Source organism: Mesoplodon mirus, assembly GCF_964341445.2.
Source record: "Mesoplodon mirus genome assembly, chromosome: 13".
Taxonomy (NCBI): Eukaryota; Metazoa; Chordata; class Mammalia; order Artiodactyla; family Ziphiidae; genus Mesoplodon; species Mesoplodon mirus.
The window spans coordinates 36420170-36492258 of record NC_138989.1 but is presented as its reverse complement, the minus strand read 5'-3'; the positions used below and the strand labels follow the sequence as shown (position 1 = coordinate 36492258).

The 72089-nt window shown below is 37.5% G+C and overlaps 1 long non-coding RNA gene across 1 annotated transcript; it reads right to left on the bottom strand.

Moving 5' to 3' along the window:
* Positions 1 to 34635: 34635 nt before the first annotated feature.
* LOC309814837 lies at positions 34636 to 56156 on the bottom strand. The gene is made up of 3 exons (XR_014295755.1): positions 55790 to 56156; positions 39304 to 39429; positions 34636 to 36259 (listed from the first exon to the last, which is right to left on the bottom strand). It is a non-coding gene; the product is annotated as an uncharacterized lncRNA (long non-coding RNA).
* Positions 56157 to 72089: the final 15933 nt, after the last annotated feature.

Below are 72089 nucleotides of genomic sequence, written 5' to 3'. Positions count from 1 at the left end.
TAAATGCTCAGTCTAAGTTCTAGAAGCAACCAAAAGTTTTTTCTAAAAGGAGTAGTTATCCACAAGGAATAGCAGGGATTTGCTCCAAAATCCCAAGTCTTCACTGTGATTCACCTCTAGGGGCCTGTCAGAGTCTCCAAATATTGTCTCTAGGTGCCACTGACACTTCAAGCATCATTGAATCTACTAGGTTATGTGGCAGAGCCTTCTCTTGTTCTGGACTCCACTCAAAGCTAGCAGCTTTTTGGATCACTTGGTAATGGGCCAGAGTATGACACTCAACAAGGAATAAGTCACCTCCCAAATCCAAACAGCCCCACTAGGCATTGTGACAATTTTTTTTTCTTTGTATGTTGTATGAGGGGCCAGATACTACAACTTTGACTTCACTTCATTTATTTATTTATTTATTTAATTTATTTTTTTTTACTGTTCTCAAAATTTTATTTTATTTTGTACAATATTTTAAATTTTTAGAGTGTGTTTTTATGTTAATATGTAGTGAATGAATTATATTACTTTATATATATTTAATTTTAATTGGAGTATAGTTGATTTACAATGTTGTGTTAGTTTCTGCTGTACAGCAAAGTGAATATGTTATACATATACATATATCCACTCTTTTTTAGATTCTTTTCCCATTTAGGTCATTACAGAGTATTGAGTAGAGTTCCCTGTGCTATATAGTAGGTCCTTAATTGTTACCTATTTTATACATAGTAATGTGTATATGTCAATCCTAATCTACCAGTTTATCCCCCCCACTTTTCCCCCTGGTAACCATAAGATTGTTTTCTACATCTGTGACTCTATTTCTGTTTTGTAAATAAGTTCATTTGTTCCATTTTTTTAGAGTCCACATATAAACGATATCATATGGTACTTGTCTTTGTCTGTCTGACTCCACTCAGTATGACAATCTCTAGGTCCATCCTTGTTGCTGCAAATGGCATTATTTTGTTCTTTTTTTAATGGCTGAGTAATATTCTATTGTATATATGTACCACATCTTCTTTAACCATTCATCTGTCAATGGACATTTAGGTTACTTCCATGTCCTGGCTATTGTAAATAGTGCTGCAATGAACATTGGGGTGCATGTGTCTTTTCAAATTATGGTTTTCTTCAGATATATGCCCAGGAGTGGGATTACTAGATCATATGGTAGCTCTATTTTTAGTTTTTTAAGGAACCTCCATACTGTTCTCCATAATGGTTGTACTAATTTACATTTCCACTAGCAGTGTTGGAGGGTCCCCTTTTCTCCACAGCCTCTCCAGCATTTACTGTTTGTAGATTTTTTGATGATGGCCATTCTGACCAGTGTGAGGTGAAACCTCACTGTAGTTTTGATTTGCATTTCTTTAATAATTAGTGATGTTGAACATTTTTTCATGTGCCTCTTGGCCTTCTGTATGTCTTTTTGGAGAAATGTCTATTTAGATCTTCCATCCATTTTTTGATTTTTTTTTCTTTTTTGATATTGAGCTGCATGAGCTGTTTGTATATTTTGGAGATTAATCCCTTGTTGATTGCATCATTTGCAAATATTTTCTCCCATTCTGTGGGTTGTCTGTTCTTTTTTTTTTTTTTTTTTTTGCGGTACGCGGGCCTCTCACTGTTGTGGCCTCTCCCGTTGCGGAGCACAGGCTCCGGACGCACAGGCTCAGCGGCCATGGCTCACGGGCCCAGCCGCTCCGCGGCATGTGGGATCTTCCTGGACCGGGGCACGAACCCATGTCCCCTGCATTGGCAGGCAGACTCTCAACCACTGCACCACCAGGGAAGCCCCTGTCTGTTCGTTTTGTTTATGGTTTCCTTTGCTGTGAAAAAGCTTTTGAGTTTAATTAGGTCCCATTTGTTTATTTTTGTTTTTATTTTCATTACTCTAGGAGGTGCATCCGAAAAGATCTTGCTGCGATTTATGTCAGAGAGTGTTCTTCCTGTGTTTTCCTCTAAGAGTTTTATAGTATCCAGCTTTACGTTTAGAACTTTAATTCATTTTGAATTTATTTTTGTGTAGGGTGTTACAGAGTGTTCTAATTTCATTCTTTTACATGTAGCTGTCCAGTTTTCCCAGTACCACTTACCACTCAACTGCCAGGGAATTCCTTGCCTTCACTTTAGAAGGAATATCTTTACATGCTCTATACCACGGGGCCCCCAGAAATTTCACTGAGGTGGAAGTTTCCCAATTTTTTGTTTGTTTTCCAGCCTCTGACACACATATATCTTCCCAATAATCTAGAGTAGTTACTTTTTGCTCACTAGGTGCAATCCATATAATATGATCAATGTAGTTGATCTTATGGAAGGGAAAAAATAATCAAGTCCCCATAGCACTAAATTATGACATAGGATATGAAGAGTTGATATACCCAGGATGATGGTTACATTGCTGGCCTTGCCAGTTGAAAGCAAACTGTTCTGGTGGTCTTTACTAACAAGTATCAGGAAAAATTATTTTGCCAGATCAATAGCTGTGTAACAGGTACAGGGCATGTATTCATTTGTTCAAGAAATGAGACCACATTTGGAATAGAAACTGCAATTAGAGTCATCGTCTAGTTAAATTTATGATAATCCATTGTCATTCTCCAAGGTGTGTCTGTTTTCTAGACAGACCAAATGGGTGAGTTGAGTGGGGATTGGTGGTAATCACCACACCATTATAGCTCTAACTCCACAGGTCAGAAAAAACTGCTGCAGGAATTCTGCTAGTTCCTGAGTATGTCTATTTTAATTAGGCATTCTAGAACTTACTCTCTCATCATCTTCAGGGTTTTGCTCTAATATCACAGTATTAGTGAGTCCTTCCATAATAACTCTACTTAAAATCACACTTTATCTCCGATTTTACCAAGCCCAGGCACTCTCACCTTTCCAAACTTTATTTTTACATTTTAACTTATCTCCATTTATCATGTTATATATTTATTTAATATATTGTCTCCACACAATAGAAGCTTCAGAAAGATAAGAATTTTTGTCTGTTTTATTCATTATTATAACCTAGAAGTGTTTAAACTTTTAAGTAATTGAAATAATTACCTGGCACAAGCGGAAATAAAAAGGTAATATATTCAATATTAATGATAATAATTATAATAGAAGCTACATATTGAATACTTTATATATGGCAGGTCCTTCTACCAAGAACTTTTCCATGTATTTTATCATTTAATTCTCAAAGTAACCCAGTGAGGTAAGGGTCATGCCAGGTGGGTCCTCTGAGTGCAATTCCATGTCACATGACATGGGGGCTAGAGAATAGCTTTTATAAGGGTAAGTTTAGCTGACATAACCAAGGGTCACCAGGCAGAGCACCCATAGTTACCCAGTCTTCCCATTACCTCATGTCACAGCCAGGAGGTCTGTAATAGGTTCTGATTTGGAGAACCCTCTACCCCATCGAGTGTCTTCCCTCTAAAAATATGAGGAAGTGACCTCATCAGTGGAGAAATATATAGGGTGTTTGGTACAGCAACGTCTAGATTCGGGATGCCAACATTTTATAGAGTTTTCTAGGAAAGATAGCTGTCCTCTAGCCGGGACTTTGAAGCCAGTAGGGATCTTGGAGACTATAGACAGTCTTGGATCTCCTTGCCAGGGGAAGAAGCCTGGAGAAGCTGAGCTCCAGTGCCACCCTTAAGGCTGGGAAAGGAATATTCATGCCTCATTCCTAAGGGCAGATTTATTGAGATGTGGTTTGGGAGCAGAGGGAGAATTGTGACACAGTTGGAAGAGGGCCCTTAGAACAACCATGGCAAGTTCTGGAGCTGGGAAGGCCCTTCAGAAATGTCTCAAATGGAAACTTGTTCTGGGCTTTTGTACTCTGAAAATGACCAGTTTGGGATGCAGCTTACCCCAGGAATAGGCATAGACTTTGGTAAGGAAGCTCCTTTGGTTGAGAGCAAGGGTTGCTGATCTGAGGGTTGCCAGCAGCATAACTTGCAGCTGGAGAAATAAATTCCTCAGTGATAAAGCTGGGAGATTTGGCCAATGCACGAAGCATACACTGCAGTCTCTGTTGCTCTTGTTAATCAAAATGTGTCACTAGGATTTATGATCCTAACAACCTATAGCTGATTCTCTAATCCCTTGGTGCAGTGAGTACTTAAATACTGAACAACCAGAAACACTACACAGAAAAAAAAAATCAACACTGAAAGGTCTATCTTCGTTGAATAATAAACAATGAAATCATTTGGGAACACTTTTTTTTTTTTTTTTTTTTTTTTGCGGTGCGCGGGCCTCTCACTGTTGTGGCCTCTTCTGTTGCGGAGCACAGGCTCTGGACTCGCAGGCCCAGCGGCCATGGCTCACGGGCCTAACCGCTCCGCGGCATGTGGGATCTTCCCGGACCGGGGCATGAACCTGTTTCCCCTGCAATGGCAGGTGGACTCTCAACCACTGTGCCACCAGGGAAGCCCGGGAACACTTTTATAATGCAGTGCTCCCAATAACTCTAAGCACGTAAAATTTTATTGAGAATTATAAATATTTAGAGTTGAAAAGTAACACTAAAAACTCAAAAGTGATATGCAAATAGTAATTTATTCATTGCTTAAGGTAGCGGGTGAGTTATTATAATCTATTGTATTAAAGTAATTTGTCATTAGAAAGTGATTAGTTAGGAAATTGCTGTTAAACAATCTCTTCAGTTACACAAACTAAATTACTGCCGTGTGATAAGTTTGTGTAGGCAAGAATCTTAATCAGAACTCTATGGGAATTGAACCACTGAGTTATATGTCAAAAGGACTGAATTCTTACAATGAAAAATTATGTGAAGCTGGTTTATTACTATCACTACTACTAATTCATGGAACACTAAATTATACTTGCAAGGTATTGGATTTAGTGACATTAAGCAAGTGACTTAGTTCTCTCCTCTTTGCTTCACTTTCTTCATCTCTACCACTAAAATAATGATCATACCAACCTCTCTTCTATTGGACAATCAAAATGAGAATATAAATGTAAAGACTTTGAAAATGGAATAGCAATAAAGAAATGTAAAGTGATAGTAGGAGTAATATTTTTAGATAATTCATAATGTTGACAGCTTGGAAACTCTCTAAGTGTGATGTAAAGCCAGAAACTAATCTTTAAAGACTTAATTTTTTTAGAGCATTTTAGGTTCACAGAAAAATTAAGAAGAAAGTACAGACAGTTGCCATATAGCCCCTTAGCTCACACATGCATGGCCTCCCTTATTATCAACGCCCCCCCAATCAGAGCAGTACACTCGTTACAACTGACCAACCTACACTGATGCATAATAATCACCCCCAAAACTAATTTTTCCTTTAAAATATTTGAGTCATATATGAAGCTGGGTGAATTATTTAATCTTTTCAAACTTTGTTTTCTTCCTATGTAAATGGGGATGAATATCTATCTCACAGAACTATGATGAAGAGATAATGCCAATATGAACACATTCTAAAAATATTACACAGTGCTATTGAGATCATTACCGTTACTGTTTCCATCACATCATCATACAATCACCATCATCATCACCATTCAACATGATGGTGTCATATCACCCTTACTATGGCCCATCAAATGTGTAAGAAATAGAGGGAGGGCCATATTTAATTTATGCAACTGAATTGTAAATTTCCTTTTGTCCAATTTGAGACAAGGAATTTTAGGCAGTTGCTTACAAGTTAAGGAAGAAATAACAATCACAGAAATGTTCTGAGTGACACAAATTAGGTATAGAACAGAAGTTTGTGAATAAGGCAAAGTGAGCCTGACCTGAATTTTTAAAATTTAAGAAAAAACCTGATAAACAGTAATTCTATTCTTATTTCAAGATAATCACCAATTATCTACAGTAATTAAAATTTTCAGGACAAATCCACACAAAATCTTGATAAATTAAGATTTAACAGATTAAACCTTACTTTTATGATGACAAGTCAGTAGAGCTTACTATTTTTAGCCCCTAAGTCATTCAAGAAAAACGTCTAGTTTTGTTATTTATAAAACGAGATATCTTTGCTCTCAAGGACATTTTAATGATGACCTCAGTAAGATTTCTCAGGATGCCCAGAAATGTTTTACAACATTTGATGCGTCAAGAGTCCTTTTTATAAACAAACTTTTTGTTAATATCTGAAGTCATTGTTTCAAATGAAGTTCATAAACACATTGGTCCCAGTATTTCTGAGAGTTGCTAAGACCAAAAGATGATTAATGCCCTCTTCCTACATCTAGTAGCTAATCCCCAAGGTGGCCCCCGTTGATTCACGCTCTGACAAATGCCATATAGAATCAGTGTTGTCTCAGCCTCTGTGTAACCCATGGAATACAGTATAAGTGAAGATGTGTGGTTTCTGAAAGTAAGTTATAAAAGGCATCACATTGTAGCTTTGCGTTGGTCTCTTGGATCGCTTATGCTGGGGGCAGCCTGCTATGAGGCCATGAGGAAACTGAAGCAGTCCTTTGGAGGGACCAAGCGGGAGAAGACCTGATATCCTTCTCACAGCCAGGACCAATTTGCCTGCCATAGGAGTGAGGCAGCTCACAAGTGGATCTTGCAGACTCATTCATGCCTTCAGATGATGCAGCTCCAGCTAACATCTAACTGCAATTGCTGAAGAGAACTGCAAGTAATAAATTCCCACTGTGCCTTTTCTGCATTCTTGACCCATCAGATCCATAACTGCAATAAATTATTGTGTTATGCCACTAATTGGGGGGAGGGTGTAATTTCTTGTGAAGCATTGGAAAACTGAGATGCTATACTTTTTTAAATTCCAAAAGAAAATATTCCATCATTTTATTGCTTTGCTTGAGAGGTTAACAACTATTCTGTGTGTGTGTGTGTGTGTGTGTGTGTGTGTTTGAAAGATATAAGAGAAAGAACCAGTTTATGAGGGATATTGTGAAGAATTTTTGAGGAGGATGTCTCCTCAAAAATAATTAAAAACCAAAAACAACACCTTAAAGAGAATAGAGCATTTGATGAAGCAGAAATGTCTACTTGTCCACCAAAACCTGTTTTCCCCTTTCATAGAATATGATTTCAGTTAGAAATTAGCTTTGGATTCAGATACTACATGTCCAACAACTACCCACTCCCAACACGCCCCCATGCCTTATGGCTTACTGTCATCGCTGCCACTCCTCTGAATTACCACAGAGACAGACGCTCAGGAAGCAGGAATAACCACTTTGGACTTAGGTCAGTGAGACAAGAGTTTCACTGGGTGGATTTCATTACATATTTGGAGAGACTATTTGTTTCATAAACTTAGTATACCAGAAAAAAATACTTCAATTTGTAAAAATACATGACTTTCTGGTTTACATTCTGTGCTCTTATACCACTTTCTATTTTCATATACCTTGCAGGTTTCTTAAGAAACCCATCCCATTAATAAAGCCCAATGCTTCTTATTTACTGATGACTCACTATAGATTTTTTAAGAGTAAGATGAGTTCATTTTGATAATAGAGCAAATAGTGGTTTAAAATGCAAATAAATCATATTTTAAAGCCTAAAAATTAGGATATAAAACAAACATCAAATTTTAATCCTTAGATTGATTTTCTGCATCAATATAAAAAATTCATACTGGAAATTGAGAGCTGTATACTCTATATGTCCATCTCCCCATGATTAAAAAGGTAGATTTTTAATCAGTAAGAAGAATTTGCATATCAAAACATTCAAATTTTTTTAAACACCTTTATTGGAGTGTAATTGCTTTACAATGGTGTGTTAGTTTCTGCTTTATAACAAGGTGAATCAGTTACACATATACATATATCCCCATATTTCTTCCCTCTTGTGTCTACCCCCCAACCCTCCCTATGACACCCCTCTAGGTGGTCACAAAGCACCGAGCTGATCTCCCTGTGCTATGCGGCTACTTCCCACTACCTATCTATTTTATGTTTGGAAGTGTATATATGTCCATGCCACTCTCTCACTTTGTCCCAGCTTACCCTTCCCCCTCTAAGTATCCTCAAGTCCATTCTCTAGTAGGTCTGTGTCTTTATTACCATCTTGCCCCCAGCTTCTTCATGACCTTTTTTTTTTTTTGATTCAATATATATGTGTTAGCATATGGTATTTGTTTATCTCTTTCTTACTTACTTCACTCTGTATGACACACTCCATGTCCATCCACCTCACTACAAATAACTCAATTTCGTTTCTTTTTATGGCTGAGTAATATTCCATTGTATATATGGGCCACATCTTCTTTATCCATTCATCTGTCGATGGACACTTAGGTTGTGTCCATGTCCTGGCTATTGTAAATAGAGCTGCAGTGAACATTTTGGTACATGACTATTTTTAAATTATGGTTTTCTCAGGGTATATGCCCTGTAGTGGGATTGCTGGGTGGTATGGTAGTTCTGTTTTTAGTTTTTTAATGACCCTCCATACTGCTCTACATAGTGGCTGTATCAATTTACATTCCCACGAACAGTGCAAGAGGGTCCCCTTTTCTCCACACCCTCTCCAGAATTTATTGTTTGTAGATTTTTTGATGATGGCCATTCTGACCAGTGTGATATGATATCTCATTGTAGTTTTGATTTGCATTTCTCTAATGATTAACGATGTTGAGCATTCCTTCATGTGTTTGTTGGAAATCTGTATATCTTTGGAGAAATGTCTACTTGGGTCTTCTGCCCATTTTTGGATTGGGTTGTTTGTCTTTTTAATATTGAGCTGCATGAGCTGCTTGTAAATTTTGGAGATTAATCCTCTGTCAGTTGCTTCATTTGCAAATATTTTCACCCATTCTGAGGGTTGTCTTTTCGTCCTGTTTTTGGTTTCCTTTGCTGTGCAAAAGCTTTTAAGATTCATTAGGTCCCATTTGTTTATTTTTGTTTTTATTTCCATTTCTCTAGGAGGTGGGTCAAAAAGGATCTTGCAGTGATTTATGTCATAGAGTGTTCTGCCTATGTTTTCCTCTGAGAGTTTTATAGTGTCTGGCCTTATATTTAGGTCTTTAATCTATTTTGAGTTTATTTTTGTGTATGGTATTAGGGAGTGTTCTAATTTCATTATTTTACATGCAGCTGTCCAGTTTTCCCAGCACCACTTATTGAAGAGGCTGTCTCTTCTCCACTGTATATTCTTGCCTCCTTTATCAAAGATAAGGTGACCATATGTGTGTGGGTTTATCTCTGGGCTTTCTATCCTGTTCCTTTGATCTATACTTCTGTTTTTGTGCCAGTACCACACTGTCTTGATTACTGTAGCTTTGTAGTATAGTCTAAAGTCACAGAGCCTGATTCATCCAGCTCCATTTTTCTTTCTCAATATTGCCTTGGCAATCGGGGTCTTTTGTGTTTCCATACAAATTGTGAAATTTTTTGTTCTAGTTCTGTAAAAAATGCCAGTGGTAGTTTGATAGGGATTGCATTGAATCTGTAGATTGCTTTGGGTAGTATAGTCATTATCACAATCTTGATTCTTCCAATCCAAAACATGGTATATCTCTCCATCTATTTGTATCATCTTTATTTCATCAGTGTCTTATAGTTTTCTGCATACAGGTCTTTTGTCTCCTTAGGTAGGTTTATTCTTAAATATTTTATTCTTTTTGTTGCAGTGGTAAATGGGAGAGTTTTCTTAATTTCACTTTCACATTTTTCATCATTAGTGTATAGGAATGCAAGAGATTTCTGTGTGTTAATTTTGTATCCTGCTACTTTACTGAATTCATTGATTAGCTCTAGGTGTTTTCTGGTAGCATCTTTAGGATTCTCTATGTATAGTTTCATGTCATCTGCAAACAGTGACAGCTTTACTTCTTCTTTTCTGATTTGGATTCCTTTTATTTCTTTTTCTTCTCTGATTGCTGTGGCTAAAACTTCCAAAACTATGTTGAATAATAGTAGTGAGAGTGGGCAACCTTGTCTTGTTCCTGATCTTAGTAGAAATGGTTTCAGTTTTTCACCATTGATGACAATGTTGGCTGTGAGTTTGTCATATCTGGCCTTTATTATGTTGAGGAATGTTCCCTCTCTGCCTACTTTCTGAAGGGTTTTTATCATAAATGGGTGTTGAATTTTGTCAAAAGCTTTCTCTGCATCTATTGAGATGATCATATGGTTTTTCTCCTTCAATTTGTTAATATGCTGTATCACATTGATTGATTTTCATATATTGAAGAATTCTTGCATTCCTGGGATAAACCCCACTTGATCATGGTGTATGATCCTTTTAGTGTGCTGTTGGATTCTGTTCACTAATATTTTGTTGAGGATTTTTGCATCTATATTCATCAGTGATATTGGCCTGTAATTTTCTTTCTTTGTGACATCTTTGTCTGGTTTTGGTGTCAGGGTGATGGTGGCCTGCTAGAATGAGTTTTGGAGTGTTCCTCCCTCTGCTGTATTTTGGAAGAGTTTGAGAAGGATAGGGTGTTAGCCCTTCTTTAAAAATTTGATAGAATTCACCTGTGAATCTATCTGGTTCTGGGCTTTTGTTTGTTGGAAGATTTTTAATCAGTTTCAATTTCAGTGCTTGTGATTGGTCTGTTCATATTTTCTATTTCTTCCTGGTTCCATTTTGGAAGGTTGTGCTTTTCTAAGAATTTGTCCATTTCTTCCAGGTTGTCCATTTTATTGGCATGTAGTTGCTTGTAGTAATCTCTCATGATCCTTTGTATTTCTGCAGTGTCAGTTATTCTCCTTTTTCTCTTCTAATTCTATTGATTTGAGTCTTCCCCCTTTTTTTCTTCATGAGTCTGGCTAATGGTTTATCAATTTTGTTTACCTTCTCAAAGAAACAGCTTTTAGTTTTATTGATCTTTGCTATCGATTCCTTCATTTATTTTTCATTTATTTCTGATCTGAACTTTATGATTTCTTTCCTTCTGCTAACTTTGGGGATTTTTGTTCTTTCTCTAATAGCTTTAGGTGTAAGTTTAGGTTGTTTATTTGAGATGTTTCTTGTTTCTTAAGTTAAGATTGTTTCTTGTTTCTTAAGATTATATTGCTCTAAACTTCCCTCTTAGAATTGCTTTTGCTGCATCCCATAGGTTTTGGGTTGCCATGTTTACATTGTCATTTTTTTCTAGGTATTTTTTGATATCCTCTTTGATTTCTTCAGTGATCTCTTGGTTATCAAGTAGTGTATTCTTTAGCCTCCATGTGTTTGTATTTTTTATAGATTCTTTTTTCTGTAATTGATATCTAGTCTCAAAGCGTTGTGGTCGGAAAAGATACTTGATACAATTTCAATTTTCTTAAATTTACCAAGGCTTGTATTGTGACCCAATATATGATCTACCCTGGAGAATGTTCCATGAGCACTTGAGAAGAATGTGTATTCTGTTGTTTTTGGATGGAATGTCCTATAAATATCAATTAAGTCCAACTTGTTAAATGTATCATTTAAAGCTTGTGTTTCCTTATTTATTTTCATTTTGGATTGTCTGTCCATTGGTGAAAGTGGGGTGTTAAATCCCCTAGTATGGTTGTGTTACTGTCAATTTGCCCTTTTATGGCTGTTAGTATTTCCCTTATGTATTGAGGTGCTCCTATATTGGGTGTGTAAATATTTACAATTGTTATATCTTCTTCTTAGATTGATCCCTTGATCATTAGGTAGTGTCCTTCTCTGTCTCTTGTAATAGTTTTTAAGTCTATTTTGTCTGATATGAGAATTGCTACTCCAGCTTTCCTTTGATTTCCCTTTGCATGGAATATCTTTTTGCATCCCCTCACTTTCAGTCTGTATGTGTCCCTGGGTCTGAAGTGGGTCTCTTGTAGATAGCATATATACAGATCTTGTTTTTGTATCCATTCAGCCAGTCTATGTCTTTTGGTTGGAGCATTTAATCCATTTACATTTAAGGTAGTTATTGATATGTATGTTCCTATTACCGTTTTCTTAATTGTTTGGGGTTTGTTATTGTAGGTCTCTTCCTTGTCTTGTGTTTCCTGCCTAGAGGAGTTCCTTTAGCATTTGTTGTAAAGCTGGTTTGGTGGTGCTGAATTCTCTTATCTTTTTCTTTTCTGTAAAGGTTTTAATTTCTCCATCAAATCTGAATGAGATCCTTTCTGGATAGAGTAATCTGGTTGTAGGTTTTTCTCCTTCATCACTTTAAATATCTCCTGCCACTCCCTCTGGCTTGCAGACTTTCTGCTGAAAGATCAGCTGTTAACGTTTTGGGATTTCCCTTGTGTGTTATTTGTTGTTTTTCCCTTGCTGCTTTCAATATATTTTCTTTGTATTTAATTTTTGATAGTTTGATTAATATGTGTCTTGGCGTGTTTCTCCTTGGATTTATCCTGTATGGGACTCTCTGTGCTTCCTGGACTTGATTAACTATTTCCTTTCCCGTATTAGGGAAGTTTTCAACTATAATCTTTTCAAATATTTTTTCAGTAACTTTCTTTTTCTCTTCTTCTTCTGGGACCCCTATATTTCGAATGTTGGTATGTTTAATGTTGTCCCAGAGGTCTCTGAGACTGTCCTCAATTCTTTTCATTCTTTTTTCTTTATTCTGCTCTGCAGTAGTTATTTCCACTATATTACCTTCCAGGTCACTTATCCGTTCTTCTGCCTCAGTTATTCTGCTATTGATTCCTTCTAGAGAATTTTTAATTGCTTTTATTGTGTTGTTCATCATTGTTTGTTTGCTCTTTAGTTCTTCTATGTCCTCATTAAACATTTCTTGTATTTTCTCCATTCTATTTCCAAGATTTTGGATCATCTTTACTATCATTATTCTGAATTCTTTTTCAGGTAGACTGCCTGTTTCCTCTTCATTTGTTACGTCTGGTGGGTTTTTGCCTTGCTCCTTCATCTGCTGTGTTTTCTTTGTTTTCTCATTTTGCTTAACTTACTGTGTTTGGGCTCTCCTTTTTGCAGCCTGTAGGTTCGTCATTCCCGTTGTTTTTGGTGTCTGCCCCTAGTGGCTAAGATTGGTTCAGTGGGTTGTGTAGGCTTCCTTGTGGAGGGGACTGGTGTGTGTTCTGGTCGATGAGGCTGGATCTTGTCTTTCTGGTGGGCAAGTCCATGTCTGGTGGTGTGTTTTGGTGTGTCTGTGGCCTTATTATGATTTTAGGCAGCCTCTCTGCTAGTGGATGGGTTTGTGTTCCTGTCTTGCTAGTTGCTTGGCATAGGGTGTCCTGCATTGTAAGTTGCTTGTCATTGAGTGGAGCTGAGTCTTGACATTGAGATCGAGATCTCTGGGAGATTTTCTCCATTTGATGTTACGTGGAGCTGGGAGGTCTCTGGTGGACCAGTGTCCTGAACTTGGCTCTCTCACCTCAGAGGCACAACCCTGATGCTGGGCTGGAGCCCCAAGAGCCTGTCATCCACACAGCTCAGAATAAAAGGGAGAAAAAGAAAGAAGAAAGAAAGAAAGAAAGAGAGAAAGAGAGAGAAAGAAAGAAAGAGAGAGAGAGAAAGAAAGAAGATTAAAAATAAAGTAAAAGAAAATAAATTTACTAAAATAAAAAGTAATTATTAAAAACAATTTTTTAAGTAATAAAAAAAGAAAGAAAGAACAACCAAACCAAAAAACAACTCCACCAATGATACAAGTGCTAAAAACTATACTAAAAAAAAAAAAAAAAACGGACAGACAGTACCCTAGCAAAAATGGTTAAAGCAAAGCTATATAGACAAATCACACACAGAAACATATGCATACACACTCACAAAAAGAGAAGGAGAGAAAATAATGATATATCGTTGCTCCCAAAGTCCACCTCCTCAGTTTGGGATGATTCATTGTCTATTCAGGTATTCCACAAATGCAGTGTACATCAAGTTGATTGTGGAGATTTAATCCGCTGCTCCTGAGGCTGCTGGGGCAAATTTCCCTTTCTCTTCTATGTTCACACAGCTCCCGGGGTTCAGCTTTGGAATTGGCCCCGCCTCTGTGAGTAGGTCGCCTGAGGGCGTCTATTCCTGCCCAGAGAGGACGGGGTTAAAAGAGCAGCTGAGGGGCTTCCCTGGTGGCACAGTGGTTGGGAATCCACCTGCCAATGCAGTGGACATAGGTTCAAGCCCTGGTCCAGAAGATCCCACATTCGGCAGAGCAACTAGGCCCATGTGCCACAACTACTCATCCTGTGGTCCAGAGCCCATGAGCCACAACTGCTGAGCCTGTGTGCTACAACTACTGAGGCCCACACACTTAGAGCCTGTGCTCCGCAACAAGAGAAGCCACCTCAATGAGAAGCCCAAGCACCACAGCAAAGAGTGCCCCCCACTCGCAGCAGTTAGAGAAAGCCTGCGTGCAGCAACCAAGACCCAATGCAGCCCCCCAAATAATAATAATTTTAAAATAAATAAATAAAAAGAGCAGCTGATTTGGGGGCTCTGGCTCACTCAGGCCGGGTGGAGGGAGGGGTACGGAGTGTGGGGCGAGCCTGCGGCGGCAGAGGCTGGTGTGATGTTGCAACAGCCTGAGGCAAGTCGTGCATTCTCCCGGGGAAGTTGTTCCTGCATCATGGGACCCTGACAGTGGCGGGCTGCACAGGCTCCCGGGAGGGGAGGTGTGGAGAGTGACCTGTGCTCGCACACAGGCATCTTGGCGGCAGCAGCAGCCTTAGCGTCTCATGCCCGTCTCTGGGGTCTGCGCTGATAGCCACCGCTTGCGCCCATCTCTGGAGCTTGTTTAGGCAGTGCTCTTAATCCCCTCTCCTCCCACACCATGAAACAAAGAGGCAAGAAAAAGTGTCTTGCCTCTTCGGAAGCTCCATAGTTTTCTCCAGACTCCCTCCCGGCTACCTGTGGCGCACTAGTCCCCTTCAGGCTGTGTTCACGAAGCCAACCCCAGTCCTTTCCCTGGGATCCACCAAAGCCGGAGCCTCAGCTCCCAGGGCCCACCTGTCCCAGCGGCTGAGCAGACAAGCCTCTAGGGCTGGTGAGTGCTGGTCGGCACCCATCCTCTGTATAGGAATCTCTCCGCTTTGCCCTCTGCACCCCTGTTGCTGTGCTCTCCTCCGTGATTCCGAAGCTTCCCCCCTCTGCCACCCGCAGTCTCCGCCAGTGAAGGGGCTTCCTAGTGTGTGGAAACCTTTCCTCCTTCACAGCTCCCTCCCACTGGTGCATGTCCCGCCCCTATTCTTTTGTTCCTGTTTTTTCTTTTTTCTTTTGCCCTACCCAAGTACGTGGGGAGTTTCTTGCCTTTTGAGAGGTCTGAGGTGTTCTGCCAGTGTTCAGTAGGTGCTCTGTAGGAGTTGTTCCACATGTAGATGTATTTCTGATGTATTTGTGGGGAGGAAGGTGATCTCCACGTTTTAACTCTTCCATCATCTTTAATCTCCTCTCAAAATTTTGAATAGTTTGTATACCAGATTTTGTACCAGTGCAAAATTTGTATGTCAGATTTATACAGCATTATAAGACCCAACACAACAAATGAGAACCCCCCACCATGGTATAAGCACAAAAATAAAACTTAACAAAAATGTAAAACATCCCCATAGACTTAATTAAATATACCAAACACTCAGAGTTTTGAAAAATCACCTTGAAGCAGAAATTCAGGCACTAAGAATGGGAAAAATATAAAGAGAATAAGATTGAACTCAGGAAAGAAATGGAAGAAAAACAAAATTGTTTCAGTAATGAAGACTGTGAGTTGCCCTTGGGGAAATATACTCAACTATTAAGTTAACATTAGACATTAAAGAAAGGAAAGGAAATAAGCAAGAGAACAATAAAAACAACAACAAAAATAGAAGTCAAAATAGGGAAAATATGGTGAAACTGAAGACAGCAAAGGAGGAATAACATTCATAATTGCTGTCCCAGAAGAAGGAAAACAAAGAAAGCCACAGAACTAATATCCAAAATTATAAATCAAGAAACATTTCTAGAAATTAAAAAAGACCTGTATCTACGTATTGAAAGGATATGCCTGAAACTTAGGAAAATGAACTGGGAAAGATCAACTCCAAGACATAATCTAGTAAAATTATTAGACTTCAAAGATAAAGAAAAGATACTCAAGGCCTCCAAGCTAAAATAGAAAAAAAAATGTAATAACTTACAAAGGCTAAAGGTGACATTAGAGCAGCTTTAAAAAAATACTCAATGAAAGAAAATGTGAACCAAGGCAGAGATGTTATATCCAGGCAAGTTATCCTTTAAGTACCAAGGCTGTAGAAAACATTATTAAACATACAAGGACTTGTGTCTTTCTTGAGGAATCTATTAGAGCATAAGCTTCACCCAACCAGTAGTTGACTGGGAGAACTTAAGCAAATAAACTAATTATGAGCATTTTAATGTATATAGATGGAAAACCAAGAATTAAATGGGGGTGGGGACAAGACTGGAAGACTAAAGTGTAAAATTATAGATGATGGGATGCAGCAGAAATAATGGAACTAAAATGAGGAGAGAGTTCAGGGAGAAAGATGAGAATCTCTAACTTCACTGTTTTATAGCCAATAGTGGAGGCTAAAGGATACCATTCAACAATGACAAGACAGCTAAATACTGAATAAGAAATCAAGGGACTAAAAGTTTTTTAAAAGTATAAGTACAAAGGAATAATATTACTAATCTTTTCAAATACCAAAATAGATAAATAAAGCAAAAAGAATAAACACTTGTAGGAAAATCCTATGGCAAATATAACAGAATAAATATAATTATAAAATGATATGATGGAGCTATGACCAAACATATCAGTCATATTAATAAATGAATGATCTTAACTCACCTATTTAAAGAAAATGATTTTTAATTTGGCTCACAAAGCAAGACCGAAATCTTTGCTCTGCAAAAGAGATATTCGAAAACAAGTGAATCCTAAAGACTATAAATAGATGGGCAAAGTATAGCAGTCAAATGAAAACAAGAAATCTAGCATAGTGATCTTGATATCAGACAAATTAAAATTTAAGTAAAATGCATGAAATGTTACAGAGAAATATGCTTTTAAGCTAAAAGTCATAATTCAAATTAAATACAACATATATGAATACCTATTCATAAAATAACACATCAACCACCTCCACGAAGCAAAAACTACAAGAAAGGCAAGGAGATAATAGAACACTAATATACAAGACAGCAAATGGACAAAAAAAAGAAAGTTGAGGAAAACACTTCTGTAATCAAAAAGACGTATCAAAATTTATACTATAGTAGTAGAGCATTTAACATCTTCTCATGTGCTAAGGGAATATTTTCAAAAATTGATTTTATGTAAGATTACAAAGAAACCATCAGTAACTTCCATAACATACCGATATTGCAAATATTGTGGTCCCTCAGATCACAGTGCAATAAAGCTATAAATTATTTTAAAACAGCAATATAAAAGACATTTCCACCTGGAAATTTTAAAACTTTCTATTAAGCAAAGGGTAAGCATAAACTAAAAGAAAGTTTCCAAATAAACAAAATACAGAATGAAAGAGGAATAATTCACAACAGTGAACTGATAAATAATACAGAAGTATTATAAGTAACAGTAGGCTAATATTTGAAAGCCTAACTAGACACATTTTTCAATATATAAAATGATAATATTTGCACATATTTTCCTCAATAAAGAAAATATTTGATAAAGCCTAATCTACATATAAAGAAAATACCTTACAGCAGGTTTTACTTGTACAATAAAAATCTATAGCAAATCATATCTTTAATGAAGAAGCTTTTGAAATATTCGCTTTAAGTTTTGGAGCAAGATGAAGGTCTACCCTAACACTAATGCTGGAGCTTCTATCCAATGTTATAAGGAAAGAAAGGGAAAAAATGAAAGATGTAAGGATGAGGAAAAAAAAGAAGAAACTACCAGTATTTATAAGTACTATATTATCTTCAAAAATTATTATTTCTACTTGTATAGAAATAATAAATATTATTAGAACTCACAAAAAATTAGGTAAGTTTACAGGATATAAAATCAATGTACAAAAATGAATATTGTTTCTCAATAATCACAATAACTATCTAGATAATAAACATATACCATTTATAATGGCAACAAAACCCATAGCATATCTAAGAATGTACTTAACAAAAATCACTTCAGCTTTCTGTGAAAAAATATTTAAATTCTATTAATGGATAAAAAAATATCTGAATACACTGAGAGAAATTACATGTTTTGGAATGGGAACCATTTAATAAATAAAATATTGGATCTCCCCAAATTAACTGAAAATTAAATATAACCCCAAATAAAAATATGTCGATTTTTTCAGCAATTTTTGAAACTTATGCTAAAATTTATATGGAAGAAAACTCAAATAACAAAGCCACAGTAAATATGAAACTGTATACTTGGGGAAAACCAGACACATATTCCAATGGAACATAATAGATTCCACAAAAGTATATGTGAATCTAATATATACAAAGCATAGCATCTGAATCAGTAGGGAAATAAATAATTCTGAGTATAAGTTGCTAGGAATATGGGTTCCCTGCATGGAGAAAAATAAAACTTCATCCTAACTACACTGCACAGAAAAGTGTATCCAGACAGATTAAAGACCTAATTGACTCAAATAGAGGAATAGCTTTCAACACAGGAGTTCCCCCCCCCGCCAAAAAAAAACACCAAAGTACAAATCATATGGCAAAAATGACTAAGGTTAAAAATCATAATATTTAGGAGTTTCTTTTCAATAAGTGATACAATGGGCAAAATTTTAATAGAAATGATAGAAAAGATATTTATCATCAATAAAACAAACAGGGAATAATATCTAGGATATAGAAGAAATACCTAGAAATCAAGAAGTAAAGATAAGAACCCCCCCAAAAGAAGCAAATGATATCAATAGGCAATTCATAAATGTGAACCCCAAAAAGTGAACAAACATGATATTTAAACACAGTAATTAGAGAAATGTAAATTGAAACAATAATGAGATATTAGTTTGCACCCATCTGATAGGGAAAAAGAAATTTTATAAAGCCAAACATTGACAGTCCAAAGGAATATTAAATATGCATAGACTCTATGATGTAGCTTTCCACTCCTGAATTTACATCCTCAAGATATTCTCACACCAGTTGAAAGGAATAAGGGTTGTTTGCGACAGTGAGGGGTTGGAGGCAATCTGGTTACCATCACTAGTGAATGGAGAAAAATACATCTTAGTGGATGCCATTGTGGAGAACGGGGTAGGTTTTATAGGCAATGTACTAAACAAACAATACATATAAATCTTCAGATACATTCCTGAGTTAAGTAAGAAAAACAATGAACTCTATAGCACAATTATATTCACATGAATTAGAATCATCTAAAAGTTCAATGCAAATTTCACAATAATACATAAAAATAATACATATCAAATATATTACAGTGGTTGCTTATAGAAGGCAAAAGAATGGACTTGGCGAAGGGGATAAAAGGGAATACATTTGTGCACACTTCCATGCATTCACACATTTGTGCATATACACATACTCATAAGCAAATATACATGCACACACGCACAAAATAAGAACGAGAGAAGATACACAGACTAATGACAGTGTACTACAAACCGAGGAGCTGATAAACACAACAATCCACATCTGAGTGTTAAAACTAACAAATAAATCATCCAAATCCAAAATAATATAATCATATGAAAAAAGGAAAAGAACAATCTAAAATGTTTTACATTCATTCTACACTCAGACAAAATTTGCTTTTGATCATTTTTTAAGTGATCAAAATAAAATATTGACATCTGCCTTTAATTTAGTTAACTTGCCAAACCATCTTGCAGTTTCTTGGCAGGCTGACAGTCATAGTAAAGCAGATATCTTTTTACTTTAAGAAAAAAATATTCTGGAATTCAAAGCACTGGAAGAATATTTACAGAATGGGCAAATTTTCATAAGACTCATACTTAAAGATGTTACATCTCATTCACACATCAATAACCATTAATAGAATCATTTGCCCCATTTTATGTATGACCATGAGGCTGCATCATAATGTGTGTGGGGTTTTTGTTTTTTGTTTTCTTTTTGTAAAGGTAGGTTAGGTTTTCTTCAATGTCATATTCAATCACTTCATTTAATGGTTTTTTTTTATCAGTTAAGAACATCATCACCTACCTAAATGTAAAGAGATATATTTATGTATATTAGGAATTACTATGAGGTAAACAACACACCTCCTTTAGTGATTATATAACAAAAACATATCACATGAAAAGAGAGTATATATTCATCTCTTGTTAAAAGAAAATACATATACTCCTATAGGGTTCTGCTCCTTGGTCTTCATTTCACTGGGTTCTCAGATCTCAACACCGAAGCCGTATCCTTACCTTAGTGAGTTCTTCTCTGATCACCAAATCCAAAATAAACCCTCACCATGCTAATCTTAATTAGTTTCCTTGATAGCATGTATTATTTGAAATTTTCTTTTTCCTTCTCTCTCTCTCTGTCTCTCCCTCTCCCCCTCTCCCCCCGCCTTCTTGCTTATAGCATCTAGAATGTAAGCCCTGCAGGAGCAGGAACCTTACCTGTCTTATTTTTGCTATATTCTCAGCCCCTAAAATACTACATAGCAACTGTTGAATAAATGGTGGAATAGTAAAGGAACAACTAAATAAATTAGATTTAACACAATTTCAAAAATTGACCCCTTTGGGGCTGTTGTCAACTAACATATACATTTTACAGCTTTTAAAATTAAAGTAATAGATGCACTTGATTAAAAAACAGCAGATTTTATAATAAGAAATAGTCCTCTGCCTTACTCCTCTCCTCTCCTAGTCCCAAGTCCCAAAGACAATGATTTTCAGCATTTCTGTTTTTAATTTTTCCAGTAGGTATTTTCATATCTTCCATATTATGCTTGCACTGGTATATATGGGTGAGACTTCAAAATTATTTACTGATTTGCTTCTGAGATAGATAAAGATCTAGGTCACTTACACCATTATACCTTTGCTCTTTGAACCCCATCTTTAACTAGTAAAATTCCATCACAATTATTATTTTCAACACCAGTGAAACCTGCAGTTTTAAAAAAAATTATTAAACCTCAATATATTTTCCCATCACCTCTGGAGAGCATCTTCCATTTGCTAGTCTTCCTTCCCTGTCTTCCACCATCTCTTGCACTTCCAACTCATCATCTGTACATTTACTTTGATTTGACATGGTTGATAACACTGCATTTTGTGATTTAACTATAGGTTGATTCTAAGAATAAAAACAATAAATAGTGTTTACATTTTTATGATGAATTTACCACAGAGTCAAGCTTTGTATACAAATATTACAACCTTTTCTAAAGATTCAATGTCACACAATGTCAAGTTGGAAAACAGTCATATATTTACTAACCCTCCAACTAATGTGTTCAACACTCCGTCATGTTTTCAATAGTTTTGTATATTCTAGCGCCTCCTTTTCTGTACCGAATACTTTCCACCCAGAGTCGTCCGCCCTCCACTGCTAGCTTAAATTGGGTGCTCCTACTTCTACTGCCCACCTGTCTCACCACAGTAGGAACTAATTACCCTCTCTGTTTCATCTAGTGGTTTTTTTGGATATCATGACTGTCTTCTTTCTTGATTTATTCCTTCTTTTTTCCAAGAGTTTATTCTCAATTAAATAATTAAGCCAATGTCTATGGAAGAAATTTAGTTTAGTTTAGCTTTAGCTTTTCCATGTCTGAAATGCCATTTCCTCCCTCATGTTTTTTTAATAGATCTTTATTGGAGTATAATTGCTTCACAATACTGTGTTAGTTTCTGTTGTACAACAAAGTGAATCAGCTATATACATACCTAAAACCCCATGTCCCCTCCCTCTTGAGCCTGCCTCCCACCCTCCCTATCCTACCTCTCTAGGTCATCGCAAAGCATCAAGCTGATCTCCCCAAATTCCAGACCCACATATCCCACTCTCTACCACATTTCTATTTGAGTAACAAGTAGGCATCTCAAACACGATAATTCATCCCTCCAAAGCTGCTGCTCTGAATCCAAGAGTTGCTGAACTTCACTCAGGAGCATAATTTTTTTTTTTTTTTTTTTTTTTTTGCGGTACGTGGGCCTCTCACTGCTGTGGCCTCTCCCGTTGTGGAGCACAGGCTCCGGATGTGCAGGCTCAGCGGCCATGGCTCATGGGCCCAGCTGCTCCGCGGCATGTGGGATCTTCCTGGACCAGGGCACGAACCCGTGTCCCCTGAATCGGCAGGCGGACTCTCAACCACTGTGCCACCAGGGAAGCCCAGGAGCATAATTTTTTAAATCAAATATCTGTGGGACATTTTTGCTTGTAGTTCTGCGGAAAACTCAGGTTGAACATAAACAAAACGGAAGTCATCTGCCTTTAAAATGAGGTTTTCCTCTTTTATTTCATAATTCCATCAGTGACATCATCATCTCGATCCTCTGTACCATATAGCTGGGGATTGTCCCATACCTCTCCCTCTCCCTGCGTCCGCTATCCAATCAGCAAATATATTGGATTAATATTTTTAGACTTCATTCTAATTGATTTCCTTCTATCCCTGACCCTTCTCTATCACCTGGCAAGAATCCTAACTCTTTAGTGTGTTATTAAAGATCCTTTCCTTCTGCGGCTCTGCCCCTCCCCTCCCCATCTCTCCATCCTGTTATGATTAGGCAAAAGTAACTCAATAATTAAGACTCATGTTAATCATTATTACTGAATACTAGACTAACATTTCCTAATGGATAAGAAATGTATATTTCTCTTTTTGCATATTCCAGCACCTAGGGTGAGGTCTGACACATTTGTATATTAAAGATTTAACTGATTATTCACTTTAGCACAGAGAACACCAATAAAACCAGGAAAGCATATACATGTAAGCTTCCAAATTTCCATCCTGGCTAAGCAATGATAGTAAGAGGTTACAATTAGAAGAAAATTTCTGTATTCTAAAAAAAAAAAAAAAAGGAAGTAGTTATATGGATATTTGTGGAATTTTCAGGTGAAATTATGTTTGTGATCTAAAGTGATTGCATAGAGTAAACCATTTTTCTGTTTCATCATGTATCCAAGCATTTAATATTTAAAATCAAGAAATTTGGAGTGATAAAAGTGTGCAAACATCAACATAAATAAACATAATTTCAAACAAAAAAGACAGAGTAATTGCTGGTGAATGTTTTGAAGCAAAGAAAGGCTAAGTAGGAAAACAATGGGACTTCTGTGCTCCCAGGAAGTCTGATGATTTGTGAGAATTATTAGGTAACTAATCCTCATACCAGCTCACATGATGGATCCGATATGGTCACTGTTCTGTTGTGCTCAAGGACGACGAGGAGAAAAAAAAGAATAATTGTATTCATTACTTATGGTGAATAATGAATTATTCTGTTTGTTTATTATTCATGAATCATTAGAATAGAATGAACTGAGAGCTACATAGGAATAGTTTAAAATGATTCAATTTCTCTGCTTCCAAAAACTGTTATTTATATTCACTTTTTTTTTTCCTTTGCGGTACACGGGCCTCTCACTGCCATGGCCTCTCCCGTTGCGGAGCACGGGCTCTGGACATGTCAGTGACCATGGCCCACGAGCCCAGCCACTCCGTGGCACGTGGGGTCTTCTTGGACCGGGGCACGGACCTGTGTCCCCTGAATCGGCAGGCGGGCCCTCAACCACTGCGCCACCAGGGAAGCCCTATGTTCACTTTTTAACTGAAAACTTTCCTGCACTGCTATTTAATATTAACTTTTCTGCAACTTCCTTTTTGTCAAGTTTGATCATTTCATTCTCTTCTGACTTCAAAAGCATACCAAAGTAACTTCCCCAGCACTATGCTCACACTTTTAGATGAGAAAAAAATTAGAAAGGTTTGGGTGGGATGAATGTTTAAAAGGTTCTAATAAGAATATCTGTTTTCAGTTAGCTATTTGCCAGATACTGACACTTCTTTTTCTTATTCTGTGCTGTCCCTCAATCTTTGCTCTACAAAACCTTTCTTCTTTTCTTCCTCTCCAAGGTTCCCAGCACAATGAGACTTGAGCTGATTAACGCCTTAAGCAGAAAAACGGTCATAAGATGTGGTACAGAAAGGTCAGTCTTGAATTTCATTGAAATATTTTGTTAAATCAGTAACAGCAAAGGTCAGTTGGGCTCCGAGAGAGGTTTTTGCATTTATTTTTCTGCCAGCCTCAAGATAGTTCATGTTTGTAGAATTCTATATTTGAAATGATCTGATTTCAATTTTAAGTATTTTGTGTGTTCAACACATAGACACAAAAGATAGAAGATTACTGAGCAATCATTAGTTAATACCAGTTTTGTTTAGTATATGATGGCAAAGTTCAGTGAAGAAATAGTTGTTATATCCTCCAACATTTTAATATAAATATTTTGTGAAATTATGTGATACTAAGAAATTGGGCAAAATGGACTTACAATAAAGAACACTGTTTATTGATGCAAACATTAAAAAGTACTCAGTGGTCAATTGGCCTAATTCCTTCACTTTGCTGATAAAATAATCCATCCACTGATGTTAAGTAAATCTATTTACGCCACTTTCTCATGGTCTACAGAAGCAGCAGTACTCTGTCTAGTACATTAGCAGTAAACCTCCTGACTCTTTAAGAGGCCATTGCCTGACCACATTTATTGTTTACAATAAAATGCTACATAAGAGCTCATTTGCCTTGGAGTGTTTAACCCATCTTCTTTCCTTATATTATTTAAAAGTCCTGCTTGCTTAGAAAGAAACTTCTACTGTGGCCAAGATGGAATAACAGAGTCTGAATTTTTCCTCCTATTAAAAACAAACCAGAGAGAGAGGTAGGGAGAAATTGAGAAAGAGACAGAGATAGAGAGATGGAGAGAAACATACAAACCAATGGTTTTCAAGATATTGAACATTAGGCAACAAAGGGCAGTGAACCCTGAAAGACGGGAAACAAAGGAAGTAAGCCGCATGATTGCTACTGCTTAACGCCTGGAGTCTGTAGACCATGGCAGAGTGAGGAAGAACCCAGGCAGAACCCAGCGGACTCCCTGATTAAAGGAGGTGAACCCGACAGTACAGGGGGCCAAGGCATCTATGATTTACAACCCACAGTAATGAAGAGGAAAGACCTGTACAAAGAGGTGACTCTGGAGCTCTTCAGAAGGTACTCATTGGTATTCAGCAGAGTACTGATGGGCCTATGCATGTGTAGAAACAAACTAAGGCTAAGGAAAGAACCATCTAAGGCTATTAGAGGTGGAAGTACCCAGCACCCACACAGTGCCTCAAAAAGTACCAAGTCCCACCAGACAGAATGGAAAACCTCATAATTCACAAGGTATTGATTAGATAATTCAGAAAGATCTTGCCTTAGCCGGAGGGAAAAATTAACCCTAAACTATATGCTGCTCTGAGGCACACTAACAAACCTTAAAAGCAAGACAGGAATTGCTTTCTAAGTAATTACATTTAGAAAAAGTTTAATCTGAAAAGTTTAAGAATATTTAGAGAAATTCAAAAATATCTAGTAACCAAAAAAGTAAAATTTGCAATGTCTGGCATCCAATCAAAGATGCCAGGCATCTAAAGACCCATAATGAGGGGGAAAATCAACCAATCAAAACTAACCCAGTATTGACACCAATATTAGAGTTAACAAACATTAAAAAAAGTATTATACCTGTTCAAGATGTTTAAAAAGTTGAATATAGACATGTAAAACATAACAAAGACTCAAATAAAATGTCTAGAAATTTAAACTACAATGAAATGAAAAGCACATTGAAAGGAATTAACAGAAAATTAGACATGGTAGAAGATTAGTAAACTTGAATACATCACTCTAGAAACTATCCAAAATGAATACAGAGGACAAAAAAAACAAAAGAATGAAACAAAATTACATCAGTGAACTGTGGGAAAACATGAAGTGGCCTAATGTGAATGTAATTGGATTTTGCAAAGAAAAGGAGAGAGATGAGGGAACAAAAAAGTTTGAAGAAAAAAATGAACAAATAATAGAATATTTACCAAGATATGCCACAATATAGGTCAGAAAACAGGTCTCATTAAAGTTAAAAGGATTCAAGTCATATATAATATGTTCTCTGACCAAAATGAAATTAAATTAAAAATAAATAAGAAAGATGTCCCTGGAAAATCTCCAACTATATGGGAAATATGTAAAATATTTTACTTCTATTGACTTCTTCTTTGACCCATGGGTTATTTCATTTTGACTTGAATGAAAATGAACATTCTTTTATCAAAATTTGTGGAATGCCACTAAAGTCAGAACTTAGAAAGAAATTTATAATTTTAATCATCTATATTAGAGAAGAAGGAAGGTCTCAAATCATAGATCTCAGCTTCTACCTTAGTAAATTAGAAAAAGAAGAGAAAAGTTAAACCCAAATTAAGCATAAAAGAAAAGAAATAATATCAAAATGGAAATTAGTTACAAATGAAACCAAAGAGAGAGAGAGAGAGAGAGAGAGAGAGAGAGAGAATGAATGAATAAATGAATCATGGATTTTATTTTATTTTTTTGCTCTTTTCCAAGTAAAAATAATTAAGATAATTTTTAGAGTGAGAAAGACTTTGCAAAGGTACACAAGTTCTTGTATAATATAAATCTATTTTCTCAACACATCATTATTAAGTGTTGTTCTTTGTCCGGCTAAGTGTTAATGATAAACTGAAGCACTGAGACAGAGTCACAGACCTCATGGAGATCACAATACAATAGCTGGGAAAGGAAGAGTGCCCAACTGCTAGCAGCCTGATGAGTCCAAGTCTCCATCATTCTTAGTTAAATGACAGCAGTAAAAAGCTGCCAGTACTCAGCTGGGATTTCTGGAGTTTGGCGATATTAGAAGGATATGTCAAAAAGAAAAAAGGTACAGAAGTTCTGTTCAAAATAAAATGGGAAACTAGAGCTAAATTAAGCAGGGATGAATGACTCACATTAGTCTTAGAAATAAGCATTATTTAGACCAACAAGCTCATGAAAATTGATATATTATAGAAAGCTAACTTACTGTGGGTTCTTGTGTTACCCTCAGTAATTCATGCCTTGTATAGTTCTAGCCATTTCACCTAGCAAATCAAAGTCAGATACCTGTTGGCGGGTTGGTACTAAATAGTCATGAATTCCTCATTCAAATTAGCATAGCTCAAAATCTTCCAAAGTAAAGCAGCTTTTAATTTTTTAATTCATTTTTATTAGAGTATAGTTGCTTTACAATGTTGTGTAAGTTTCAGCAAAGTGACTCAGTTATACATATACATATATCCACTCTTTTTACTCACTGCTCTGTGGTGACCTAAATGGGGAGGAAATCCAAAAAAGCAGTTTTAATTAAAATTCCTTCTCCTTTGTCTTGTCCATTGTCATTTGACTTTCATGTAAGTCTGTAGAACGACTACCCCTTTTTCAGTACTGTGGAGAACAGTAGCAGGTAGAATATTTGCTAATAAAAAATATTTAAAGAAAATATTTTAACACATATGTGAGTTCAATAAAGTCTTTGTGATCAAATGGAATTTCAGTTGACCTAAATGCTTTCAATTTAGAAAATTATAAACTTGGTTATTTATTGTGTCTTGTATTTTCAAGTATTATTCTATCATTTGCTCTTGATAGCATCTTGTATTTTGTAATCTATATCTACTATGGCTAAGTGTAATCTGGATGTACTAATCTACAAACTCAAGATGCAAATGCTTAAATTTTTGAAAAATAGTTCCAATTATTGACTCAAGACTTCACCTACCTCATTAACCAAAATGTCTCTAACATTCTCCTTTGATGACTCCATGGTCCTGAGTTTTTAAGAAGTCTGAGGACTAAGGTGTTCTCTCAGCGTGTGTTCAGCTTCCATGTCTGAGCTAAGAGAACACAGGTGGGTACCCAGCTGCATTTGCTAAGAACTGGTTCACCCACCTTCCCATACTGTCTTTTCCTAACGCTGGCATTCTTCGATCCAAATCTTGGCACTAATGACAATATGTCTCTGTAAAAGCAAACCTACCTACTCTGGGTGCTAATTTTGGCCACAGGGCTCCATGCTTGAACTCTAGTCCTTATGTGCTGCCATCTTGCAGGGTGGCCCTCTAGCAGCTTACCAGTCAGGGCTGGTTTCAGATGTGATTCCCTGTTGAGACATCCACCACTAGGGGTCAAGAACATTTCTCTTTTAAAGCATCACCTATTAAGGTTCTGATTACTTCCCCTTTACTTGGAAGGTGAGGCTTCCAAAGGACTCTCTGAAAGAAAGCAAACTCAATGCCTCTGGAAAAACTCACGTTCATCACTCAGGGGGGTTCCAAGGTGATTCTTTTTTTTAGCATATTTCATTCTGGCAAATTAAAAAAGAAAATATTCTGTCAGAGCATCCTGTGTCATGAAGAAATTGCAGTCAACTGCATTGATTGGCGATCTAACAATTCTTTCAGTTTCACTGTGAAATAACCCAAGCAAAATATATTTACTATGATTAATACAATGGAGCCACTAATCATTAAAATGGTACTAAATATATTAATTTAACTACATTAAAATAAAATGTCATAATATGCATATACTATTCCGAAATTAGATGCCTATTGCTTGATTTCAGGGGCTGAATGGACATTTACCATTCTATATTTTGCATATTGACCTAGTATATATTAACTTTGATTTTCACATGTTGGATGAATCTTAGTCTTGATGTGATGTAATGTATTTGTGAAAATATTTTTGGAGTGTTAACTATGTGCTGTGCATTTGAGAAGCAGTAAAATAATTCTTGTTTAGGTGTTAAGGATACGACAGGGAACAAAAAAGACAAAAATCCATGCCCTCATGGAGCTTACACTATAGTCATTTATACTTTTGCTTGAACGGTATCCTTTTATAGTTTCTTCTGTGATCTCTTATGTGACCCTAAGTAAGTCATAACTCCCCATCCATAGATGGTGAGATTCTACTCATTGCTATATAAGAGTATGTTCTGGGGCCTCCCTGGTGGCGCAGTCGTTGAGAGTCCGCCTGCCGATGCAGGGGATACGGGTTCGTGCCCCGGTCTGGGAGGATCCCATATGCCGCAGAGCGGCTGGGCCCGTGAGCCATGGCCGCTGGGCCTGCGCATCCGGAGCCTGTGCTCCACAGCGGGAGAGGCCACAACAGTGAGAGGCCCGCATACCGCAAAAAAAGAAAAAAAGAAAAAAAAAAAAAAAAAAAAAAAAAAAAAAAAGAGTATGTTCTGAAGTGTAAGTCCTAAGTAGCTTCCTATAGGTAGAATTTAAGACTAATATCTTACTTAAATTTTAGAACATCAGTTACACAGGAACAACACTACTGTTCAAAAAAACTCATCTCCAGCTATTTCGTTATCCCTTTTGATGTGGTTCCACATCTGAGAGGAGACTATAGCTTCATCTTCCTCTGAGGAAAGCTGAGGGAATGAAAATATGGAAATGCCACCAAGTAGGTAACTGAAGGTGTCAAACGCACAGTAATACCATTTGCAAGCTTTTTTTTTTTTTTTTGCGGTACGTGGGCCTCTCACTGTTGTGGCCTCTCCCATTGCGGAGCACAGGCTCCAGATGCGCAGGCTCAGCGGTCATGGCTCACGGGCCTAGCTGCTCCGCGGCATGTGGGATCTTCCCAGACCGGGACACGAACCTGTGTCCCCTCCATCGGCAGGTGGACTCTCAACCACTGCGCCACCAGGTAAGCCCCTGCAACAATTTTAAAGCATTCTCATTAAGGAATGATAAAATCTCTTATAAATGTTAATATCTTCCACAGCAAGTAGCTCTTAGGAATTAAAAAAAATGTTTGATAGAGAAATACTGGTGAATGAATGAGGTGAAGGAGACCCCAGGTTTCAAAAGTGTATATTCCATTGCAAGGAACTCATACTCAGTTCTTTGGTCCATTGAGAAACAGTCAAATAATTCTTGTCGATAGGAAGCTCAACTAGTTCTAACTTATTCATTATGTTGTTTGTTAGAGATCTGTCTTCAGCCTTCTGACTAAATATAAATGCAGAATACAGAATTTATTCTAACAAGTTCTCAAACACATTTTGCTAGAGCTGTGATTCTTATAGCAGCATTAAGATCCAAGAAAATAAAACATGAGTCTGTGGCCTTTCAATAGTATTTGTTTCCAGAAGGATGACTATTTATATTTGAAAGGTTCTGTACTAGAGATAAATGAACATATTAATATAATTTTCAGAAACGATATCTGAGGTCAAAGTTATGAAGCTTTATAAATCTGGAACTTGAAAATAGGGCAATTTTACTAGGTATTCTCTCAGTGAGGGGCTTGTACCTTCGATTAACTTTATACTATCTGGACTATTTTACAACTTCACTGGAGTAGAGGTTAATTTGAAGATTTCTTTCTGGTGGCGAGGCAAATATTTTCACTTTGATATGACAGATAAACCCCCAAATTATAGTTTATTGTAACCTGTGTTCTATCAAACTCAGCTATCTTATTTTAACATTCCCTTCCTAATCTGCCTTTACTTCTTTTTTTTTTTTTACATCTTTATTGGAGTATAATTGCTTTACAATGGTGTGTTAGTTTCTGCTTTATAACAAAGTGAATCAGTTATACATATACATATGTTCCCATATCTCTTCCCTCTTGCGTCTCCCTCCCTCCCACCCTCCCTATCCCACCCCTCTAGGTGGTCACAAAGCACCGAGCTGATCTCCCTGTGCTATGCAGCTGCTTCCCACTAGCTATCTACCTTACATTTGGTAGTGTATATATGTCCATGCCAATCTCTCGCTTTGTCACAGCTTACCCTTCCGCCTCCCTGCCTTTAAATAGCTTCTCAAATGCTCTTTAGACTAGTTTAACCATCTTAATGTCTCATTAATGTAATGAATTCAATACAATCTTGGACATACGCTCATGTTATATTTGTATGAAAATTATGTTTTTCAATCTTTTGAAAAATTTTGCTTTAACAATAGTTACATTTTACTTACTACCCTTTCTATTTCAGTGGATCTTGCAATCCTTTTTTAAGAGGCTCTAAATGGATAGGATGGCATGAATTCTATAATACAAGCCTAGTCCTATCTCTGACTACTTGTGTAACCCTGAGTAACTCACTAACTCCTCATTCATAAATGATGAGAGATTGTACTGATTGGCATATAAGTGTGAATTCTAAAGAGTGAGTGATAAGTAGGTACAATTTGAGACCTATTTCTTACTTAAATTTTAGAACATCCATTGCAGAGGACAGACATGACCATTCATTGGATATTAAGGCTTCACTTCCTCAGCACATGTACTGAAACTGGAGCAACACTAAAGATATTGGCATGAGCTCGACATAAAGAATTTTATGAATCAGTCCATATTTCATGCTACCTTCCCCACAAAGCTTACCCTGATTCCTCCAGCCCGAAGCAGTATCTCCCTCCCTCAAAACTACAAGTGTACTTTATATATATCCCTTACATGTTATATGACTTTGTGTGTGTGTTTACCCCCATCTACTCAATTACAAATAGCAAGCGGTGGGGCCACGTGGTTCTACCAAGGCTGCACTTCTCAGTGAGGGGAACTTGGGACCTACCATTATCTATTTTTCTATATAAATTAATATAAATACTGAGAGGGTATAAACTGTATCAGCAGTGGCTATCTTTCTGGGATATAATGCATGTAAGTTGCTCTTGTATTCATTAGAAAAAAACAATTTTGACTTGGGTTAAAACAAAACAAAAATAAAACAAGCAAATAAACTTCAGAGGCCTCCCTTATTACATAAGGTAACGTCTGAACTTCTTGGATGTCCTATAATGCCCTTCACCATTTGGCTCCAACCTGTATGTCCAGACCGAGCTCTCATTATCTTTTCCAATAAATTCTATTCCACAGCCATGCTGGGATTTTGTGGTTTCCTGAGCATGTCATATACTTTCGTACCTTTGTGACTTTAATCATATTGTTCTCTTGGCATCAAAAACATTTCTCACCATCCTCACTTGAAAAAAATAAAATAAACCAACATGAAAGTCTAAGCCAAACTAAAATGTCTTCTTTGTGAAGCTATTTTCTGTTTCCAACTTCTAAAACATAGCACAGACTAAAGGTTAATTGTGTATTTCTTCTCAACCATATAGCATATGCAGAGTAAGGAATGTCTTATTCCTTCATACCCTCTGGAATTAAATAATAAATAATAATAACAATAATAATAATGATACGTGAATGAGTGGATGAATGTAAAACATGGCATATACTTTTCCACTAAGGATTGTCTACCTACTTACAGTTTACTATCACCTGTTTATACAATAATCTTCTGTCCATTTCTCATCTCTAATTTCTTATTAAATTAGGTAAACATTCTACAGTGTACATGGTCACATACTTTCTTCTCCTTCATTCATGGTTTCAGCCTTGTTTAATAATTCACAAATTTTCCACCAAATCATTCTGTTCTCTAGTTAGTACTCTGGTTCCTTTACGAGAATTCTGATTCTCTGAGGTCTCCACCATCTCCCACTTCTCTCTATCTAGCAACCCCCCTCTGTAGTACTTCCTCTCCCAGACACCATTTTCCTTATTGTGAAATGCACAGCATCCTGGACATAAGAGATCTTCAAGCCTTGGTTCCACATAGCTGTAGAAGCCTATTCAATCAAGTGCTTTCCTCCCACCCAACTTCCCAATAGCACATATCTATCTGTGAAGCTTCCTTCTGTGTAAGGGCAATGGTTCTCAATGGCCCAGAGAGATGGAGGGAGTATATAAGATGGTATTTTTCAAGGGTAGACATATCAATAGTTGCTAACCCACTACCTACCAAATGCAATCCTTATGTTGATACATCTCTGTTTTTCCCTTCTCCTGGGGAAGATGTGGTCCCTAGTAACTATTAGAGACGTATTATGAGAGGAGGTGCAGATATATACAGTACTTGGGAAAAAAGGAATGACTCTTTAGGAAAAAAAATGGGAAGTGAATCAGAACTGATGTGGCCACTCATCAGCCACAGAAAGGTTGAGGTCAGGTCTACAGGTCTTCTTATGTAATTGGATCACAGAGAGTATTCAATCTGAGTTACAAATATTAGTGTGAAGCGTGAATATTATATAGAGAAGAATAAGGAGCACACTAAGCCCAGCTTTCTCAAATGTTAAAAATAATCAATGGAGTTTATAAAGTATCTGCTACTTACTAGGAGCTTTATTTTCACAACAAGCAAGGGAGGTATGATTTTCATTGTATGGATAAGTGAACTGAACTTTAGGAAGGGTGACTCTCCAGGCCAAGGTCACACAGAGAGAGAGAAGCAGAGCCATGATGCAGACCCAGGTCCATTTCTGCTCTTCGCCTTTCACTCTGTGTTTTTTATAGCACTAACTAAATTCATGCTAAGACAGAAGGGGTCCCTAACCTTCAGGTACCATGACTTTAGTCTTGGTCACAGACACCACAGGAAATGAAAGTGGAGTCTGTGTACTTAGATTGTGCTACTACTAAAATTTCCTCAAACATTTTGTTGAGAATGAATGTCTAATTAGCCAAAATTAACTAATTAGTGACAGGAGAAATATTGAAGTCAGATGACTAATATTTAAGGCCATAAACATAGACATCTCTGACTATTTCAAGGGCTGACTTACTATTTCATATGCACAGTCACTGATGAATTTCCTTGGCTTGCCTGAAAGTGTTACAGAGTTGATTATCAACAGTTCGTTTCATACTAATCGCTAGCAGTTATTGAATTTTGCCCCGAGCCAGGAACTATGTTCAGCACTAACATGGATTATCTCATTTAATGCTCACAAAACATGTATGAGCTGGGAATGTTATTATCCCTGCCTTACATATTGTGTAAAGTAGGCTCAGAGACTAAGTAACTTGTCTAAGACTCTACAGGTAAAACTATATTGATTCACAGTAATAACTGGGCTAAATCACACACTTAGCATTTCAAACATTAAGAGGATGTCATCTCCTTGAGAAGAAATGCCATTTATAAAACAAATACATTGAAACCACCATTCTATGAGCAAAATTCAAACAAAATGAAGAATAGTTCAGCAAATATTACATGCTTAGAAGGCTGCTTTTGGTAGATGTTTTTATTCTACATTACAAAAGTCAGAGTGATAGAGACCCGTAGCTATTTAATTTAAAGTATTTTTACATAAAGCCAAATCATGTATGTGAAACAGTATAAATTACAAACACTGTATAAGTAGGTAGTGGTCGGTAACAGTGTATAGTCTCTCAGCATGATTGGGCCATTTTTACAGTTCCCATCAGGGACAATGATTGTATCCATGGCAACAGGTACTGCAAATGCATTGCATTGTTATAAACTCTCCAGGTTTACCGATTTCATTCATCCAGATTAAAAAAAGTCATATAAACAAATAAATACACATATGCCTCTACGTCAGTATGAAAGTGGTTCAATATCTTAAGGTTTGTTTTGGGTTGGCTCTCTCTCTCTCTCTCTCTCTCTGTATATATATATATATATATATATATATATATATATAGGTATATATTATTTTAGGATTTTGAGTAAAAGTGTTTTTCCTTTATAAAAAAATTCACTTCATGCTACCTCAAATTTTGTTTAGTTAATTTCAGATATGCATGATTGTGTTTGACTTTTAAAACATGAATGTGGATTCCATTTCTGACATCAATTAGTTTCACCGGTTCTTGTGTAGATTAAAAGTACACCACAAAAATGTAATTTAAATGCTACTGCCAATTAGCCTTTAGTACTTACTTACAAACCCCAGCTTAGAATATTTTCTTCAATTTTAATAGTCTTGTTTTGAAAATTGCATTTCTCAAATGATAGTACTTAGTTACTGAAAATGTTATCCATCGTGATGCCGGTAACACATGCTGGTTTCTCCTTTCTGTCTTTCAGATCCTGTCCACTTATGAGCACACAGGGGCACATAAGGACATCCGGGTGCTGGAATATGCTGGGTTCCTCCCCCTCACCTTCTTAGAGGAAAATCTCATCAGCAGTGTTTTTCTTGAGAATTTGGTGATGTCAGAGCCCCACTTGCAGCACCCCCACAAATTCTTGTATTCCAGTGCTGACTGCCTCCTTATCTACCTCTCGCCATTATGTTTTCTTTCTAAAGGTCTGGGTGAGGAGGAGGGCTGCAGAAGATTGGGGAGAGAGAGGGAAAAGCATGTTTTCACATCCATGTGGTTAATTTTTCTATGCAGGGGCAAAACAGCGTTTAAAATTTTTGTCTGTAAAGCCACGGCTTGTACAACCTTCTAACTAGCTTCCTTCTCATTATGTGTATGTTTTAGTTTCTTGCGATAGGAAATGACTTAATATCACTTCGATTATGGTTTTTTTAATGAGAATTTCAGAGAAAGGAATGAAGAGCGTGAAGGAGGGAGGCGGGGAGAGAACGTGTTCTCTACCCTCAGGTAGCCTAATAGAGAGCGAGCATGTGGAGAAATCCTTTCCTGCACTCCACCCACGTCAAACTCATCCCAGCCTTAGGTCAGTGTCCCTGGTTACCTTGTGGCCGTCAGGAACCTGAGGCCATCAGAGTGTGGGAATCGGAGGGACCGTCCTACAGCAAGCGATTTCAGCAGCGATTCAAGAGGCCAGCACCAAAGAGAAAATTCTCAGCCCGGCCAAGCCCTCTTTTTCTACCAATGTGCTTTCTTTCTATCAATTTGCAATGATTCCTTTTATGTTTGATGAGGGCTGTGATTATCCTGTTTTTAAGTATGGGTTGATGGGTATGAAAACTATGAATTAGAAAATAGCTGTATTAGTGAATGAGCTACAGGTTAACCAAACAACTTGAGCAAAACTGGGGACTGAAATAAAGCTCAGGGGGGAAATGATCCAAACACAGAAGTACAGGGTGCAGAGGGGAAGGGCGGGCACACCCTGGGAGGGAAGGGACTGCCCGGAAGCCCCATCTGCGTGGTGGATGGAGAGTCCAGGTTCTCGTTCACGGTTCACATGTCAAACTCGTTCCAGGCTCCTAGCACCCTGAGGACCAGGGCAGCACAACCCACACCCAGTTATAAGCACATCTCATGAGTTTTAGGAGATCCTGATGGCTCAGCACTTTTCAAACTTCTAGGGAGGCCTTCCCAGACTCTTATTCAGCTCAACATCTTAATCGGTACAAAAACCTTGCAAGTTATACCTACTGTCCACGTTTAATGAGAGAAGAAACTGAGGCTCCAGAGAAGTGCAGCACAAGCCAGGACTGATGCGAGTCCAGGATGGATGCTTCCCCACACTGTGCGGCCCCTTGACGACGCTGCCAGTGCTTCTGAAGCTGGTGGTAGAGACTCTCGGATGCTTTCTCACCTGGAAGAGGAATTCAGTTTCAAAGAGAAAGACATTTCATGAACGTATTTATTCACCTTATTCTACGTACGGCTGATTTCTTAAAACAACCAACTGCGCAACCCCCTACACACACGACTTTCTTCACTGTGGTTGTTGATACAGCTTATAAGTCACACAGTGGAACTGAACGTCAAAAATTCATGCCAGGGCTTCCCTGGTGGTGCAGTGGTTGGGAGTCCACTTGCCGATGCAGGGGACACGGGTTTGTGCCCCGGTCCGGGAGGATCCCACATGCCGCGGAGCGGCTGGGCCTGTGAGCCATGGCCACTGAGCCTGCGCGTCCGGAGCCTGTGCTCCGCAACGGGAGAGGCCACAACAGTGAGAGGCCCACGTACCGCAAAAAAAAAAAAAAAAAAAAAATCATGCCAGATACAAGTTAATGTTAAATGCCAGATAGAAGTTAGATAAAATATTTGCATAACTCTAATGATATATGCTATCTTGAGATACAGTGATTTTTTTATGTTGGAAGACATGTGTAAGTGTGTACATATACATATATGTATATATGTATGAGGGATAAATGAAATTGTAGCACATACAGGGTCATGAGTAGATCTCATTGATATTTAAGAAAAAAGTTAAAACTAACTGTGTCCATAGTGTTCAAATGATCACCTGTTGTACACTTACAATACCTTACAATTTTATTTATCAATTATACCACAATAAAGCTGAAAAAGCGTGGTAAAATGCAACAGTGATATAAACTATGAAGAAAATGAGTGTTAGCAACATAAAAAAGAACAGCCAAGAAATGTGAAAGACCTAAACTTTATACTAGGCTGTTATTGGCCTTTTAATTTCAGCAATAGATTGTGAGTTCATGGGAGTCACGAATGAAATAAAGTCTTTTTTATTTTGTGCCCCTCTTCCCCCATCTTCACCCTTAGCACAGTGACTGACAAAAAGGCACCTGATAAATGCTTAATGCATAATTGGTTGATGTGAACCAAGTAATTTAGATTTATCCATCTAAAGTGGGATGGGCTCCATCAGACCTCCACTGTCTAACTGTAAACACACGCCCAGAGGTGAAGGATGGCTATCAGGTGCTAGAGAAATGTCACTAGCCAGGGCTTATTCAATATAGTCTAGGATGCCTAGGAAGGATTTGAAGTTCTTGAACATCTGAAATATCAGAGAATGTAAAAGAACACCTATATATAAATATATATGCTTGCAGGAGGCAATAGAACAAGAACTAGTTTAAGTATTTAAACTAGTCTGAACAGTAAGGTTAATGCTAGGAGGAAGAATTTAGTCAAGGTCAGTATGGAGAAAAATGGTTAATAGCATTTTTACTTTTTTGAACCAAACATGAATAAAAGCAGAAATATAATTTTTCCTTGGAGAATTTTTTCTAAAGCAGTCACAGATTCTATCAGTCTTGTCACGGTCCCTTGCAAATGCAGAGCTGTTAACTGGGCAAATTCTTGGAGGCCTCAGGGGCCTCTCTCAAACCTGGACTCTAATCCTCCATTTCAGCTAAGCCTTTATTTCAGATGGCATGGTTCTCTCACTGCTGTTGGGAAAAGAGAAACGTGTACACACAGAGAAAGGCAGCTGAGCTGTTGCATGGCTTGCTGTTCTCCAGTGTTTTCTTAATCCACTAGGGTCTGCTACTTTTCCTTTCAAAAGAGAAAAAAAGTCAGCTGGGAATAAACCCACAAGTTATCTAACTTTCTTTTTACAACATTGGAGATTTTAAAGTAACCAGTGGCTGGCAAGCAAGCAAGCACTGTGTTCCTTAACTATAGATTTTGGGGACACTGATGGTCTCATGGGGTGCAAAAATTCCTTGACCCTGACCCCTAGCCCCACAGAGTGGTTCATTGATCCAATATAACACTTTTCTGCAACCACAGGGAGAGTACTGGGCTTGTCTTATGTGCAAGTGACAAATTCTTTCTCTGAGTGCAGGTGGTGTGAGGTGCTGAAGATGGAGAAATGCCTCTCTACAATTTTCACAAATGAAGAAGCAGCAGGACAAGAAGAGGGAACCCCCAGTTCTTGTCACCAATGCTATCGCAGGTGACAGCCTGTTCCTATGAGAGTCTGGTAGTTTGGAGGTAGCTGTTGGTGGGAAGAAAGGGATAAATAAGGTGACTTTTGAAATTCCTATCTAGCAGAAATTTTCCCTTAGCCAAATGAAAAGATGGGTAACACCAATTCCTGCCAAATGTAGTGGCCATCTTGGAGCAATGAGATAAAGCTGTGCATTCATTAATACCTAGGTTTTGTCATTGTTGAGGCCAGGTCCTCAGCTCCACATCTCCAAGGGGTTGGGAGGGTAGAGGCACCTGAGACAGGTGCTAGATACCAGGCTGGAGAGGACAATCAGGCAAGCTAATGTGTTACGGTTACTAGTCTTGTCCATAGACAAGCAGCAGAGTTATTAACTGAGTGTGTGTTAGACATGCAAAATCTCATCCACTGCCGCCCCCCGCAGGCCTTAGGGAATTATAATCTTCATTTTAACAAACATAATTCCCATTGATCTGCATGTACACTGAAGTTTGATATGCAATAGTTCATGGTATTCAAAGAACTGGGCAAGCTTATACTTGGTTTTAGAGAGAATACCATGTAGAGAGGAGATCCAGTGGGCAGAATGCAGTGAAGGAAGAGGTGTAAAGGGTGACAGTAATCCTGGAAGCCAGGCAGCCATTCTGATTGGCCGATGCCAGTAGGACGCCTGCCCCCTAAGGCCTGAGGGAGTCAGGGTTAGGGATAGGGGTTGAGGGGAGGCTAAGAAGAGCAGAATTGGGCCTTATTCCCTCAGTAGGTGGTCAAGATCTTGGTAGGATTGGTTCTCAGGAAGGCTAGACTTCAAGTCAAGATTCCATTACTAAGCAGGGCATCAGGAAGCTAGTGAGAGGAAATGCATGTTTATTGCAAACCTGTGGATTTGAATATGTGAGCTTGAGAGGATTCTGAATTTGAGAATCTTGAAACTCAGAGTCAATTCAAACACCTCCAAGAACCCATCTTTGTCAGACCTGACAGATTTGCAGCAACTCTTAGTCATCAGAGGGTGTCTCTGCATCTCCTGCTAACACTTCTTTCTCTAATCAGGGTTGCTGCTCCAACCTGAAGGCAGGGGCCATCGGCAAGGCTCACAGGATCTGTAGAAGAAAAGGGAAGGAGAAGTAAAGTGGGCAGGAAATAATAAAATTCTAGGTGTTTATAAGGTAAGCATCATCAGGTGTTTAGAACCATTCCTTCCATCATAAGTATTTATTTTACTATGAGAAGTTTTGAAGTATAAAGTTTTAGACAAGTCTTGTGAGAACAATTTGTCAATGATTGCTGGAAACTCAGAGAGCAAAGATGGTACCCTTAAAAATCCCTGATGGTTGTTAATTCTGGACACACAACAGAAAGACCAAAGGAGCTTTTAAAAATGGCAAAGTCAGTGTCCCACCCACAGAGGTAATTATAAGGTACAACCAGAGTTGACAACCACTGTCTTGTGAGATGCTTGGCTCTCTTGGGCGGGCAGAGTAGTTGAGCATAAAAAACATTTTTTAAAAGTATCTATCTATGCACACACACTTGAATTTCCTTAAAGGACTCCTGACTGTGTAAATCAATAATAATAATATATTATGGGTTTATGACATAAGTAGAAGTGAAATATATAACAATAAGAACACAGAGGAAGGTAGAGGGTAAAGAGAATTATATTGTGAAGTTTGCTACATTGTTCAACTAATACTATTTGCAGATAAGCTATAGATATACACATAGTAATCTCTATGACAACCACCAAAAAATAACACAAAGCATAATAGCTAAAATTTCAGCAGAGTAAATAAAAGAAGACAGGAAAGGAGATACAAATAAAAACGGTGACAAACTGAGATATACAAATAATTATATTAAATGTTAATAGACTAAATGCTCCAATTTAAGGAAGAGTTTTCACACTAGATATAAAAGAGCTATATTCAGCTATACACTGTTTTTTTTAAAAAAAAAAACACTATAAATATAAGGCACCGACAAGTTGAAAATAAAAGGGTGGAAAAAATTTTTCCGCTTAAACACTACACGTAAGAATTTGGTGTGGCTATATTAGTATCAGACCAGGTAGATGTACCAGAATTGTTAGAAATAAAGGGAATAAAAAGACAACAAAGAAATAAAGAGGAACATTTCATCATGGTAGAGGGGTCAATTCGTCGAGAAGATGTAACAATCCCAAATGCTTTTGCATGAAAAACAGAGCTTCAGGACTTCCCTGGCCATCCTGTAGTTAGGACTCCATGGTGCAACTCGGTGTGGCCAAAAAATTAAAAAAAAAAAAAAAAGAGCTTCAAAATACATGAAACAAAAATTGGTAGAATTAAACGGAGACACAGACAAAACCACAATGGTAGTTAGGGACTTTAACAACTCTCTCTCAGTAACTGATAAAACAAGGAAACAAAATCAGTGAGTACGTAAAAGACTGAAGCAACATATCAACCAACTTGCCCCAGTTGTCTTGGTTGATACAGTAAATGCAACGACTGCAGAGTATGCATTCTTTTTGAGTAAAATATTCATCAAGTTAGACTACACACAGGCCCAAAAACAAGTCTCAGTAAAATTTAAAACACCAAAATTAAAAAAAAATATCTATAAGAAAACAGACAGATATATTAAACTTGGAGGGAGAAAATACCTCTAGACATTTGAGATAAAATGATTACCACAACTGCATCCTAAACTAGATAATATTCCTAAGAGTGAACACAGAAAGAATTATATAACTAATTTTTCTTATATAACTTTTTAACAATAAAGAATATACAACTTGATTTGTAGAACAGATTTTTGATAACTATAGAAATGTTTATTACATAGTAATTCATAAAAAGTAATTTGTAAAACACAGAAAACACATTTTCAAATGTATCTTTACAAAATTCTACAATCTTAAACTATACCTGTTATAAAATTGGAGGAAAATCATGTAATTAAACTGTTGATTTCTTTATGTTCATTTAATAGTCCAAATAAAGGGAGAGATATAAGAGTATATTTTAAGTTTATGCATTAAGACAAGGTCATCACACTAAAGTTGTATTTCAGGATTGTGTGTGGAGTGTGTGTATATGTGTGTACCTGTGTGTGTTTTCAGTTGCGTTCCCATGCCTTTAGGAGTATTAACACCCTTATAGCTTTATACCCATCATTTGTCTGACCTTGAAGGCATCCAGTATGGTTTCCTCACATTTAGAAAGATGTGCTTTTAGTTCATTTGCATAAGAGAAGGCACGTGGTTAGCTCTCAAGTCACAGCCCAGAGATAGGTTCAGGCATCAACTCTGCTCGCCAAGTCGTGAGATTTCAGCAAGCTTTGGACACAGTTTTGTCAGAGGGAAAAAATAAATGTCTGTATTTGGCAGAATGACATTAACATTTAAATAACATAGATATAAACAAAAAAGCACTTTTTAAGTCATTAAATATATAAATGTCACTTACATAACTGGAAACAGTGAAATCAAAATCAAATCTAATAACCAAGATTAAGAGAACTGTACATCCATACGATTGAATATTATGTAACCAGCAAAAATCATGCTTTTGGAAAACAGATAATGATAATGGGAAATGCCAATAATAAAAATAGCATGCAAAATGGTCAAATTTTAATTTGAAACACACATATCTATGGAGTCCAGAGGTGTCACAAACTTCCCCAGCACTCACAGCTGAATACGTTATCCCAATTAGTTTACATTACAATTAGCACATCCTTTTTCTGTTCCAGTTCCCACCAGCTTATGTGGAATCCTCAGCCTCCTGTGAAGAGACCCCCTCTCACATGTAGACCCCACGGGGGCCTTATATGTGATCACAGCCCATCAATTCAGTCTGTCATTTCAAGTGACCTCACTATCCACCTTTTGTTTTTTCTGCTACAGATTCACCTGGATGCTATTCTGTTCTCAGGAAGCTCCTTGAGAGACTTCCCTGTTGCCAGCACAAGCTCCTTAGGGGGCATTATTTCCAGACCCTCCATGAGAGGACAGCCTTGGGGGTGGAGAACAGCTCCAGGTTCCAGTGGGAAGTGGGTGGAGTCAAGTCTGTGCCCACATTGTCATCTGGCCCCAGGGGAGCACTAACTTTCCGCTGAAACAGTTTCTCCAGCTTTTGGGCCACACCAACTCTCCTCAGTGGGGCCCAAAACCAACTCAAAAAGCCAGCCAGAGCACAAGTTCCAATCTTCTCCAGCCACATATATCTTCACTTAATGCCATGCACCAAAAGCACATAACCTAAGCCCTCTGTCCTGCTAATTCCACTTTTGCAGAAAACCTTAAAGCCCTCATGTTCATTAGCTTTGCAAAAAGACATGAGGCCTTTCCACAACCCTTTAACCCTTCCAGGTGGATTACAGCCTACCATTTCTCCTAGAATATACGTGCATCTGTTACACCAGTCCTGAGAGTTTCTTCTTCATCAAGTTCTTATTTTCCGACATATCTAGAAGGAACATTCAAATTTAATTCTATGATAACATTCCAGGAAAAAAAGGGAGTGAACTCACAGAAAAGAGAGAGAAAATCCAAGTTGATATAATTTTTTACTACCATAGTTTTCTGTTTATTGTTGGAAATCTATATACACAATCAATATATTTGTTTGTTTGTTTTAAACAAAGAACCAAGGACATTTCAATCCCTAAAATTTGGCCATGTAAGAAATACAAATGAAAGCACATACCTGAATTTCTATTTATACCTCTCAGATGGCTATGTTTTGTTTTGTTTTTTTAATACTATAAGACAGAATAATTCCTCTCTCCTCGTGGATTTGTTTTATAAAATAATTCACCTGGGGAAATTCCAATTCCATGGGAACATGACCAAACAAAATCATTCTTCATTCTAGTTTAGAGATGGCGTTCTGAATTAAATTTGCTCTAAATGTCATTTCAAAAGTCACTAAAAAAATATACATTTCCCTTTGCCATTTTAAATGTTACAATTGACTCTTTAAAATACATTCGTTCTTTTGGGATTACATTCTCATAAATAGTAGATTTTAAAAGCCTCAGAGTTAGTCTATAATGTGCTGGCTCATACAAAGGAAGAAATTTTAAATACAGGCTGAAAAGTAAGTGAGAGCATTTGAAGACTGGGTGGTGGAGTTACTGGATACAGTTTGCAAAAATCTGCACAACTTCTAACACTTAGTAGCCACCTACTCACCACAACAAACACACACACCCACGCACACACACACACATACACACACGCATGCCCTTTACATTTGCCTTCATACATCTCTGATCTTTACAAGGTTAAAAATGCCTTAACTATTTTTTTTCAAAGGGAATATTAGTGTGGACAAGGTTAAAAATGCCTTAACTATTTTTTTCAAAGGGAATATTAAGGCTAACTCCTTTATTAGTGTGGAATGTGAATTTGAGAAAAGTATCACTGGCATGAGGGGGACAGTTCAGTGTATTAAATGCATTAACTGCAGAGTCAGACTAGTGAAGTTTGGTTCTACATCTGCTTCTCTGATTTTGTGTGTGTCCTTTGGCAGTTTTCTTAGTTTCTGTCAACATCAATTTCCTAAACTATAAAATAGAGGTAATGTTGGTACCTGCCTCGCAGGATCATAGTAAAGATTAAAAAAAAGAATGCATGTAAAGTATCTAACACATAGTAAATACACTAGAAATGGTCATTGTTATTATATAAAGTAAAATATAATTAAGGTTTAATATTTATACCACATAAAATCTGTGTGGCTTTTATACTGATAAAAGGTAAGCATTCATTTTATAAGTGGGGATTGGTAATGTGTGGATGTTTTTAATATATCAGAGTTTAATAAGGAAGAACAATAAGAGAGAACATTTTATTAACAGTCATCAAAAATTATCTTCCAGTATTTCTGCAATTGAAGTGCTTCGTTGTTTAAATTATCAGCAAAAGGGTGATTTTTTTCCTAAACAAATGAAATTTTTACAATATTAAAAAGCCTATCATATATGTTATCATTATTCACAGTTTAATCTACAATTTATTATGGGTTTACTTTCTAAGAGGTTTATACATGATTCTTTCCCTTTTATTTAAAAAAGGGGACTTCCTGGCAGTCCAGTGGCTAAGACTCTGTACTTCCACTGCAGGGGGCATAGGTTCGATCCCTGCTCAGGGGACTAAGATCCCACATGCCATGCAGCACAGCCAAATAAATAAAATTAAAAAAAATTTTTTAATAAATAAAATAATATGCTATCAGTTACAGCATATGCAATATGTCAGAACTGTTTTTCAGAGGCAACTCAAACACCAAAATGTTGCTCAACTTTAAAAAAATTAACACTGCTTATTTCACAATTCTATAAAAGCACTGTTTTCTAGTGTATTTGCATAAGCTGTCCATATGACTTAGCTATGCATTTTAGAAAGTGTATTCTCCACTCACCATCCTGGCAGGATAAGTGAGAGTATACAGTGAGTTTTCAAATAAATTTTGGGATCAAAATAAAATGACAGCCATTTAAAGCCTCATTTGAGTCTTCACTGCTTATGTATGGTTTAAAATGTTGATTAGACGAGACCGTGTCCTTCCCCACCTGGCTGAGTTGCAGCCGAGTGTGGTCCACTTAAATAGAGCTTTGGCCAAATGTCAGAAACCATTTTGCACATTAATTAAAATATGAGTGGCTTATTTGAAGACAATGTTAGGACTGTCTCCAGAATGGATAATTAATGATTCTTTACAACCATGGAGTATGCCATTTGAACAATAACATCAAGAATCATTCGTTTGTCTACCTGCCTCATTGTACGGGCTGGAACAGACACTTCTAATATGACGTTCAGTTTAAGGTCAGAAGAACAATCTTAATCTTAGCAGAGCTTCCCAATTCCTACTAATTGTGTTAAGAAGCAAGTGGTAAAGAAAGCTAATGTGTAAAGAAAACAGGAAAGGTTGAAGAGATGTTAATTAACATGCTTCTTGTCCCATGATATTATTCCTATTATTCCATTCTTAAAATCCTATTAAGAGGAAATAATGGTTCATTGCAGTTTTTCTATTTCCCTCTAGTTGACTGAGTAAACTCCTTGACTGTGCTCAGCTGACCAGTCTCAAATCTCATTCTTTACCAGCTCAGTCACCACATCCATCAGCTTAGTCACCACATCCTTTTTGCTTCCTTCCTAATGTCTCTCAAACCTGTCTGCTATTTCTCTCAGCAGCACTCCAGCTCCCCCGGATTACCTCCAACCCAGCCTTTTGTGTAGCTCTATAACAATTTATCTTATAGACCTAAAGTCACTTTCATTCATCATCCATCTTCTGTTTTCAACAACTTTCACCAGTTCTCTATTATCTATAGGTTTATGTTCAAAAGCACCTATAAATTGATGTCTATAAACTACTTGCCAAGCCCTGCCACTCCATCGTATGCCAGACCATTCTTACTGTGCATTCTCACTCCCCTATTTCTACCCTAACTTGACCATCCTCAAAATCTACCAGGTTAATTCTTACCCAGGCCTTAAAGGTCAGGTTACATTTCATGTCTTCAGTGAGCTATCGCGTGACCACAGTAACCCAATGTAATTGGCACTAATCATCTTTTCTACTATCACAGAACATCTGAGGTCTTATATCTTTACAGCATCCTTATCTCAGTTCTCTCAGCAGAGTAAGGATGTCTTGAGGACAGGTATGTCTTCTGTCATTCTACTGAGTAATCAAAACGAACATCATGAGACTAATTGATAACTGTGTGATATTATTATCATTTTTTGTTATTTATTAGCTTATTTGCCTAAAAAACTCCCTTAATAATTTACACAGCAGCAGGAACATTGTTCAAAAATATAGACTCAAAAAGTGTTCTAAAAGAGGAAAGTAATGAATCTTTCATCACATGAGATACTTAAAAACTGAACATGAATGGACTTTTGTCAGATATCCTGCACTGGTGTTAGACTCACCCTCAAAGTTCCCTCTAAGGTAAAGAATCATATCCTCAATAATTAGAAGGAGGGAGGGTCTTTTTTCTCAGAAAGGTCTTAACAGTAGCCCTGATTATCAGGAATTTAAAGCAGAAGCCAATGAAAACACACTCATCATTAGCATACCTTGCTATTAAGTTCAATGTAAATATGACTGGGTTTTTCTCATTCCTTCTATTCTGCAGACTTTTTTCTAATTTCTCAGATCCAGAAGAAGTACTCTTCTGAACAATAAAAAGGGAAACCCCTCTTGGTGTGGAGGGGGATTACAAGTGTGAAATAAAATTCATATTTTATGGCAAGACAAGAAATATTTAAACAAAAAATTTTCTCTGCCCTTTGGCCTCCTCTGTCCCCACTCTGCATGGGGTATGTGCATTAGGCATCGACCAAACCTCCCCCATGGGCAGAAATACCGGTCCAACCATAAAGAACAACATTCTCCTTGCATCTATAAGACAACACCTTAAAGATAACAGTCTTCCTTGATCGTGTAAGGGGTCACATGGCGATTAGATCTGGATTATGTAAACTATTTGATGTACAGCCCTCTGTCTCAAAAAACTTCTCTAACTGTGCCTTGACTTCTAATGGGTGGAACAGTTCTCAGAGCTTTCTTTTCTTTCTTTTTTTTTTTTTTTGATTCCATATATAAGTGTTAGCATACGATATTTGTTTTTCTCTTTCTGACTTACTTCACTTTGTATGACAGATTCTAGGTCTATCCACCTCACTACAAATAACTCAATTTCATTTGTTTCTATGGCTAATATTCCATTGTATATATGTGCCACATCGTCTTTATCCATTCATCTGTTGATGGACACTTAGGTTGCTTCCAGGTCCTGGCTATGGTAAATAGAGCTGCAATGAACATTGTGGTACATGACTCTTTTTGAATTATGGTTTTCTCAGGGTATATGCCCAGTAGTGGGATTGCTGGGTCGTATGGTCGTTCTATTTTTAGTTTTTTAGGGAACCTCCATACTGTTCTCCATAGTGGGTGTATCAGTTTACATTCCCACCAACAGTGCAAGAGGGTTCCCTTTTCTCCACACCCTCTCCAGCATTTATTTTTTGTAGATTTTTTTATGATGGCCATTCTGACCGGTGTGAAATGATATCTCATAGTAGTTTTGATTTGCATTTCTCTAATGATTAATGATGTTGACCATTCTTTCATGTGTTTGTTGGCAATCTGTATATCTTCTTTGGAGAAATGTCTATTTAGGTCTTCTGTCCATTTTTGGATTGGGTTGTTTGTTTTTTTGCTATTGAGCTGCATGAGCTACTTGTAAATTTTGGAGATTAATCCTTTCTCATTGCTTCATTCGCAAATATTTTCTCCCATTCTGAGGGTTGTCTTTTCATCTTGTTTATGGTTTCCTTTGCTGTGCAAAAGCTTTTAAGTTTCATTAGGTCCCATTTGTTTATTTTTGTTTTTATTTCCATTTCTCTAGGAGGTGGGTCAAAAAGGATCTTGCTGTGATTTATGTCATAGAGTGTTCTGCCTATGTTTTCCTCTAAGAATTTGATAGTGTCTGGCCTTACATTTAGGTCTTTAATCCATTTTGAGTTTATTTTTGTGTATGGTGTTAGGGAGTGTTCTAATTTCATTCTTTTACATGTAGCTGTCCAGTTTTCCCAGCACCACTTATTGAAGAGGCTGTCTTTTCTCCCGTGTATATTCTTGCCTCCTTTATCAAAGGTGACCATATGTGCGTGGGTTTATCACTGGGCTTTATATCCTGTTCCATTGATCTATATTTCTGTTTTTGTGCCAGTACCATACTGTCTTGATTACTGTAGCTTTGTAGTATAGTCTGAAGTCAGGGAGCCTGATTCCTCCCTGACTTCAGACTATACTACAGGTAACACCTATCCTTCTCAAACTCTTCCAATATATAGCAGAGGGAGGAACACTCCCAAACTCATTCTATGAGGCCACCATCACCCTGATACCAAAACCAGACAAAGATGTCACAAAGAAAGAAAACTACAGGCCAATATCACTGATGAACATAGATGCAAAAATCCTCAACAAAATACTAGCAAACAGAATCCAACAGCACACTAAAAGGATCATACACCATGATCAAGTGGGGTTTATCCCAGGAATGCAAGAATTCTTCAATGTATGCAAATCAATCAATGTGATATGCCATATTAACAAATTGAAGGAGAAAAACCATATGATCATCTCAACCGATGCAGAGAAAGCTTTTGACAAAATTCAACACCCATTTATGATAAAAACCCTTCAGAAAGTAGGCATAGAGGGAACTTTCCTCAACATAATAAAGGCCAGATATGACAAACCCACAGCCAACATCGTCCTCAGTGGTGAAAAACTGGAACAATTTCCACTAAGATCAGGAATAAGACAAGTTTGCCCACTCTCACCGCTATTATTCAACATAGTTTTGGAAGTTTTAGCCACAGCAATCAGAGAAGAAAAAGAAATAAAAGGAATCCAAATCAGAAAAGAAGAAGTAAAGCTGTCACTGTTTGCAGATGACATGAAACTATACATAGAGAATCCTAAAGACGCTACCAGAAAACTACTAGAGCTAATCAATGAATTTGGTAAAGGAGCAGGATACAAAATTAACACACAGAAATCTCTTGCATTCCTATACACTAATGATGAAAAATCTGAAAGTGAAATTAAGAAAACACTCCCATTTACCACTGCAACAGAAAGAATAAAATATCTAGGAATAAACCTACCTAAGGAGACAAAAGCCCTGTATGCAAAAAACTATAAGACACTGAGGAAAGAAATTAAAGATGATACAAATAGATGGAGAGATATACCATGTTCTTGGATTGGAAGAATCAGCATTGTGAGAATGACTCTACTACCCAAAGCAATCTACAGATTCAATGCAATCCCTATCAAACTACCACTGGCATTTTTCACAGAAGTAGAATAAAAATTTTCACCATTTGTATGGAAACACAAAAGACTCAGAGTTTTCTGAAATGCTCTTCCTAGGTTGTAATCCTCAAACTTGGCTCAAATAAAATTGTCCGTTTCTTTCTTAGATCAACTGATTAATTTTTCATCAACAGAAGAGATCATCGAAAAATCATAGATAATTAAATTAGATGCAGGTCAATGTTCCCTTTAAATCTTAGATTCCAGGTATCTTTAGACATACAACTGTGGAAACCTAAATATTGACAAAGGCATGGAAATCAACATATAATCTCAAACACAGCGGTACTCTAAGCTCTGTAAAGTCAGGGACTTTGTTCATCTAACTCAGCACTCTATTCTCAATACCTAAGACAATTTCTGACACATAGCAGGCATTCTTAGGCATTTGTTAATTGAATGAAGGAAAGATTATGAATGCATGTTACTTAGGTTGCAATTATTTTTATGATACTTTGATAAGCTTATGATAAGTTTCAGTGTCATTTATCATGATTTTAGTGACATATATAGTATTAATTTTTCTTATTTTTATAGTTGAAGACTAACCATAGGAAAATTTCCATTTCATATGATAGAGTTTTCTCTTCTCCTCTGTCAATCACACCAATTGCTTACCAGTTACAGCTGGATGATGCTGTACTTCTGAGTATCCTCTCTGTGCAACTCTCATATGTTTTTCATAGGCCCTTTGGCCTATGTGATTAATAATAATTTTTTATCAATTTTCCTTTCTTCCTAAGACATAGCTATTCTTGCTTGGCAGTCACTTGAGAAAACAGGGAGGTGGGAGGGGAAGAAAAAAGAAAAGAAAACAGTCCTTTGTTCAAATTATCAAATTCTTAAAACCACCTCGTGTCAACAGGAAGATGGTACATGCTAAAGAATTATATAAAGAATTATTATCTAAAGAATTATATAATTGAAAGAAAGGGGACAAAGGCATTAAGAGAAAGGGCTCCATAATGAATCTTCTGGCAGGTTTCAGAGAAAGAGCAGTTGGGTCTTCATGGCAATTAAACATAGTGGAACCTATTAATAAAATATGGTGACGAGTGCTTTCAATATGTTAAAAAATATGGTCATTCAACAAACATATATTTCAAAGTGCTTGAAGATGTTTAACTGGAGAATATGATGATCTGAAAGACTACACTTATGAGTCAGCAATAATAGCTATATTTTAAATACTATCTTTCATAGGATTTAAGAAATGAGGAGAGTTGTTTCTGTACTTGTAAATTTTGCTGAAACCTTTTTTTTTCTAATGACTTTAGAATTTTTTTAAGTAAAGGGTAAAATTTTTAGGAGCTTGATACCATTTCACTTAATGCTATGACTTGAACATTTCAGCACTATTATAAATAATGACCAAAACAAGGGTAGGGTTACAAATGTAAATGCCAGAGCTAATGATTGTGATACAAATATACTGTGGAAACAGCATGGCTCAGTAACTAAGCCACAGATTAGAAACAGATTTACCATTTAATTCTGAATTTTTTTCTGGGTGCTAGCTTTATTTCTTATCAGCAAACTATATAACATCACATTAATTTATCCAGGTGAAGAGTAAAAATGGTGCAAACAAGCCAAAATAGCAAATAACTTCTCATTATATTTAATTTTTAAATTGTAAACTGTTCAAATTTACATCAGAATAAGTTGAATATAGTTGCTATCTTAGAGTATTGCAACACCTCACAAATACATGATGAAATTACGCATAAGACATTTGAAAAGTTGTTTTTCTCTTTCTACTACCCAGTTCAACTCATCTCTGCAACAGCACCACCTGTCCAACTAAGTGCCAACCTACATGGAAGAAGCTGCCTTTTTCTGTGTTGTCTGGCTCTTTGGTTCAAACACCCCCAGGTTGAAAGAAAACATAATTTTAAACTGAGAAAATATTTCAAACTTTCTACCTTTCATATTCTTGTCAGAATAAAATGGTGATAAAGGAATTAAAATCAGGGTCTCACAGAGACAGCTGGCCCCCATGTTCACTGCAGCATTATTCACTACAGCCAAGATGTGGGAACAACTTAAATGTCCACAGACAGATAAACAGATTTAAAAAATGTGTTACATACATGCAATGGAATATTATTCAGCCTTTAAAAAAAAGAAGGAAATACTGCCATTTTTAACAACATGAATGGACCTGGAAGCCACGCTGATCGAAACAATCCAGACACAGAAAGACAAACACTGGATGATGTCACTTACATGGGAATATGAAACAGTTAAACCCATAGTAGCGGAGACTACAGTGGTGGATGGGTGCCAGGGACCAGGGGGACGGGAAATGAGGAGGTGATGGTCAAAGGGCACAAGTTTCAGCTACGCAAAATAAGTTGTAAAGATCTACTATACAGCATAGTGTCCTTAGCTAATGATTCTGTTTTGTATGCTTAAAATTTTCTAAGAAGGTAGATCTTATGTCATATTCTTACCACCCACACACACAAATCATGATAATAATAATAATAAGAAGAAGAAAGGAGGTGGGAGGAAATTTTGGGAGGTGACAGATATGTCTATAACCCTGGTGGTGACAGTTTTATGGGCGTATACTTACCCCCAGACTCATCAAGTTGTATATGTTAAATACATACAAATACATACGGCCCTTTACATGTCAATCATGCCTCCATTAAGTGTTTTCCTTTATTTTTTATTTATTTACTTTTGACTGCACCACGTGGCTTGTGGGATCTCAGTTCCCCGACCACGGATTGAACCCAGACCCTCGGCAGTGAAATCGTGGAGTCCTAACCTCTGGACCGCCAGGGAAGTCCTTAATTTTTAAATTTATTCTTTTAAGTTTTTAAGTGTTTTTCCTAAGGAATGAAATGGTGATACCAGCAAAATACTTATAATAGAGAATATGGGATAGGGAGGGTGGGAGGGGGATGCAAGAGGGAGGAGATATGGGTATGTATGTTTATGTATAGCTGATTCACTTTGTTATACAGCAGAAACTAACACACCATTGTAAAGCATTTATACTCCAACAAAGATGTTTTAAAAAATGTTAATAACAGTTGTTATTAACAACAATAACAGTTGTTACAGATGAACACATGCACATGTTTCTTCAGTTTCCCCATTTGAAAAATGAAAAAGATAACGAGGTTAAAAAACCTACCTATGAGCTAATTGTGGAGAATAACCAAGGGTATTGTCATTCAGATGCTAGCCGAATGCCCCCAAACATTAACTGTTGTACTCCACCTCCAAAACTTCCATTTTTCCATAAAAACTGGAATGCAGCGGTATGATATTTGTCATCAAGCTTTCTGGATGCAACAGTGGTATTTCACAGCTTCTGCAAATGTCACTGTTGGCTGCCGATAATTGAGTCATTGAACCATTTGGTGGATCTGGGCATTATCTAGTGAGTGTGTAACAATTTTAACTCAATGTTATGTAAACTGACAATATAAACTAAAGTCGGTTCAGTATGTATCTTATGCTGATGTATAGAGTCAACAAGAGGGAGATTTTTAACTCTAGCTCCTGCCCTCTAGTAGATTATAGACGTAAAGTAGTACATTACTCTAAAGGAACAAAACAGCAAGGTTATAAAGAGTGGTTTCTTTGTTAAATCTTATGCCTTATTGTTCATTCATTTTAATAAACTTATCTGCATTGATACCAACTTCTGAGCTTAAAGCAGAAGATGCCAGGATAAATGAGATGTAGCCACTTCAATCAAGGAACTCTCAGGGAAGTGCAGAGACAGACATTTTAAAAAGTAGGTACAATATAAGGAGTTAAACACTGTAACTGAATCATTGTTTTAAGTGTAGTGGAAACAGAGAGGGAGTTCATAACTAGACGTTAGGACATGAAGTAAAGCTTCACTGAAGATGAGGCATTTTAACTCTTCCAGAATCAAAATAGTCAGGACCAAGAAGGTAAAGTTAGTAAAGGGGAGAAAATTCTAGACAAGAGGAGCAGGGAGTGTGTGGGAAGAGCATGATACTGAGTTTTGATGCTGTTTTAATTTTTCTTTGCTCATAGGAGAAGAAACAGAAAAAGCAGTAGAGCCAAGAGATGTGAACTACGGGAGCTAAGATATAAGTTCAGAAAGGGAGTAACTTAAGGAAAGACTAAAGGGCACATCTGAGGCTGCCTAGGGAAACTTTGTTCCAGCAAACTGGCCACGTACAGAAATAGAGGGTGAAGAGGTGGGGAAACTACTTACGACAGAGGCAAAATAATTAAGACATGAATCCCAACAGAATGAGTTGATCCAGAAACTTTATCCTAACTTACAGATGCTTCAAGCTGAGTGGTTCTGCAAAACACTAGGTAAATAACAAAGACTCCAGAAATGCAAAAGGATATAGGAATAGGACTAGAATAGGAATCTAAATATCATATAGAAAAGACTATAAGGAACATCAAGAATAATGAGTCTGTCAAACATGTATATTCTAAAATTACATAATTCCAATGTTACTATTTCTGATGGAACCTAAATTCCTTTGGTTCGCTCTTTGACATTTAGAGTGCTTTAAAATTTTCACCAAGACCCTAGTGATTCAGTCATGAAAGCCCTAATTCTACGGAATGTATAGCCTTAATTCTTGGCTGTATTCTGGAGCTTCCTTGCTTCACCCATCTGACCTCCTGTGTCTGAGTTCAACCATGTGTAAACTCGGGGCAAATCTCAGTGCAAGCGCTTAATGTGGCTCAAGACGGGCCGCTGGAATCCAATAAATATTGATTGATGGTAATAGAGACAGTACCACTCTTCTTAGATATGTTGTCACTCTGCCTGCAGGAAATCACCGACAGTCTGTGCTCTTCAGGACAGTTTCCATGACAGCAGAAATTAAACACCAGAAAACTCGAAGCTACACAAAAGTCATGGGACATCGCTCAGAACCTTGCATCATTCATGACTTTCTGTACTGTCTTGGCACAAAGAAGAGACTGAGAATTTTCAATATGTCTGTGCTGTGAGCAGTAAATCTCTGGTGGCCAGGCCGTGGCTCTCAGGGGATTACAGTCTTTCAAAGCTAAGTTACAAATTCTTGGAGTAGAGGATGGTGAGGCTCATAGTCCCTTCTCAAGTTTTAGCCTCAGTCCAAGAGGGGAGAACTTTTCTGGACTCCTTGAAGCTGTACTGGAGAGAGGATGTCTAGACTCTCAGTACACTTCTTTGCACCTTGCCCAGGTTAGAGTGGCCGATCTTATTGGGCAGAATTTGACATACTCATTGGGCCACATTATTACTAGTTGTGATACCATTCTCCAAAAGACATCTCTCATGTGCAGTTTCCTCCTGAACTTTCTGTCTCTGTCATCATGGACATTGCACTTGTGACTGCTTGTGTGCCATCCTCACTACTGTATTGATGGCCTTGACTCTGCTCTGAAAAGGGCCAGTTTTCTCTCCCTGTTTGTCTTCACATCCTCCTAAAAATGTGAGGACAAAGACAAATCTATTCCAAGTTTCATTTCATCTTTAAACCTAAGCCAAGACTTTTTTTAGTCAGCTTTTGCCAGTACGTTCCATTGTCGTATATGATACTTATATTAATAAAATGAGCAGTTCATGCTTCTTGTGGGAGGGGTGAGTGTAATATCTATATTTTCTGTTTAAAATTAAAATTATTGATCCAGTATACGACAATAGCAATAACAGCTAATACGCCAGGTATTCCTTTCAGCACTTTACACATATTAAGTAATCCACTCCTCCAAACAATCCTATGTAGCAAATTGCTATTATTAGAGCCACTCTAACTACACAGACATTGAAGCACAGAAAAGCCCAGTAACTCGCCCAAGATCCACAACAAGTAAGTGTCTAAGTCAGGAGTGTAAACCCAGGCAGGACCCAAGAGCCTGAGTTTTCAAATACAATACTATTGTATCTCTTCAAATACTACAGCATGAGTAAACTAAAATATATGGGGACTTCCCTGGTGGTCCAGTGGTTAAGAATCCGCCTTCCAATGATGTGGGTTCAATCCCTGGTCAGAGAACGAAGATCCCACATGCCCTGGAGCAACTAAGCCCACGCACCACAACTATTGAGCCCGGGTGCTCTGGAGCCCATGAGCCACAACTAGAGAGAAGCCTGCAAGCTGCAATGAAGATCCTGCATGCCTCATCTAAGACCCAATGCAGCCAAATAAACAAATAAATAAAAAATAAAAACAAAGCCAGAATCAGAATCTACCATCTCCAGAAAAAAATATATATATATATGGAGATGGTGAACCTTATATAAAAATCACAGTATACGCCAAACATTTCAGACTTTTCATTTCAAACATTGCTGAAGTCCAGGCAAATGCATAGAATGGATGAAGACTTTAAAACAATGGTTAATACATTTGAAGAATACCCACAGGAAAGCATGAAGGAATCTGGGGAGAGTTAAAAAGATGAGCACTGTACTTTCAAGTGCTATTTACCTTTAAAAGGTAAATGTGCCTCATGAAGGGTTCTTTGAACCTTTGGAGGCAATATTATGAAATAAGTTTGAAACTTCGGCCACAGTTTGTTGTTCTGGTAAATTATGAAAATAATGTACCTCGATAATAATTCCCACGCTCGCCTGGATCGGGCTTGAGGAAGTTGAGGGGCCGTTATGCGGCTGAGCCATAGCTGCGCGGGGCAGGGCCGGACCTCGAGGGGTCCCCTCCCTTTGCCCCCAAAGTCAGCGGGAAACAGCCACTGCTCGGCAGGAGCCTGGCCCCGGTGGGTGAGGTCTTGAACCCCGGAAACTCCGGCCAAAGAGCATCGGCAGGAACGGAGCTGGTCCTCACAAACCTCCCAGCGTCCAGGGGAGGGTCACACAGCGGCTCTGGAAGGATTCCTGCGAGTTCCTCTGGTTCACACCCCACTCTTTGATCCTCTCCTCTTCTGGTTGGACAATAGTTAAAGCCTCACGTCGAGGAGACAAAGCAGCAGCTGGACCGTGGTGGGTCCACTGAACCTTGTTACTAAGGGAAAATGCAGCCATGCTGTGTGAAGAGGGGGTTTGTTGTTTTTAGTTTAAGAACCTCTTTTCACAAAACAGTGATCAATACTGGCCCAAAGTAAACTTGATAAATCATTAAACTGCCTGGGCATAGCGTTCCCACAGAGGTATTTGTTCTTTCAATACACAAATAAAGAGATTCAAAAGTAATAATAATAATATCCACAGTTGGTTTACTAGAGTGGAAATTTTTAGCCCTAATATCCATTGCTATTAGTATGTAAGGAAATGTGAATTCTACACTTATGGGGAATATTAACAGGTACAACATTTCAAAACCTTAAAATTCTCTTTGACCCAGGAATTCCACGTCTGAGTATTTACCCTAAGGAAATAGAGATGCATAAATTATTTAAATACAAAAGTGAGTATTGCATCAGTAATATCTGAAACACTGAATAATTGGAAACTATATACATCTCCAAAAAGAGGAACGTAGTTAAAAGAATCAAAGTATTGCATACATGTAATAGAAGACTATGCAACCATTAAACCACGACTGGAAAGAATATTCAATAACATTGTATAGTTAGGTTTAAAAAAAAAAAAGGCAAACAAAAAACAGTGTGTATAAAATGATCTCAACTTTCAAAATGCAAACTTGTTTAAAAATAAACACATAGGGCTTCCCTGGTGGCGCAGTGGTTGAGAGTCCGCCTGCCGATGCAGGGGACGCGGGTTCGTGCCCCGGTCTGGGAGGATCCCACATGCCGCGGAGCGGCTGGCCCGTGGGCCGTGGCCGCTGGGCCTGCGCGTCTGGAGCCTGTGCTCTGCAGCGGGAGAGGCCACAGCAGTGAGAGGCCCGCGTACCGCAAAAAAAAATAAATAAATAAAATAAAATAAAAATAAAAATAAACACATAAAACAAAACATCAGTAATACTCTGAGTCTTATGGGATATTTTTATTCTTTCTTAATGTTAATCTTGATTCTATAAATTTGCATCAAGTACACTTATTTTCCATGACTTAAATAAAAATGAATATAACTTGGTAATGAGTTGCCTCTAAACATATTACAATATGTTTCAAAGCAAAAAATGTGATTGTAAGATTTGTCATAGTCTGTTTGCTCTTATAGACTATTCATAAACTATGACATAAACCAAAAGTAATGTGAATTAAAATTGTGTGAGTTGTTATGGATTCGCTGCTGAAAAGTAAGGCAAGAGTAATAGACCAATAATGATCCAATAATGATCTTTAAGTATTTTAAAACAGAAGTCAAATTCACTGAATAATATTCTTCGAAAGTGGAGGGATATACTATGGGCTAAAACTCAACCTTTAGTAAAAGAAAAGAACAAGAGAGAAAATAGAAAGGATAAGGTGATATAGAAAGGGTAAAGATCTTATTTTCCTTCCTTTTACACCCATAATGGCGATGTTGTTAATAAGTGTACCATAAAACTTCCCTTAATTCTACTCATTGAATCAAATGAGTTGTTTGTTTCCAAAACCTGCATCTGCAAAAAATGTCCTCTGTGAATAAATACAAGGGACATCAAGAATTAATAAGCAAAATATCCATTTTCAGCAACCCAGAAATCCAGACATCTCCTTTTAATTACATATATCCATATTGATAGCAAAATCAATATCGATACAGATATAAAATGCTAGAGAAACATTTGTAAACAAGTCTTTTTGAATGCATTTGTGAGCTGAAAGAAGTAATGAGCTTAAACTAAAAACAAGTATATAATAATGGTGGGAACACACAATTAAGTGGAAGAGTAGAGTCATGCACACTTGAAGCATTTTGTTGAACCAGAGAAAGTCACATTTAGTTTTTTTCTCCTCTTGTGGGTCTTGAAAGTACAGAAGACAAAACAGAGACACCCTCTGCCTGGGAAATAATAGAAGCAACTCTTCCCTCTTGGCCCCCCTTCCCCTTAAAGCCAGAAACACAAAGGGGATTTGTGTGAGTTTGCAGGAGAGGAGGGAGGAAAGACCACTACCCCACCAGGAAAACTCAAGTCTTGGTGTTGATTCCAGAATAAAAACACCTTCCCTGAGAATGAAAACTTTCAGTAGGCCTCACGTGGGTTTGCAGCCAAACTTCAAATTTACTTGGATTTTCTGAAAAATTTCAGGCCAGGAACTAAGTGTAAAGTGGCCTCCAAGGATATACAAGGTTCTGATCTAGTAACGGTGCTCACACTGGGAAACATGGATTGGACAGAGAATTTCTAAGATTGACCCCTTGTGCAATTTGAATTTTGAAACGTCTGTTTATAAAATTTTTAAAACTAAGTGATCCTAGACTGAGAGTGTCTGTAGTATGTTCCTGGTTAAGAATTGCTTATAGATATATTCCCAGAATCTATGGATTTATGAAGAATGACTCTTTAGAAAATGTCACAAAAACTAGAGTCTAAAATAGAGACATTTCATAAGCTAAATGCTCCCTACTTTGTAAAATAATCACACAGCGGCTCACTTGAAGACCTCATCTATTGTTCTGAACCAGAGTGGCTGTTTTATATAGTGATATGACCCATTTCCTTCTTATGCTATTCTTAATTTCTTTGGTCTCTGAAAGATACCTTGGAATCAGAACCGCCTCTAAAAATTAAGAATGAAGGACCGAACACTTCAGAGGCCTATGTATTTACTTGTTTTCTTATTTTTAAAGAGCTCACTAGTTTCAGAAACAAAGCAAAACAAGAAACCTAAGGATGGAAAAGAAACATTCAGGCATAAAAGTACATAATATTTCCAGATGCAAGAAGGATGTTGACACCTTTGCTTCAAGTTTAAAGTCCAATAAAGGATGCCTTATAATAATGAATTTTAATTTCAAGCTAACTGTAATGGCTTTATACATGCGTGTGCGCACACACACACACACAACTTTGATTCGCAGAAGGTGCCAGAGTATGCATAAGACAGAAGAAAACACTTGGAACTTCACATATACTGAGTGATGGGTCTTGGGGAAGCCAGGATATATGAAACAAAGGATCTTAAGTGAAAAAATAAAAAATAAAAAAAAGAGTCTCCACATGAGACAGCTGAGGTAGAAGCCTGCAATCCTAGCTGATGTAAAGAACAAATGGCAGTTGAACTAGAGCAGCGTGTCCAGTCTTCTGTCTGTGACTCTGTCAATTATATTACCAGAACCCCTGAGTAAAAAGCTGGTTGTACATTTCTAATGCTAATTTCTCTGTCCACACTTTGGAGAAGAGATATCAAGGTGATAGCTGGAGTTGAAAGGTATGTGTGGTTATCAGAAGACTCAGAAACACTTTTCTGGTGGACACTGAGTCAGGAAGAGGCCACATATGCTCAGCTATAGGAATAGTCCCTGCCCCACTCCACAGCAAGAAACATACTCTGTGGAGAGGAGCATGGAAAACGGCCATACTCACATAGAACATATGCATGTCAACTGAAATATTATCCTCTTCAAATTGTACTCTTTTCAATTATCATATTCAATTATCATATTTCTCAAAGCACAGCTAAAAACCAAGGGTAGGCAGAAAAAAGACAATTAACATTAATACAATGCTTATTGCTTACCAGATACTATTTTGGATATATTTATTGTGTCATCACACTTAATAACACACTAGTGTCAGATTTGTATCCTTATTCCCATTTTACATACAGGGCAAAGTGAGATAAATTGCCTAAGGTTTTTTTAAAGCTATAAATAGAAATGTAGAGATTTGAGTCCATTCCTCTTTGACTATAAATGAAGTGCGCTGTATAAACAAAACAGCTGTCACTCATTGCGAGTATCATGTGCCGAGCCTATAGTAAATCAGTTGCATTGTATCCTTATAACAATGCTGTAAGTGTTCTTATTTCCCACTTTTATAGAGAAGAAAAACACTGTTTAAGAGATTAAGTAACAACCAAGGGCACAGAATTTCAATAGCTAGAGCCAAGATAAAAATCCATATCTGTGTATCCAAACTCTAAGTATTTATCACTGCAGTCTCCTTGCTCTGTATTTACAATTCTTGCCTGGAAACTTCTACTCACACTGGGACTTGCCAGATTATTAGCTTTGACCCCTTGGGGCCTTAGGCTAACTAAGTAAAATTAGCTCACAAAATCTACGACATCTCATTGACCTCAGGATTTTAGCACCATGGTAGGGCTTATAACAGCCTGTCTGATAATAACACCTGAGACCAACCTGTAGTTTTAAAAATTAGAGATTATTGGCTTCTTGCCATAAGGGAGGATGCTCTAAGAAAAACCTGGAATGCCTCTCCCCAAACAAAGAACTAGATAAGGTTATTATAGAATTTGGGCGTGGGGGTAGGGAAGTGAGAAGTTTAGATAATTTTATTATGCAATGTTTGGCTCAAGGTAAAGCAGATCTGTGTGTAAATACCAGTCCTGGGCAACAAAGTAGATTTAGGGCTATGTTTCCTTGGAAGATACAATGTTAAGGTAAATAAGGAATGCCTTGTCTGGAAGTCCCTTCTCTGGAATCTGCAGGACTGCTTCTATGCATCTGAGACTCAGACAATTCACGTAAGAGTAGGCTGTTCTGTTCTTAGTGAAATGGTATCAAGCAGCAAAGTTTCTGAGGGAAACAGTTTTAGTCTTCACAAAACTAAGTCCTGTCCTTCTGTTAAAGAATAAAATGAAGTTTTTACAGGTTTACAGGGTTGAGCAGGCAACTTTTCAAGACTAGTTAAAAAAATGCATATCTCTCAAGATAAGTCACATCTCTTCTCCAAACTGCATCATTTCCCAGCACCTTCCTAGTTTAACACCTTTGCCATGGCCTCAATGTCTGAGATCCCATGACAAGCAAAGGGACACTCCAGGCAGGATGTGGAGTGGAGAGCAGGAAAGGGAGTCACTGAGGGAGGTAGGAGGCTCCCTGGGGGGTGGCGGGGGGGGAGCGGTGCCCAGCAATGGGCTCGGGTGGACTGGGAACCGATGGTATAGCAGATAGTCATCTGATAGGACAAAAGGAATAAATGCAAAGAAGGAATATGCTGACTTCCCTTCTCTCTGTGAATTAGTAGGAAGAGGAGAAGGAATGGTCCTTCATTGGAACGTTCTTTAAGGGATGTTTTGGTGCCAAGGCAATGTTAGCTTCAGGTAAAAAGCAAAGGCAGAAAACACGAAAAAGAAGATGAAAGTTTTCCTCATTTACAAAATTCTCCTAATGGAAAAAATTTCAATTCCCTGGAAGACTGTAAAAGGCACCTGGAACAGTTCTTTGCTCATGAGAAGATGGAATTATGAAGTTGCCTGAAAAATGGCAGAAAGTAGTGGAAAAAATGGTGAATACATTGTTCAATAAAGTTCTTGGTGAAAATGAAAAAAAAACCAAACAAACACATAGCAGAAAAAAAACTGGCAGGAAAAATAACAGGAGTCCAGTAGTCTTTGGGAGGGAAAATGAGAGTAATGGCGGTGAGGGTTTGTGCCTTGGATTATCTTTCAACTGTACAAGGGTTTAAGACTTAGGATGTTAGAGATGTAACCAGGGGAAACAATTGCATGTAAGAGGAGAGATTGCTAAGGTAATGAAATTTAGTTACTAAAGAAGTTTGTAGAATTCACCATTTCCCAAGTTACAAATGGAAACTCAAGAGTTATGCCCTGGATGTGACGGAAACCATTAGATGTCTCTTAACACTTGCTCTCCACTCACCCTTTCTCTCCTGTAATAGAACCTTCAATTTCAGCTGGGCACAAGGTTGTATAAATAAATATTACATTTCCCAGCCTCCCTTGAAGCTAGATGTGTCCACGTGACTAATAGATGGACAAAAGGACACAAGCGGAAGTAGACTGTAGAGCTTCTAGGAAATGCCCGTTTTGGGCCACTTTTTTCAATATTTTTGCCTGTGATGGCTGGAACCTGAGCCACATCCTGGACCATGAAGTAGAAGTCATGTGCCGAGGAAGGCAAGTCAGCAAACTAGAAGGAGCCCTGATGATTCTGTGAAGCCATCATACCAGAGCTGGACTGCCAATCATTTTTCATGAGTGAGAAATAAGCATCTTATTTAATCCACTGTCATTTGTGGCTCTTTGTCACTCACAGCCCCATGCAATCCTAGATGACACATCAGTCCTTGGCTTTAATAGCAAAGCCCTAGGATTGGACATTGGCTTTGTTATAGTGTGCCCCCCACTAAGATGCCATGTCACAAAACTGTGCATTGGTTACAGAGGCAATTTGAGATGAAAACATAATAAAATAATATTCTTGGACAAAAACATGGCACTATATTTAAAACACATGAAGATTGAATAAAACTGTCATGAGGCTAATTTTTTTTAATTGGAGTCAATGAAGTATAGTGGTCAAGAGTGCACATTCTGGGGCTTCCCTGGTGTCACAGTGGTTGAGAGCCCGCCTGCCGATGCAGGGGACACGGGTTCATGCCCCGGTCCAGGGGAATCCCACATGCCGTGGAGCGGCTGGGCCCGTGAGCCATGGCCGCTGAGCCTGCGCGTCCGGAGCCTGTGCTCCACAACGGGAGAGGCCACAACAGTGAGAGGCCCGCGTACCGCAAAAAAAAAAAAAAAAAAAAGTGCACATTCTGGAAATCAAATCCTTTCTCTGCCACCTACCGTGTAAATGGGGCCAAATTACTTTCCTTCTTTTTGCCTCAGTTTCCACATCTGTAAAATGAGAATAATTACAGAACCTCTTCTCTAGGGCTGTTGTGAGAACCAAATGACTTAATATTTGTGAGATGCTTAGAGTAACGCCTGGCAGATACTAAATTGTGTTAACCAATCTACCTAACCTAAAAAAATATTTCATTTCCATGAATAGCTAAATTTAAGATTAGACAATAGAATGCACTCTTTGATGAGGAGAACAAAGTTAATAGGAGATGGCACTTGATATTACTCCATACAGTAATGGAAAGAGAATTTATCACCCAAGAGCTATCCTTCCCATGGACCATTCCAAATGTGTAGGCAGAACTGGCATAATTCAATTTTAGGGTTTGCAAAGGTCACTACAACTGTCAATGAAATGGAAAACACTGTAATATATTTAAAGAAATAACCTGAAGTATACTGAAGTATCTTTATTTCCATTAATTTTCTTGCCTCCCAATGCTGACAGCTCTAGTTAAATAAGGAATAACTCTTAGTATCTGATATAATTTTTCTATCTATTTTTGATATATAACTAGGTCATAGAATAAGTCTGGAAGTAATAGACTAAATATTTTAAAAGATCTTCATGCATTATTTTTAATTTCCTGAAAGAGGAAAAATTGCAATTTTCTGTGGAACTTTCACAGAAAGTTAAAAATGTTACAGATATGGAAACTTTTCAACAGTTCTTTTAGCCTATAAATTTTTGTATAAACCAAACAGATATATGAGAACCTCTTTTCAGTAAAGTAAGTAGGTTAAAACATTGTAATTGTCAAAACCACGGTCAAGGATACTCCTTTTCCCTCATCTTCCCTTATTGTCAGGTTTTATCTTTTTCCCTTGATATGTTATCTCAGTCTTTAAATGGCTTCTCTGCATACTGAATGAAAATATGCCGGCCAGTTCGAATCTTTGTCGCCACTCAGCATACTGAAAATAAATTTATAAATAGCAAGCTTGAAAGGTCTAGCTGGGAAAATACAAAAGCTCAAGGAGGAATCATGCAGGATGAGCAGCTGGCCTTTCTTCTTCTCGTAGAATTGCAGTTTATAAACTTCCTCTCTCTCTGAGGCCTTTGCACCATACTGGGAAACTTCCAAATATAACTCCATTATAGAGCCATCTGAAGAAGCTAAAAAACATCCATGCTGATCCACAGTGTAAACCGTATGACGTCCAATATTTGTCAAAACATTTCACCTCTGCAGTCACTGAACCTGTAATGACAAGGACTAAGAATGGGTTGACAACAAGAGCACCATTAGTACTCGCTGGAGAAAACTGAAGGGAAGTTTGAAATAAATCTTTCAGAGCAGAAGAAGACATACTTTTAAAAAAACAGTGTTTTTTTGACATTTAAAAATATACTAGAAAATTTCCCACCATTAAATGCCTTAAGTATTCTAAAGTTTTGATTTTCTTTTTCCTTAGCCCACAGATCTTGACAACCAACGACACTTATTAAGATCCTCTTGTACCTGGAACTTTATTGGACATCATCTTGTATTTTATTTTTGCTCAGAGATATATTCTATCAACTTTTGCCCATTCCAAGTCTACAAACACAGACTTGTAGATGCTGAATGAGCACCATTGTTCCTGGTCTGGGCAGACAAGATTTGGGAAGATTTAATGTTGTGCTGTTTAAGCTCAAAAATGAGTATGGGGCAATTAACTGAAGGAGTTCTTTTAAAAATCAATATAGGATAACTCAATTAGAAATGACCAGTGTATACCTGAAACTGTTTTTCTCCCTGTTTTGAAAATTTCATCGGATGAGATTTTATTTTTACATTCTGTTTCCATCTGTTCTTGTCAGAGTTCTGCTTAAGTTACTTTGGTAACTAAAGAATACCAGAAATCTCATAGACTCAATACCAAGGCTGAAGAAGCAAGTTTGAAAATGGACCAAAAGCAATGGAAGCCAAGTAACTGAAACTTCAGTTGAAATCATGACATCTGATGAATCTGGTGAAAATGCCACTTCCTCTACCACTGGTATGGCTGCCACTAACAACACAGGGGATGTTGGTGTTGGGGGAGGCGATGCACGTGAGGGAGCAAAGGGTATACAGGAAATCTCTGTGCCTTCTGCTCAGCACTGCTGTGAACCTATCACTACTCTATGAAGCCTATTTTTAAAAAAGAGTAAAGGGGCTTCCCTGGTGGCGCAGTGGTTGAGAGTCCGCCTGCCGATGCAGGGGACACGGGTTCATGCCCCGGTCCGGGAAGATCCCACATGCCGCAGAGCAGCTGGGCCCATGAGCCATGGCTGCTGAGCCTGCACGTCCGGAGCCTGTGCTCCGCAATGGGAGAGGCCACAACAGTGAGAGGCCCGCATACTGCAAAAAAAAAAAAAAAAAAAAAAAAGGAGTAAAGTATGGAAAGGGAAAAACAGTTTAACTTTACAGTGGAGAAATCTGGCAGACACCACCTTAACTAAGTGATCAAGTGACTTAAAAAATTTTTTTTATTGAGATATAACTGACTTACATATATATAGTATATTAGTTTCAGGTGTACAACATAATGATTTGATGCATGTATATACTGGAAAATGATCACCACAATAAGTCTAGTCAACGTCCATCATCCATTACACATAGTTGTAATTTTTTTTTATGATGAGAACTTTTAAGATCTACTCTCTTAGCAACTTTTAAATATACAATAATTGTTATTAACTACAGTCACTATGCTGTACATTACATCCACAGGACTTATTTATTTATAATGGAGGTTTGTATCTTTTGACCACCTTCACCCATTTTGCTCACCCCTGCTCCCATCCCATGCCTCAGGCAACAACCAATCTGTTCTCTGCATCTATGAGTTCTGTTTGGTTTGTTTATTTTTTAAGATTCCACAAATCAGTGAGATCATATGGTATTTGTTTTTTTCTGTCTGACATTTCGCTTAGGATAATGCCTCACTGTTCATCCATATTGTCACAAGTGACAAGAGTTTCCTTTTTTATGGCTAAATAATATTCCATTGTGTATCTATATCACATGTTCTTCATCCATTCATGCATCAGTGGACGTGAAGGTTGTTTCCACGTCTTGACTCTTGTAAGTAATGCTGCAGTGACCATGGGAGTGTAGGTATCTTTTTCAACGTGTTCTTATTTCATTCAAATAAATACTCAGAAATGGAATTGCTAGATAATGTAATAGTTCTATTTTTAATTTTTGAGGAACCTCCATACTGTTCTCAATAATGGCTGCACCAGTTTACATTTCCAACAACAGTGCAAAAGGGTTTGCTTTTCTCATATCCTTGCTAACACTAATTTCTTGTCTTTTTTTTTCTTTAACATCTTTATTGGATTATGTGTTAGTTGCTGATGTATAACAAACTGAATCAGCTATATGTATACATATATCCCCATATCACCTCCCTCTTGCATCTCCCTCCCACACTCCCTATCCCACCCCTCTAGGTGGTCAAAAAGCACCGAGTTGGGCTTCCCTGGTGGCGCAGTAGTAGAGAGTCTGCCTGCCGATGCAGGGGACACAGGTTCGTGCCCCGGTCCGGGAAGATCCCACATGCTGTGGAGCGGCTGGGCCCGTGAGCCATGGCCGCTGAGCCTGCGCGTCCGGAGCCTGTGCTCCACAACGGGAGAGGCCACAACAGTGAGAGGCCCGCGTACCGCAAAAAAAAAAAAAAAAAAAAAAAAAAAAAGCACCGAGCTGATTTCCCTGTGCTGTGCAGCTGCTTCCCACTAGCTATCTATTTTAGATTTGGTACTGTATATATGTCCATGCGACTCTCTCACTTCGTCACAACTTACCCTACCCCCTCCCCATGTCCTCAAGTCCATTTTCTATGTCTGTGTCTTTATTCCTCTCCTACCCCTAGGTTCTTCAGAACCTTTCTGTTTTTTTAGATTCCATATACATGTGTTAGCATATGGTATTTGTCTTTCTCTTTCTGGCTTACTTCACTCTGTATGATAAAAAAATTTTTAAATGTTATTAAAATTAAAAAAGTATTTTTAAAAAAGAGAGCAACCAAACCAATAAAGAAATCCACCAATGATAACGAGTGCTAAAAAATAAACTAAGATAACCATATAAATCAAAACTAGTCAGTCACATACAGCAAACCCCAAGTCTACAGTTGGTCCCAAAGTCCACCACCTCAATTTTGGGATGATTCATTGTCTATTCAGATATTCCACATATTCAGGGTACATCTAGTTGATTGTGGAAATTTAATCTGCTGCTCCTGAGGCCGCACGGAGAAATTTCCTTTCTCTTTTTTTTTCCGCACAACTCTTGGGTTTCAGCTTTGGATTTGGCCCCACCTCTGCATGTAGAGGTCGCCCTCTGGCGGCTGTTCTTGGCCCAGACAGGAGGGGTTTAAAGGAGTGGCTGATTAGGGGGCTGTGGCTCACTTAGACCAGGAGGAGAGATGGGTACAGCATGAGGGGCAATCCTGCAGTGGTAGAGGATGGCGTGATGTTGCAACAGCCTGAGGCATGCCATGTGTTCTCCTGGGGAAGTTGTCCCTGGATCACAGGACCCTGGTAGTGGCGGGCTTCACAGGCTCCTACTAGGGGAAGTGTGTATAGTGACCTGAGCTTGCACACAGGATTCTTGGTGGCTGCGTCAGCAGCGTTAGCATTTCATGCCCATCTCTAGTGTCTGCCCTGATAGTTGTGGCTCATGCCCATCTCTGGAGCTCGTTTAGGCAGTGCTCTGAATCCCCTCTCATCATGCACCCCAAAACAATGGTGCCTTGACTCTTAGGTAGCTCCAGACATTTTCCCAGACTCCCTCCCGGCTAGCTGTGGCGCACTAGCCCTCTTCAGGCTGTGTTCACACAGCCAACCCCAGTCCTCTCCCTGGGATCTGACCTCTGAAGACCGAGCCTCAGGTCCCAGTCCTTACCCGCTCTGGCAGGTGAGCAGACAAGCCTCTTAGGCTGTTGAGTTCTGGTCGGCACCAATCCTCTGTGCGGGAATCTCTCCACTTTGCCCTCTGCACCCCTGTTGCTGTGCTCTCCTCCATGGCTCCGAAGCTTCCCCCCTACCCGCCTACCCACCGTCTCCACCAGTGAAGGGGCTTCCTAGTATGTGAAAACTTTTCCTCCTTCACAGCTCCCTCCCAGACGTGCAGGTCCCGTCCCTATTCTTTTGTCTCTGTTTTTTCTTTTTTCTTTTGTCCTACCCAGGTATGTAGGGAGTTTCTTGCCTTTTGGGAAGTCTGAGGTCTTCTGCCCGCATTCAGTAGGTGTTCTGTAGGAGTTGTTCCACATGTAGATGTATTTTTGATGTATTTGTGGGGAGGAAGGTGATCTCCATGTCTTACTCCTCTGCCATCTTGAAGGTCTCCTCTAATTTCCTGTCTTTTTGGTAATAGTCATTCTAAGTCTTCACACTTCTAGGTGTGAAGTGATGTCTCATTGTGGTTTTGATTTGCATTTCCCTGGTGATTAGTAATGCTGAGCACCTTTTCATGTGCCTGTTTGCCATCTGTATGTCTTCTCTGGAAAAATGTCTATTCAGAATCTCTGCCCATTTTTGAATCAGATTGCTTGGGGCTTTTTTTACTATTGAGTTGTAGAAGGTCTTTATATATATTGGATATTAACCACTTATCAGATATATGATTTGCAAATATTTTCTCCCATTTGGTACATTGTCTTTTCACTTTGTTGATGGTTTTTAAGGTTTGATATAGTCTCAATTATTTATTTTTGCTTTTGCTGCCTTCACTTTCAGTGTCAAATCAAAAACATCATCACCAAGACTGACATCAAGGCACTTATTATCCATGTTTTCTTCTAGTTTTGTGGTTCCAGGTCTTACATTACGTCTTTGTCCATTTTGTGTATGGTATAAGATAGTGGTCCAGTTTCATTCATTTTGCATGTTGCTGTCTAGCTTTCCCAACACCATTTATTGAAGAGACTATCTTTTCTACATTGTATATTACTGGTTCTTTTATAATAAATTAACTGACTATATATGCAGGGGTTTATTTCTGGGCTCTCTATCCTGTTATATTGATCTATGTGTCTGTTGTCATGCAAGTATAATACTGTTTTGATTACTATAGCTTTGTAATATAGTTTGAAATCAGGGAGCATGATGCCTCCAGCTTTGTTCTTCTTTCTTAAGATTGTTTTGTCTACTTGTCTTTGGTGGTTCCATACAAATTTTAGGATTGTTTGTTCCATTTCTGTGAAAAATGCCATTGGAATATTGAAAGAGATTGCATTGAATCTGTAGATTGCTTTGGATTGTATGGGTATTTTAACAATATTAATTCCTCCAATCAGTGAGCAAAGATTACCTTGCTATTTATTTGTGTCTTCTTCAATTTCTTTCATCATTTCTTATAGTTTTCAACATCCAGGACTTTCATCTCTTTGGTTAATTTTTTTCTAAGTATTTTATTTTTTTGGTGCAGTTGTAAATGGGATTGTTTTCTTAATTTCTCTTTCTGGTAGTTCATTATTAGTGTATGGAAATGCACATGATTTTGTATACTGATTTTAGAGAAAGAGTTTTACTTTACATTAAAGAAACGTGAACATACCACCTTAATTAAGTGATCAAGTTAAATATTAGTGATGTCATGTGGATCTTATTGCAGCCCCTAATATGATGAGATGAGGGGGCACATCATCTATGTGGTGTTCTCTGTAGAAACTCATAGCCCAGTCTATCATGAGGAAACATCAACCGATCCCAAGTTGAGGAATGTCCTACAAAATACCTGACCAGTAATCTTCAGAATTGTCAATGTCTCAAAGAACAAGAAAAGACTGAAAACCTGTCATAGATTGGAGGAGACAGAAAACCTAAATGCAATATGATATCCTAGATTAGATTCTGAAACAGAAAAGACATTAACTTAAAATTTAGTATAATTCAACTAAAGTGTGCAGTTTAGTTAATATGATTGTACCAATGGTAATACCTTAGTTTTGACAAATGTACCATGTTATATAAGGTTCCATCATTAAGTAAGGTCTTCCATTAGGTGAAGCAAGGGGAAGGGAATATGGAAATCCTCTGTACTATCTTTGCAAATTTAAAAATTATCCCCAAATAAAGTTCGTTTTTAAAGAATAAAAAATAAATTCCATTGGTATAAAAATTTTAAACATGAGACATTAAAGTTAAAGATTAACTTTATGAAATGAAATCTTAAGACTGTATAATTAGAGAAAGTTTGGAATTACTAGGAATTAAGAATTTTTAAAGGTTAATGTATATATATAAATATTTATATATGTGGATAATATATATGTACATTTATATACTACATATAAATGAAAGATTAGAGGAAATATTTTAAAGGAAATAGTAGATGAAGTATTTTAAAATTTAAATATTTTAAGTATCTAGAGATGAGAGGGAATTGAATGAATAAAAGAATTAAAGAACCACTCAAAAGTAAAATCCATCAACTAATATTATCTGAAAAAACTTTAAAAACCTTCAGTGGTTTTTGAATTCTGCAAACAAAGCAACCAACAAAGGATTGATCTCCAAAATATACAAACACCTCATGCAGCTCAATATCAAAAAGCCAAAACACCCAATCAAAAAATGGGCAGGAGATTTAAATAGACATTTCTCCAAAGAAGACATACAGATGGCCAAAAAGCACATGAAAAGATGCTCAACATCACTAATTATTAGAGAAATGCAAATCAAAACTACAATGAGGTACCATCTCACACTGGTCAGAATGGCCATTATCAAAAAGTCTACAAACAATAAATGCTGGAGAGGGTGTGGAGAAAAGGGAACCATCCTACACTGTTGGTGGGAATGTAAATTTGTACAACCACTGTGGACAACAGTATGGAGGTTCCTTAAAAAACTAAAAATAGAGCTACCATATGATCCAGCAATACCACTCCTGGGCATATATCCAGAGAAAACCATAATTTGAAAAGATACATGAACCCCAGTGTTCATTGCAGCACTATTTACAATAGCCAAGACGTGGAAGTCACCTAAATGTCCATCGACAGAGAAATGGATAAAGAAGATGTGGTACATATATACAGTGGAATGTTACTCAGCCATAAAAGAATGAAATAAAGCCATTTGCAGCAACATGGATAGACTGGAGATTATCATACTAAGTGAGCAAAGACAGAGAAAGACAAATATCTTATGTTATCACTTATATGTGGAACCTAAAAATACGATACAAATGAACGTATTTGCAAAACAGAAATGACTTAACAGACATTGAAAACAAACTTACAGTTACCAAAGGGGAAAGGTGGGGAGGGAGTGATAAATTAGGAGTTTGGGATTAACATACATACTACTACATATAAAATATATAATCAACAAGGACCTACTGTATAGCACAGGGAAGTCTACTCAATATTCTGTAATAACCTATATAGGAAAAGAATCTGAAAAATAATGGATATATATATATATATATATATATATATATATATATATATATAACTGAATCACTTTGCCATACACCTGAAACTAACACAACATTAAATCAACTATACTCCAATATAAAATAAAAATTAAATTTTAAAAATCTGGAGATGAGAGAGAATTGAATGAACAACAACAACAAAAAATTAAAGAACCAACCAAAAGTAAAATCCATCAACTAAAATTATTTGAAGAAAACTTCAAAAACCTTCAATGGCTTTTCATACTCTACAGAATAAGCCACACATACATCATTAACATCATGAAATTTGGAATCATTTTTTAATTAGAAATTACAAGAAGATCATTCTTCTGGTTTGAAATAGAGTCATATTAGTTGCTCTTAATGCAACTATCCCAAATTCTTACCCAAAAGATAAAAAATTAAGGTAAACTAAGATCAGGAATCAACATTTTGACAAAAAAAAACCAAAACACGGATTATGTGTAAAGCAAATGAAACAGATTTAAAACATCTAACTTTGGACTATTTTATTGGGCTTGTGAGGCAGCTCACTAAATGTAAGGTCTTAATCCATCTCCCCAGTCTGTTCTTGGATCAGCAAACAGAAAATGAGATTCTGGTTCTTTTTCTCTGGGAGGGCTGCTTTTGAAGTTGCCTCCTCTCTATCCCACGACTTTTCTCTTTATTCACCTTCCCAAGTATTAGAACTTCAGAAATCAATTCATGGTAAGTATCAGCTCCAGCAGAGGTGACTTAGAAGGGGATGGTGATGGATGTGTAGTGCAGGAAGTAGTTGCATTGGTGGAACATTGAATTCTGGGAACTATAGCTCCTCCAAGGCAA